Raw genomic sequence first — 72089 nt, 5'->3', positions numbered from 1 at the left:
TTCGATTTGCGTAAAATTTTAATTTCAGTATTTTACATGAGAGAGCATATTGAATTCGTGTATATTCTCCAAAACAGAGTAGAAAAGGGCATTGTATATTTTTTCGGACACATTATAGTCAGAGCAATTTTGCTTTTAACATTGGGGTGCCTAGATAATATTTAGATTTTTTAGATTCGGGTAAAATTAGAATTTCTGTATTTTACATGAGAGAGCAAACTGAGTTGGTGTATATACTCCAAAACAGAGTAGAATAAGGCATTGTATATTATTTCTAACAGACTATATTCAGATCCATTTTCTTTCAAAATTGGGGTGCCGAGATAGTATTTAGATTTTTTTCGATTAGCGTGTATATAGAATATCGGAATGTTACAAGAGAGGGCATATTGGGTTGGTGTATATACTCCAAAACAGAGGAGAAAAGGGTATTGTATATTTTTTCTGAAAGATTATATTCAAAGCAATTTTGCTTTTAATAATGGGGTGCCTAGATAATATTTCGATTTTTCTCGGTTTGTGTAAATTTAGAATTTCGGTATTTTACATGGGAGAGCATATTGAGTTGGTGTATATACTCCAATACAGAGTAGAAAAGAACATTGGGTATATTCTCTGACAGATTATATTCAGAACAATTTTGCTTTTAATCTTGGGGTTCCTAGATAATATTTAGATTTTTTTTTTGTTCGTGTAAAATTAGAATTTTTGTATTTTATATAAGAGAGCTTATTGAGTTGGTTTATATACACCAACACCGAGTAGAAAAGGGCATTGTATATTTTTTCTGACAGACTATATTAAGAGAAATTTTTTTTTAACATTGGGGTGCCTAGATAATATTTAGGTATTTTTTGAATCACGTTAAATTTGAATTTCGGTATTTTACATGAGAGAGCATATTGAGTTGGTTTATATTCTCCAAAACAAAGCAGAATAAGGCATTGTATATTTTTTTGACAGATTATATTCAGAGCAATTTTGCTTTTAACATTGGCGCACCCAGATAATATTTAGATTATTTTCAATTCGCGTAAAATTAGAATTTTTTTATTTTACATGAGAGAGCATATCAAGTTGGGGTATATACTCCAAAACAGTGTAGAATAGGGCATTGTATATTTTTTCTGAAAGATTATATTCAGAGCAATTTTGCTGTTAACATTGGGGTACCTAGATAATTTTTAGATTTTTTTCGATTTAGGTAAAATGAGAATTTTTGTATTTTACATGAGAGAGCATATTGAGTTGGTTTATATAGTTTAAAAAAGAGTAGAAAAGGGCATTGTGTATTTTCTCTGAAAGACTATATTCAGAGCAATTTTGCTTTTAACATTAAGATGAATACATAATATTTAGATTTTTTTCGATACCCATCAATTAGAATTTGTGTATTTTACATGAGAGAGCGTATTTGTTGTATATACTCCAAAACAGCGTAGAAAAGGGCATTGTACATTTTTTCTGACAGATTGTATTAAGAACAACTTTGCTTTTAACATTGGGGTTCCTGGATAATATTTAGATTTCATTTGATTAGCGTAAATTTATAATTTTGGTATTTTACATGAGAGAGCATATTGAGTTGGTGTATATACTCCAAAACTGAGTAGAAAAGGGCATTGTCTATTTTTTATGACAGACTATATTCAGAGAAATTTTGCTTTTAACATCGGAAAGCCTAAATAATATTTAGACATTTATTATTTCACGTAAAATTTGAATTTTGGTATTTTACATGAGAGAGTATACTGAGTTGGTTTATATACTCCAAAACAAAGTAGAATAAGGCATTGTATATTTTTTCTGACAGATTATATTCAGAGCCATTTCCTTTTAACCTTGGGGTGCCTAGATAATATTTAGATTATTTTCAATTCGCGTAAATTTAGAATTTCGGTATTTTACATGAGAGAGCATATTGGGTTCGTGTATATACCCAAAACAGAGTAGAAAAAGAGCATTGTATTTTATTTCTGAAAGATTATATTTAGAGCAATTTTGTTTTTAACATTGGGGTTCCTAGACAGTATTTAGATTTTCTTCGATTCCCATAAACTTAGAATTTGGGTATTTTAACTGAGAGAGCATATTGAGTTGGTGTATATACTCCAAAACAGAGTAGAATAGGGCATTGTATATATTATCTGACAGATTGTATTCACAGTCATTTTCTTTTAATATTGGAATGCTTAGATAATATTTAGATTTTTGTCGATTCACGTATAATTAGAATTTCAGTATTTTACATGACAGAGCATATTGACTTGGTGTATAAACTCCAAAACAAAGTAGAAAAGGGCATTATATATTTTTTCTGACAGATTATATTCAGAGAAATTTTGTTTTTAACATTGGGGTGCCTAGATAATATTTAAATTTTTTTCAATTCACGTAAATTTAGAATTTCCGTATTTTACATGAGAGACCATATTGACTTGGTGTATATACTCCAAAACAGAGTAGAAAATGGTATTGTATATTTTTTTCTGAGAGATTATATTCAGAGCTATTTTGCTTTTACCATTGAGTTGCCTAGATAATATTTAGATTTTTTTCGACTCACGTAAAATTATAACATCGGTATTTTACATGAGAGAGCATATTGGGTTGGTGTATATACTCAAAAACAGAGTAGAAAAGGGCATTGTATATCATTTCTGACAGTTTATAGTTAGAGCAATTTTGCTTTTAACATTGGGGTTCCTAGATAATATTTAGATTTTTTTCGATTACCTTAAAACTAGCATTTCCGTATTTTACATTAGAGAGCATATTTAATTGGTGTATATACTCCAAAACAGAGTAGAATAGGGCATTGTATATTATTTCTCACAGAATTTATTCAGAGAAATTTTACTTTTAACATTGCGGTGCCTAGATAATATTTACATTTTTTTTGATACGCGTAAATTTAGAATTTTGGTATTTTACATGAGGGAGCATATTGAGTTGGTGTATATAATCCAAAACAGAGTAGAAAAGGGCATTGTATATTATTTCTGACAGATTATATTCAGAGCCATTTTGTATTGACATTGGGGTGCCTAGATAATATTTAGATTTTTGTTGATTCACGTATAATTAGAATTTCTGTATTTTATATGACACAGCATATTGACTTGGTGTATATACTCCACAACAAAGTAGAAAAGGGGATTGTATATTTTTTCTGACAGATTATATTCAGAGCAATTTTGCTTTTAACATTGTGGTGCCTAGATAATATTTAGATTTTTTTTGATTTGCGTAAATTTAGAATTTTTGTATTTTACATGAGAGAGCATATTGAGTTGGTGTATATACTCCAAAACAGAGTAGGAAAGGGTATTGTATATTTTTTCTGACAGATTATATTCACAGCAATTTTGCTTTTAACATTGGGGTGCCTAAATAATATTTAGATTATTTTCGATTCGCGTAAATTTAGAATTTAATATATTACATGAGAGAGCATATTGGGTTGGTTTGTATACGCCAAAACAGAATAGAAAAGAGCATTGTATATTTTTTTGACAGATTATATTCAGAGTAATTTTGCTTTTAACATCGGGGTTCCAAAATAATATTTAGATTTTTTTCGATTCGTGTGAATTTAGAATTTCGGTATTTTACATGAGAGAGCATATTGAGTTTGTGTATATACTTTATTTTTTTTTAATTTTTTATTGGATTATAAGTTTTGGGGTACCTGAGCACAGCATACAAGACAGTTGCGTAGGTACACACATGGCACTGTGCTTTGCTTTTCTTCTCCCCTTCACCCACATTTGGCATTTCTCCCCAGGCTATTTCTCCCTACCTCGCCCTCCCACTGGCCCTCCCCTTTTTCCCCCAATAGACCCCAGTGTTTAGTACTCCCCTTTCTGTGTCCATGTGTTCTCATTTTTCATCACCCACCTATGAGAGAGGATATGCGGTGTTTCATTTTCTGTTCTTGTGTCAGTTTGCTGAGGATGAGGTTCTCCAGATTTATCTATGTCCCTACAAACGACACAAACTCATCATTTCTGATTGCTGCATAATATTCCATTGTGTATATGTGCCACATTTTTCCAATCCAGTCTATTATCAATGGGCATTTGGGTTGATTCCAGGTCTTTGCTATTGTAAATAGTGCTGCAATGAACATTCGTGTACAATTTTTCTTATAGTAGAACGATTTATAGTCTTTTGGATATATACCCAGTAATGGGATTGCTGGGTCAAATGGAATTTCTATTTCTAAGGCCTTGAGGACTCGCCACACAGTCTTCCACAATGGTTGAACTAATTTACACTCCCACCAACAGTGTAAAAGTGTTCCTTTTTCTCCACATCCTCTCCAGCATCTGTTGTCTCCAGATTTTTTAATGATCGCCATTCTAACTGGCGTGAGATGGTATCTCAATGTGGTTTTGATTTGCATCTCTCTGATGACCAGTGACGATGAGCATTTTTTCATATGATTGTTGGCCTCATATATGTCTTCTTTCGTAAAGTATCTGTTCATATCCTTTGCCCACTTTTGAATGGGCTTGTTTGTTTTTTTCCTGTAAATCTGCTTGAGTTCTTTGTAAATTCTGGATATCAGCCCTTTGTCAGATGGGTAGACTGCGAAAATTTCTTCCCATTCTGTTGGTTGCCGATCCGCTCTAGTGACTGTTTCTTTTGCCGTGCAGAAGCTGTGGAGTTTGATTAGGTCCCATTTGTCTATTTTGGCTTTTGTTGCCAATGCTTTTGGTGTTTTGTTCATGAAGTCCTTGCCTACTCCTATGTCCTGGATGGTTTTGCCTAGATTTCCTTCTAGGGTTTTTATGGTGCCAGGTCTTATGTTTAAGTCTTTAATCCATCTGGAGTTAATTTTAGTGTAAGGTGTCAGGAAGGGGTCCAGTTTCTGCTTTCTGCACATGGCTAGCCAGTTGTCCCAACACCATTTGTTAAACATGGAATCCTTGCCCCATTGCTTGTTTTTGTCAGGTTTATCAAAGATTGTATAGTTGTATGTATGTTGTGTTGCCTCCGGTGCCTCTGTTGTGTTCCGTTGGCCTATATCTCTGTTTTGGTACCAGTACCATGCTGTTTTGATTACTGTAGCCTTGTAGTATAGTTTGAAATCCGGTAGTGTGATGCCCCCCACTGTGTTCTTTTTGCTTAGAATTGACTTGGCTATGCGGGCTCCCTTTTGGTTCCATATGAAGTTCATGGTGGTTTTTTCCAGTTCTGTGAAGAAAGTCAATGTTAGCTTGATGGGGATAGCGTTGATTCTGTAAATTACTTTGGGCAGTATAGCCATTTTCACGATATTAATTCTTCCTAACCATGAACATGGAATGTTTCTCCATCTGTTTGGTTCCTCTCTGATTTCGTTGAGCAGTGGTTTGTAGTTCTCCTTGAAGAGGTCTCTTACATTCCTTGTGAGTTGTATTCCAAGGTATTTTATTTTTTTTGTAGCAATTGCGAATGGCAGTTCGCTCTTTATTTGGCTTTCTTTAAGTCTGTTATTGGTGTAGACGAATGCTTGTGATTTTTGCACATTGATTTTATATCCTGAGACTTTGCTGAAGTTGCTTATCAGTTTCAGGAGTTTTTGGGCTGAGGCGATGGGGACTTCTAGGTATACTATAATGTCGTCTGCAAATAGAGACAACTTGGCTTCCACACCTTTCCTATTTGAATACCCTTTATTTCTTTTTCTTGCCTGATTGCTCTGGCTAGAACTTCCAGTACTATATTGAATAGGAGTGGTGAGAGAGGGCATCCTTGTCTAGTGCCAGATTCTAAAGGGAATGCTTCCAGTTTTTGCCCATTCAGTATGATATTGGCTGTTGGTTTGTCATAAATAGCTTTTATTACTTTGAGATACGTTCCATCGATGCCAAGTTTATTGAGGGTTTTTAGCATAAAGGGCTGTTGAATTTTGTCAAATGCCTTCTCTGCGTCAATTGAGATAATCATGTGTTTTTTTTTTTTGGTTCTTTTTATGTGGTGAATTACGTTGATAGACTTGCGTATGTTGAACCAGCCTTGCATCCCTGGGATGAATCCTACTTGATCATGATGAATAAGTTTTTTGATTTGCTGTTGCAATCGGCTTGCCAATATTTTATTGAAGATTTTTGCATCTATGTTCATCATGGATATTGGCCTGAAGTTTTCTTTTCTCGTTGGGTCTCTGCCGGGTTTTGGTATCAGGATGATGTTGGTCTCATAAAATGATTTGGGAAGGATTCCCTCTTTTTGGATTGTTTGAAATAGTTTTAGAAGGAATGGTACCAGCTCCTCCTTGTGTGTCTGGTAGAATTCGGCTGTGAACCCGTCTGGACCTGGGCTTTTTTTGTGTGGTAGGCTCTTAATTGCTGCCTCAACTTCAGACCTTGTTATTGGTCTATTCATAGTTTCAGCTTCCTCCTGGTTTAGGCTTGGGAGGACACAGGAGTCCAGGAATTTATCCATTTCTTCCAGGTTTACTAGTTTATGCGCATAGAGTTGTTTGTAACATTCTCTGATGATGGTTTGAATTTCTGTGGAATCTGTAGTGATTTCCCCTTTATCATCTTTTATTTCATCTATTTGGTTGTTCTCTCTTTTATTTTTAATCAATCTGGCCAGTGGTCTGTCTATTTTGTTGATCTTTTCAAAAAACCAGCTCTTGGATTTATTGATTTTTTGAAGGGTTTTTCGTGTCTCAGTCTCCTTCAGCTCAGCTCTGATCTTAGTTATTTCTTGTCTTCTGCTGGGTTTTGAGTTATTTTGATCTTGCTCCTCTAGCTCTTTCAATTTTGACGATAGGGTGTCAATTTTGGATCTCTCCATTCTCCTCATATGGGCACTTATTGCTATATACTTTCCTCTAGAGACTGCTTTAAATGTGTCCCAGAGGTTCTGGCACGTTGTGTCTTCGTTCTCATTGGTTTCGAAGAACTTCTTTATTTCTGCCTTCATTTCGTTGTTTACCCAGTCAACATTCAAGAGCCAGTTGTTCAGTTTCCATGAAGCTGTGCGGTTCTGGGTCGGTTTCTGAATTCTGAGTTCTAACTTGATTGCACTATGGTCTGAGAGGCTGTTTGTTATGATTTCAGTTGTTTTGCATTTGTTGAGCAGTGCTTTACTTCCAATTATGTGGTCAATTTTAGAGTAGGTGTGATGTGGTGCTGAGAAGAATGTGTATTCTGTGGATTTGGGGTGGAGAGTTCTGTAAATGTCCACCAGGTTTGCTTGCTCCAGGTCTGAGTTCAAGCCCTGGGTATCCTTGTTGATTTTCTGTCTGGTTGATCTGTCTAGTATTGACAGTGGAGTGTTAAAGTCTCCCACTATTATTGTGTGGGAGTCTAAGTCCTTCTGTAAGTCATTAAGAACTTGCCTTATGTATCTGGGTGCTCCTGTGTTGGGTCCATATATGTTTAGGATCGTTAGCTCTTCTTGTTGTATCGATCCTTTTACCATTATGTAATGGCCTTCTTTGTCTCTTTTGATCTTTGTTGCTTTAATGTCTATTTTATCAGAGATGAGAATTGCAACTCCTGCTTTTTTTTGCTTTCCATTAGCTTGGTAAATCTTCCTCCATCCCTTTATTTTGAGCCTTTGTGTATCCTTGCATGTGAGATGGGTTTCCTGGATACAGCACACTGATGGGTTTTGGATTTTTATCCAATTTTCCAGTCTGTGTCTTTTGATTGGTGCATTTAGTCCATTTACATTTAGGGTTAATATTGTTATGTGTGAATTTGATACTGCCATTTTGATTCTAAGTGGCTGTTTTGCCTGTTAGTTGTTGTAGATTCTTCATTATGTTGAAGCTCTTTAGCATTCAGTGTGATTTTGGAATGGCTGGTACTGGTTTTTCCTTTCTATGTGTAGTGCCTCTTTTAGGAGCTCTTGTAAAGCAGGCCTGGTGGTGACAAAATCTCTGAGTACTTGCTTGTTCGCAAAGGATTTTATTCTTCCTTCACTTCTGAAGCTCAGTTTGGCTGGATATGAAATTCTGGGTTGAAAGTTCTTTTCTTTAAGAATGTTGAATATTGGCCCCCACTCTCTTCTGGCTTGTAGTGTTTCTGCCGAGAGATCTGCTGTGAGTCTGATGGGCTTCCCTTTGTGGGTGACCCGACCTTTCTCTCTGGCTGCCCTTAGTATTCTCTCCTTTATTTCAACCCTGTTGAATCTGACGATTATGTGCCTTGGGGTTGCTCTTCTTGCGGAATATCTTTGTGGTGTTCTCTGTATTTCCTGCAATTGAGTGTTGGCCTGTTTTGCTAGGTGGGGGAACTTTTCCTGGATGATGTCCTGAAGAGTATTTTCCAGCTTGGATTCATTCTCTTCGTCCCCTTCTGGTACACCTATGAAACGTAGGTTAGGTCTTTTCACATAGTCCCACATTTCTTGGAGACTTTGTTCATTCCTTTTTGCGCTTTTTTCTCTGATCTTGGTTTCTCGTTTTATTTCATTGAGTTGGTCTTCGACTTCAGATATTCTTTCTTCTGCTTGGTCAATTCGGCTATTGAAACTTGAGTTTGCTTCGTGAAGTTCTCGTATTGTGTTTTTCAGCTCCTTTAATTCATTCATATTCCTCTCTAAGTTATCCATTCTTGTTATCATTTCCTCGAATCTTTTTTCAAATCTTTTTTCAATGTTCTTAGTTTCTTTGCATTGATTTAATACATGATCTTTTAGCTCACAAAAGTTTCTCATTATCCATCTTCTGAAGTCTAATTCCGTCATTTCGTCACAGTCATTCTCCATCCAGCTTTGTTCCCTTGCTGGTGAGGAGTTTTGGCCCTTTCTAGGAGGCGAGGTGTTCTGGTTTCGGGTGTTTTCCTTCTTTTTGCGCTGGTTTCTTCCCATCTTTGTGGATTTGTCCGCTGGTCATCTGCGTAGTTGCTGACTTTTCGATTGGGTCTCTGAGTGGACACCCTGAATGTTGATGATGAAGTATTTCTGTTGCGTGGTTTTCCTTCTACCAGTCTAGCCCCTTTGCTGTATGACTGCTGAGGTCCGCTCCAGACCCTGCTTGTCTGGGGTGCACCTCTAGCAGCTGTGGCACAGCGAGGGATGCTACCAGTTTCTTTTTCTGCTATCTTTGTCCCAGGATGATGCCTGCCTAATGTCAGTCTTTTGGATATAGAGGGGTCAGGGAGCTGCTTGAGGAGACAGTTTGTACTTTATAGGGGCTTAATTGCTGAGCTGTGAGCTCTGTTGTTCATTCAGGGCTGTTAGGCTGCTATGTTTGATTCTGCTGCAACAGAGCTAATTAAAAAACCCATTTTTTTCTCAAATGCTCTGTGTTGAGGGATTTGGGCTTTATTTTTGGATGTCTGATGATGTGTTCTGCCCAGCTAGAAGGCAGACTAGCCACTGTTTGGCTGTCGAGGCTCCACCCTGCTATTGTGTGATTGCCCTGTTCCTGCAGCCTCTGCTGTGGTCTCCGCCATGCGCTGCAGAGGAGTCTGTTCATTGTAGCGTGTTGCCTCAGCAATGGCAGGCTGTGTCAGCAGTGGGCGTATATCTCAGTAGGGACAGGTTGCCTCGATAACGGGTGGCTCCGTCAGCAGTGGGCGTGTATCTCAGTTGGGGTGGGTTGCCTCAGCAACGGCTGGCTGCGTCAGCCGTGGGCGTGTATCTCAGTTGGGGCGGGTTGCCTCGGTAGTGGTGGATGCCCCTCCCCCACAGAGTGTCTCGGACCGTCTGCTCGGGATAGTTGAAATCACGGTTTTGTTCCTCCCACTGTGTATCCCAAACGATCTGTTCCTGCAATCCCCTGGGCTGGCCTACTGTCCAAGTCTCGTTCAGTCTCAAGTCCAGCCCTCTCAAGTCTCAGGTTGCCGGTTCAACAGGGCACCCGGACAAGTGCACCCTGTGGAAATTGCTGGGTAGGGCCGGCCACCACCGCCCCGGCTGCCGGCTTCGCCAGGCAGACCTACTGCCTGGCGTCCCATGTCTTTTTTATACTTGGGAGTTTCCCCGTTCTGAGGGCAACAAAGATCAGTCTGGAAATACAGCTCTGACTCACCCTTTGCGGATTCAATGCGAGCTCCAATCCTGGGTTGTTCTCACAGCGCCATCTTGAGTCCTCCTCTATACTTCAAAACAGAGTAGAATAGGGCATTGTATATTATTTCTGACAAATTATATTCAGAGCAATTTTGCTTTTAACATTGGTGTGCCTAGATACTATTTAGATATTTTTCGATTTGAGTGAATTTAGAATTTCGGTATTTTACATGAGAGAGCATATTGAGTTGGCGTATATACTCCAAAACAGAGTACAAAAGGGCATTGTATATTTTTTATGACATATTATATTCACAGCAATTTTGCTATTAACATTGGGGTGCCTAAATAATATTTAGATTTCATTTGATTAGCATAAATTGATAACTTTTGTATTTTACATGAGAGAGCATATTGAGTTGGTGTATATACTCCAAAACAGGGTAGAAAATGAACATTGTTTATTTTTTCTGACAGATTGTATTCAGAGTCATTTTCTCTCAAAATTGGGGTGCCTAGATAATATTTAGATTTTATTCGATTCGCATATATATAGAATTTCGGTATTTTACATGAGAGAGCATATTGGGTTGGTGTATGTACTCCAAAACAGAAAAGAAATGGGCTTGTATATTTTTTCTGAAAGATTATATTCAGAGATATTTTGCTTTTAACATTGAGGTGCCTAGATAATATTTAGATTTTTTCGGTTCATGTAAATTAGAATTTCGGTATTTCACATGGAAGAGCATATTGAATTGGTGTATATACTCCAAAACAGAGTAGAAAAGGGCATTGTGTATTTTATCTTCCAGATTTCATTCAGAGAAATTTTGCTATTTACATTGGGGTGCCTAGATAATATTTAGATTTTTTTCGATTCGCGTAAATTTAGAATTTCGGTATTTTACAAGAAAGGGCATATTGAGTTAGTTTATATACTCCAAAACAGAGTAGAAAAGGGCATTGTATATTTTTTCTGAAAATTCATATTCAGAGCGATTTTGTTATAAACATTGGGGTGCCTAGATAATATTCAGATTTCATTTGATTAGCGTCAATTTATAATTTCGGTATTTTACATGACAGAGCATATTGAGTTGGTGTATATACTCAGAAACAAAGTAGAATAAGGCATTGTACATTTTTTTGACAGATTATATTCATAGCCATTTTCTTTTAACCTTGGGGTCCCTAGATAATATTTAGAATTTTTTCGATTCACGTAAAATTTGAATTTCGGTATTTTACATGAGAGAGCATATTGAGTTGGTGTATATATTTGAAAGCATTGTAGAATAAGGCATTGTATATTTTTTCTGAAAGATTATATTCAGAGCAATTTTGCTTTTAACATTGGGGTGCCTAGATAATATTTAGATTTTTTTTGGTTCAGGTAAAATTAAAATTTTTGTATTTTACATGAGAGAGCATATTGAGTTGGTTTATATACTCCAAAAATGAGTAGAAAAGGGCATTGTGTATTTTCTCTGACAGACTATATTCAGAGCAATTTTACTTTTAACATTGCGATGCGTAGATAATATTTAGATTTTTCTCGATTCACGTAAAGGTAGAATTTCTGTATTTTACAAGATAAAGCATATGGAGTTAATGTATATACTCCAAAACAGAGTAGAATAGAGCATTGTATATTTTTTCTGACAGATTATATTCAGAGCAATTTTGCTTTTAACATTGGGGTGCCTAGATATTATTTAGATTTTTTCGATTCAGGTAAAATTGGAATTTCTGTATTTTACATAAGAGAGCATACTGAGTTGGTGTATATACTCTAAAACAGAGTAGAAAAGGGCATTGTATATTATTTATGACAGATTATATTCAGAGCAATTTCGCTTTTAACATTGGGGTTCCTAGATAATATTTAGATTCTTTTCGATTCCCGTATAATTAGAATTTCTGAATTTTACATGAGAGAGCATATTGAGTTGGTGTATATACTCCAAAACTGGGTAGAATATAACATTGTATATTATTTCTGACAGATTATATTCAGAAAAATTTTGCTTTTAACATTGGGGTGCCTAGATAATATTTAGATTTTTATGCCATTCGAGGAAATTTAGAATTTCGGTATTTTACATGAGAGAGCGTATTGAGTTGGTGTATATACTTCAAAACAAAGTAGAAAAGGGCATTGTATATATTTTCTGACGAATTATATTCAGAGCAATTTTGCTATTACCATTGGGGTGCCTAGACAATATTTAGATTTCATTTGATTAACGTAAATTTAGAATTTCGGTATTTTACATGAGAGAGCAAATTGAGTTGCTGTATATAACCCAAATCAAAGTAAAAAAGGGCATTGTATATTATTTCTGACAGATTATATTCAGAGCCATTTTGTTTCAACATTGGGGTGCCTAGATAATATTTAGATTCTTTTGGATTTGCATATAATTAGAATTTCGGTATTTTATATGAGAGAGCATATTGGGTTGGTGTATATACTTCAAAACGAAGTAGAAAAGGGAATTGTATATTTTTTCTGACAGATTATATTCCAAGCAATTTTGCTTTTCACATTGGGGTGCCTAGGTAATATTTAGATTTTTTCAATTCGTGTAAATTTAGAATTTCAGTATTTTTCATGAGAGAGCATATTGAATTGGTGTATATACTCCAAAACAAAGTAGAATAAAACATTGTATATTTTTTCAGACATATTATATTCAGAGCAATTTTGCTTTTAACATTGGGGTGCCTAGATAATATTTAGATTTTTTTCGATGCACATAATATTTGAATTGCACTATTTAACATGAGAGAGTATATTGAGTTGGTGTATATACTATAAAGCAGAGTAGAAAAGGGCACTGTATATTTTTTCTGACAAATAATATTCAGAGCAATTTTCCTATTACCATTGGAATGCCTTGATAATATTTAGATTTAATTTGATTAACGTAAATTTAGAATTTCGATATTTTACATGAGAGAGCATATTGAGTTGGTGTATATACTCCAAACCATAGTAGAAAAGGGCATTGTATATTATTTCTAACAGATTATATTCAGAGCCATTTTGTTTCAACATTGGAGTGCCTAGATAATATTTAGATTTATTTCGATTCGCATATAATTAGAATTTCGGAATTTTATATGAGAGTTCATATTGGGTTGGTGTATATACTCCAAAACGAAGTAGAAAAGGGCATTGTATATTTTTTCTGACAGATTATATTCCAAGCAATTTTGCTTTTAACATTGGGGTGCCTAGATTATATTTAGATTTTTTTAGATTTGCGTATATTTAGAATTTTCGTATTTTATATTAGAGCGCATATTGAGTTGGCTTATATACTCCAAAACAGAGTAGAAAAGGGCATTGTATATTTTTTCTGACAGACTATATTAAGAGCAATTTTGCTTTTAACATTGGGGTGCCTAGGTAATATTTATATTTTTTTCGATTCAGGTATAATTAGAATTTCGGTATTTTACATGAGAGAGCATATTGAGTTGGTGTATATACTCCAAAACAAAGTAGAATAGGACATTGTGTATTTTTTCTGAAAGGCTATATTCAGAAAATTTTGCTTTTAACATTGGGGTGCCTCGATAATATTTAGATTTTTTTCAATTTGGGTAAAATTAGAATTTCTGTATTTTACATGCGAGAGCATATTGAGTTGCTGTATATACACCAAAGAAGAGTAGAAAAGGGCATTGTGTATTTTCTCTGACAGATGATATTAAGAGCAATGTTGCTTTTAACATTGGGGTGCCTAGATAATATTTAGATTTTTTTCGGTTCGTGCAAAATTAGAATTTCGGTATTTTACATGAGAGAGCATATTGAGTTGGTGTATATACTCGAAAACAGAATAGAAATAAACATTGTATATTTTTTCTGACAGATTATATTCAGAGCAATTTTGCTTTAACATTGGGGTGCCTATATAATATTTAGATTTTTTTGTTTTCCCGTAAATTTAAAATTTCAGTATTTTACATGAGAGAGCATATTGGGTTGGTGTATATACTCCAAAACAGAGTAGAAAGTGGCATTGTATATGTTTTCTCACAGATTATATTGAGAGCAATTTTGCTTTAAACATTGGGGTACCTAGATAATATTTAGATTTTTATCGATTCATGTAAAATTAGAATTTTTGTATTTTACATAAGACAGCATATTGAGTAGGTTTATATACTCCAAAACAGTGTAGAATAGGGCATTGAATATTATTTTTCACAGATTATATTCAGAGCAATTTTGCTTTTAACATTGGGGTGCCTAGATAATATTTAAATTTTTTTCGATTCGGGTAAATTTAGAATTTCTTTATTTTATCTTAGCATATTGAGTTGGTGTATATACTCCAAAACAGAGTAGAAAAGGGCTTTGTATATTTTTTCTGACAAAATATATTCAGAACAATTTTGCTATTACCATTGTGGTGCCTAGATAATATTTAGATTTCATTTGATTAGCATAACTTTAGAATTTTGGTATTTTACAGGAGAGAGCATATTGAGTTTGTGTATATACACCAAAACGGAGTAGATAAGGGCATTGTATATTTTTTCTGACAGATTATATTCAGATCTATTTTCTTTTCACATTGGGGTGCCTAGATAATATTTAGATTTTATTCGATTCGCGTGTATATAGAATTTCGGTATTTTACATTAGAGAGCATATTGAGTTGTTTTATATACTCCAAAATAGAGTAGAAAAGGGCATTATATATTTTTTCTGACAGATTATAATTAGATCCATTTTCTTTTCACCTTGCGGTGCCTATATAATATTTAGATTTTTTTCGATTCGCGTGTATATAGAATTTCGGTATTTTACATGAGAGTGCATATTGGGTTGGTGTATATACTTCAAAACAAAGTAGAATAAGGCATTGTATATTATTTCTGACAGATTATATTCAGAGCGATTTTGTTTTTAACATTGAGGTGCCTAGATAATATTTAGATTTTTTTCGATTCGCTTAAATATAGAATTTCTGTATTTTACATAAGAGAGCATATTGAGGTGGTGTATATACTCCAAAACAGAGTAGAATAGGGCATTGTATATTATTTCTGACAGATTATATTCAGAGCAATTTTGCTTTTAACATTGGGGTGCCTAGATAATATTTAGATTTTTTCAATTCGAGTAAATTTAGTATTTCTGTATTTTACCTTAGAGAGCATATTGAGTTGGTGTATATATTCCAAAGCAGAGAATAAAAAAGCATTGTATATTTTCTCTGACAGAATATATTCAGAAAAATTTTGCTATTACCTTTGTGGTACCTAGATAATATTTAGATTTCATTTGATTAGTGTAAATTTCGAATTTTTGTATTTTACATGAGAGAGCATATTGAGTTGGCGTATATACTCCAAAACAGAGTAGAAAAAAGCATTGTATATTTTTTCTGACAGATTATATTCAGATCCATTTTCGTTCCACATTGGGGTGCCTAGATAATATTTAGATATTTTTAGATTCACGTATATATAGAATTTCGGTATTTTACAAGAGAGTGCATATTGGGTTGGTGTATATACTCCAAAACAGAGTAGAGAAAAACATTGTATACTTTTTATGATGAACTATATTCAGAGCAATTTGCTTTTATCATTGGGGAGCCTAGACAATATTTAAATTTTTTTCGATTTGCTTAAAATTTGAATTTCGGTATTTTACATGAGAGAGTATATTGAGTTGGTGTATATACTGCAAAACAGAGTAGAAAAGGGCATTGTATATTTTTTCTGATAGATTATATTAATAGCAATTTTTCAATTAACACTGGGGTGCCTAGGTAATATTTAGACTTTTTTCGATTCGCATAAAATTAAAATTTCGGTATTTTACATGAGAGAGCATACTGAGTTTGAGTATATACTCCAAAGCAGAGAAGAATAAGGCATTGTATATTTTTTCTTACAAATTATATTCAGAGTGATTATGCTTTTAACATTGGGCTGCTTAGATAATATTTAGAATATTTTTGGTTCGTGTAAAATTAGAATTTTTGTATTTTACATGAGAGAGCATATTGAGTTGGTGTATATACTCCAAAACAGAGTAAAAACGGGCATTGTATATTTTTTCTGACAGATTATATTCAGAGCCATTTTCTTTTAACTTTGGGGTGCATAGGTAATATTTTGATTTTTTTCGATTCGCGTACATTTAAAATTTTGGTGTTTTACCTGAGAGAGCATATTGCGTAGGTGTATATACTCAGAAACAGACTAGAAAAGGGCATTGTATATTTTTTCTGACAGATTATATTCACAGCAATTTTGCTTCTATTATTGGGGTGCCTAGTTAATATTTAGATTTTTTTCGATTTGTGTAAAATTATAATTTTGGTATTTTACATGGGAGATAATATTGAGTTTGTGTATATACTCCAAAACAGAGTAGAAAAGGGCATTGTATATTTTTTCTGACGGATTATATTCAAACCACTTTTGCTTTTAACATTGGGGTGCGTAGATAATATTTAGATTTTTTTCAATTCGCATAAATTCTCAATTTCGTTATTTGAAAGGAGAGAGCATATTAAGTTCGTGTAGATACTCCAAAACAAAGTAGAAAAAGGCATTGTATATTTTTTCTGAGAGACTATATTCAGAGCAATTTTGCTTTTAACATTAGGGTGCCTAGATAATATTTAGATTTTTTTCGATTCACGTAAATTTTGAATTTCTGTGTTTTACATGAGACAGCATATTGAATTGGTGTATATAGTCCAAAACAGAGTAGAAAAAGGCATTGTATATTTTTTCTGACAGATTATATTCAGAGCAGTTTTGATTTTAACATTGGGGTGCCTAGATCATATTTAGATTTTTTTCAATTCGCCTAAATTTTGAGTTTCGGTGTTTTATATGTGAGAGCATATTGATGTGGTGTATATACTGCAAAACAGAGTAGAAAAGGGCATTGTATATTTTTTTGACAGAGTATATTCAGAGCAATTTTTCTTTTAACATTAAAGTGCGTAGATAATATTTAGATTTTTTTCGATTCGCGTAAATTTAGAATTTCGGTATTTTACATGAGAGAACACATTGTGTTGGTGTATATACTTTATAACATGGTAGAAAAAAGCATTGTGTATTTTGACTGAGAGATTTTATTCAGAGCTATTTAGCTTTTAACATTGGGGTGCCTAGATAATATTTAGATTTTTTTCGATTCGCGTAAATTTCCAATTTCGGTATTTTACATGGGAGCGCATATTGAGTATGTGTATATACTCCAAAACAGAGTAGAAAAGAGCATTGTACATTTTTTCTGACAGAATATATTCAGAGCAATTTTGCTTTTAATATTGGGGTGCCTAGATGATATTTAGATTTTATTCGATTCACGTAAATTTAGAATTTCGGTATTTTACATGAGAGAGCATATTGAGTTGGTGTACATACTCCAAAACAGAGTAGAAAAGGGCATTGTATATTTTTTCTGGCAGATTATATTCAGAGCAATTTTGCTTTTACAGTTGGAATGCCTTGATAATATTTAGATTTTATTCGATTTGCGTAAAATTAGAATTTCGGTATTTTACATGAGAGAGCATATTGAGTTGGTGTATATACTCCAAAACAGAGTAGAAAAGGGCATTGTATATTTTTTCTGGCAGATTATATTCAGAGCAATTTTGCTTTTACAATTGGAATGCCTAGATAATATTTAGATTTTTTTCGATTCACGTAAAATTAGGATTTCGGTATTTTACATGAGAGAGCATATTGATTTGGTGTATATACTCCGAAACTGAATAGAAAAGGGCATTGTATATTTTTGCTGAGAGATTATTTTTAGAGATGTTTTGATTTTTACATTGGGGTGCCTAGATAATATTTAGATTTTTTTCGATTCGCGTAAATTAAAATTTCTTTATTTTACATGAGAGAGCATACTGAGTTGGTGTATATACTCCAAAACAGAGTAGAAAAGAGCATTGTATATTTGTTTTGAGAGATTATATTCAGTGCCATTTTGCTTTTAATATTGGGGTGCCTAGATAATTAGATTATTTTCGATTCGCGTAAAATTAGAATTTCGGTATTTTACATGGGAGAGCATATTGAGTTGGTGCATATACTCCACAACAAAGTAGAAAAGGGCATTGTGTATTTTTTCTGACAGATGATATTCAGTGCAATTTTGCTTTTAAGATTGGGGTGCCTAGATAATATTTAGATATTTTTATATTGGCGTAAATTTAGAATTTCTGTATTTTGCATGAGAGATCCTATTGATTTGGTGGATATACTCCAAGAAACAGTAAAAAAAGGGCATTGTATATTTTCTCTGACACCCTATATTTTGTGCAATTTCGCTTTTAACTTTGGTGTACATAGAAAATATTTATATTTTCTGTAACCACGTAAATTGAGAATTTAAATATTTTACATGAGAGAGCTTATTGATATGGTGTATATACTCCAAAACAGAGTAGAAAAGGGCATTGAATATTTTTTGGAACAGATTTTCTTTAGAGCAATTTTGCTTTTAACATTGTGGTACATAGATAATATTTATATATTTTTTCATCCGCGTCAATTTAGAATTTTAATATTTTACATGAGAGAGCATATTGATTTGGTGTATATACTCCAGAAGAGTGTAGAAAACGGCATTGTATATTTTTTCATACAGATTATCATTAGAGCAATTTTGCTTTCAGCATTTGGGTAAATAGATAATATTTATATGTTTTTCTATTCACGTAAATTTAGAATTTTGGTATTTTACATGGCAAAGAATATTGAGATTGTGTATATACTCCAAAAGAATGTAGAAGAGGGCATTGTGTATTTTTTCTAACAGATTATTTTTCGAGCAATTTTGCTTATATCATTCGGGGACATATAGAATATTTATATTTATTTCTAACAGCGTAAATTTAGATTTTCAATATTTTACATGAGAGACAATATTGAGATGGTATATATACACCATAAGAGGGTAGAAAAGAGCATTGTATTTTTTTTTCTAACAGAGTATCTATCTTAAACGCAATTTTGGTTTTTACATTGGGGTGCATAGAGAATATTTATATTTGCGTCTAACCACGTAAATTTAGAATTTTTGTATTTTACATGTGAGAGAATATTGAGATTGTGTATATCCTAAAAAAGATAGAAAAAAAAGCATTGTGTATTTTTTCTAACAGAGTGTCTTTAGAGTAATTTGGTTTTTAACATTGAAGTCAAAAGGAAATACTTACATTTTCTCTATCCACGTAATAATAGAATTTCCATGTTTTACAAGAGGGAATATGGAGATGGTGTATATACTTTAAAACAGAATAGAAAAGGGCATTGTATATTTTTTCTAACAGAGTATTGTCAGAACAATTTTGTTGTTTACGTTGGGGTAAAAAGAATATTTATATTTTTAGAAATTTTGTGTTTAACATTTGTGTTAAAATGAGTATGTATATATTCTGTAACCGCATAAAATTAGAATTTCCATATTTTACAAGATAGAGAATATTGAGTCGGTGCATATACTTTAAAACATAGTAGAAAATTGCATTGTATATTTTTTATATCAGAGTGTCTTCAGAGTAATTTTTTTAAGGTTAAATTAGAGTAGTTATATTTTATGTTACTGCATAAAAATAGAATTTTTGTATTTTACAAGACAGCCAATATTGAGACGGTGTATATACTTTAAAATAGTGTAGAAAAGGGCCTTGTATATTTTTTCTAACAGTATTTTCATAGTAATTTACATTGTGTGTGGGAGCAAATTTCTCAAATCCCTTTGAACATATTCTCCCTCTCCCCTGTTTTTCTCTTTGCTCACTATTGAATCATTTTCAGGTGTCTTGATTTCTTATCTTTTCCCGATGAGCATTTTAGCTTCTGTCCACTTCTACTTTCAGAATTCTTCAGCTACCAAGACCCACCTCCTCAGAGAGTTGCTGGAGATTTTAGTAACAAAAATTTTCTCTGTCACATTTAGGAGACGTGCTTCCTTATCTTTATTCTATCAAGCTGGGTGAATTTACACAAAACACTTTATATCTTAGAACCAGTTTCCTCTCTGTAGAATGTAGCTAACCTCTATTCTGTGGTCACAAGGATCATCGAAATAAAAAATAATCATAGTTAATATGTGTGGCTTACTAACCATGTTCTAGAAACCATGTCAAGTGCTTTCTGCAGATGGTTCCACTTTTATTATACTATTGGAACTATCGTCAACCCTACTTCGCAGACTACTAAATTGAGTGTCTGAGCTGCTAAGCCACTTGTCCAACAATATACAGCCAGTAAGTAACAGAATGAGGATCAGCATTTGAGATAGAAATATTCTACACAAAATGTACTGTTAGAGTGAAACTAGAGTGGTATCATCTCAGATAAGCGTTCATGCCTGTTCGCTTATCGAATCGGCGGAATACATTAAATGCATTCAGGAGATTGGGAGACATTGTTTAAATTTTCCCCAAAACCCAGAAGAACTCAAAAGTACTCATTGTCTTGGCCTTATTGGTATTTGACTATGAATACAATAGATCCCACAGAAGCAAGTCTAGTAGAGTGGCCTTGGCAAAAGGCTAGGATTTAGGAGCAGGTTTAGGCAACTCAAGCCTTCTCGGCTTCCATTTTCTCATCTGTACTTTCATAATTCTGATTTTTAAGAGCACATTTGTTGAAAGTAAAGGTTCAGTGAAACAGCACAGATGAAGTCCTTCCTATTTGGTCTGGCAGGTAGTAGTTGCTCAACACGTCTTGTCTATTAATGACGACCACAATGATAATCGTGGACTAATAATGAATTGATAAAATATGATTATGTAAGTTCAAACGAGTTTTGATCTCGCCCCTCTCCTCTGTTTCAGAGGCTGTATGGTTTTTATGTTCTACATTGTATGGCTTAACGTTGGCAGGTGGGGGATTTTGATAGACACATGATAAAATCAGAAGCCCCAAGACTTGTATTTTCATCACAGAAATGTATTACTTCCTTGAGTTGTGATCTGGAGAGAGTTACTTTGTCTAAGTTAACCTTACTTGTAAAAATAATCATAAATATACCTGCCCTTTCTCGTCATCTCAGCCTCTCCGCAGTCAGTGTGAGGTACCATTGGTATAGTGTATATGAAGGGGTTTGCAAGCTCTGGAGTTCTGTATGTATGCTATTTTGCCTCTTCAATTGTGAGTGGTGTTTTTCCATTCTCCTTAAATGACCAAACACTACGCTCTTGGTAAAATAAATGCATTTGTGCATGAACATTTGGCAAATAATAAGAGCTGCATTTGCAAGGATTTTTCCCTTGAACAGCCAAGTGAGCCACTATGAGCTGCACTGTAGCAGTGACATTTACAATAATTTGTTCAGAAGAGCAATTGCCAACTTGCCTATTTGACTAGTATGGAGTACCATACGTTGTTTAGGGTGATGAGATCAGTAAACCAGCAATTTGGTAGAGCCATCAGAGAAGAGGATGAAAAGAAATGAATATCTGAGATCCTGAGTTTCCAATCAGATCAAGAAAAAGAAGCCTATAAGAATAGGTCCCATTTATTTGGGGGAGAAACATACACCACTTTGTATGAAGGCTTCATTTTCTAGGAATATTTTCTAATGCTTTCAAAAACATTGTGATATATGTAGGACTATTCCCATTTTACAGATGAGAAAACTGAGGCTATGAGGTTTAAGTCACTAGTCTGCTCCTTCTTCCATTCTGGTTTTTAGAAAATGGTGCCACCACCTATCCAGTCACACAAGCCAAAGTCCTATGAGTGAGCTCCGGTTTATCCCTTTCTCTCTCACTTCTCATATCCAACTTACCATTCAGGCCTGCCGATTTTAGTTCTTAAATATCCCTTAGCTTCTGTTTTTTCTTTCCATTAAAATTCTCATTGCAGCCCTTCTGTGGATTACCTCCTGGCCTTCCACCTGTGTGTCTGTGTCCATGTTGTCTCCAGTCTGTCCTCCACATAAGTCAGACCATGCCCCATACCTCCCAGTCCTTCTTAGAATGAGGACAGACCTCCTCACCATGGCCACAGTCTTCTTTCCATTTCTCTGTCCTCATGGCGTGCCCCTCCTCTCTGCTCTGCACTGCAAAGACTCAGCATCTTGTACTGGCCAAGGTCCAGGTCCCCCTGCACCACATATTTGCCAGGAATGCCATATCGTCCTTACTTTGCCCACTTACTGCCCACTCATGCTTCTGATCTCGGTCCCTCCCTAGGGGAAACCTTTCCTGACCTTTGTAACTACAGCAAAGCCTTCTCCTGGGTGCTCTCATTCTTCCAGAGACCTGCCTGCACAGCACTTGTACCAGTTAAACCTTTACATTAACTGGAGTGACAGATATGTTAGTGTCCACTGCTGCCTCGCAGGAATAAAGCCAGAATAGGTAAGGCCCTATCTGTGTGCATTTCTACAGTCTAGTGTGCTTAGTGAGATATTGTTTAAGAAGAATGAGTTGGACATGACAGCATGGCTAGAAAGTGATGGATTGAGGATTTAAACATACTTCTTTCTGGTTCTAGAGAGTTGGCTGCTAACACTATTCACTTTGGGACAGTGTCATTTTAGGGCTGATAAGGGTACTTTTTGCTAAGATCAAATATATTTTGGGTCCATCAGATGAAGTTTGATAAAAGTGGGTTATTAAGAACCCACTGATAAGCAGAGCTGCCTGACCAAGATTTTCAGATTTTGCATCAAAGAGAAAAGTAATGAAAGTGGGCTGATGGGAGGGGAAGGAGGGCTGAAAAGTGAAGCAGGAACAGCTATTTCTATAGTGCCCTTACCCTGCCTTTCTCTGTTCTTCACTCTGGCTGAAATTGACCACCCTGAGTGCGTTCAGATAATGATAAATTATCTCTGTCACACTGTGTGTGTGTGTGTGTGTGTGTGTGTGTGTGTGTGTGTGTGTGTGTGGCTATGTACAAAAGAGGCAGCTTCTGTGAATAAATGAAGCCTTGTAATTAAGGAATTTGTTGTAAATGGCAAGATCCATTGGTGCTTGGTCCTTAGTACTCCTCGCTGAGGCCACATTTCCTTGAACTGGCTTGTATTTGCCACTGACACTACTAGCAGCAGGATGGAGGGGAGGAAGGAAGACACCAGGTGTTGCAATGCTTAGCGCCTGCTTTCAGCTTTGCTGCAAACTAAAACACTGACTGACTTTGGTTAACCCCCTAACCTCTTTGAGCCTCAGTTTTTTCATCTGAAAAAATCAATGATGGTTTGAATTTCTTCCGAATATGACATTCAGTTATCTCTCTCTCCATTGTGGAAGCACTGGGAGCTATTGTTCTCCTGTCTCTGGTAGCCGTTATGACTTCTGCATTATCAAGGGGCCCTCTCTAACCTAAATAACCCCCCAAAGAAATTAAGTTTGTAATCATTTCTGCCTGGTAAGTGAAATGACAAGAGAAAAGAGCTAGTTGTCAATAGCCCTGTGGATGGCGAATTAATGGGATCTGTGCAAACAGTTGCTTATAGAGCCATAATTTGCCTTTCGTTTTCCTTTGCAACTCAGAAAAAAGTTAATAATTTTCAAAGAGCCTCTCATTGAACATATTTTTTAAAAACATGTCATTGGCAAAAGGGGCACTTGGTTGCTTGATTGCCATATATCTCTTGAGTATGTGTAACAGTTATTTTTAGCTGGGGTAACTAGCTGAGAAGAAAGCTGCAGCATCTTGGAGGCAGAAGAATCTTTGTATGTCTTATGTTGGCATGGAGGAAGCAAAGCGAAAAGGCAGAGTATAAAAAGTTGTTAACTAGATAAGGGGTCAGCTGCATTTCCTCTGGCTGCTCAGAGGTGAGGCCCTAAAGCAATGGAGACAACATTGTGGGTGGGAATGTGTTTGCAGGGTCTAATTAGTTTACCCAAGAAAAGCAAAAAAGAGAAAGGGCTAAAAATATGTAGATTGTAAAATTCATGGCTTCATTTGCTCTTCTTTGCCTTTGAAACCTTTTTAAAACCTTATAGTAGAAAAATTTGTAATCCTTGAAGCCTTTTTGCTACCACTCTTGTCAGCTTGTCTAAGGCCACCGTAACTTATCAGCTACTGGGGAAAGTTGTTTAAACTCTCTAAGCCACCTTTTTTCCCACTGGTTCACTTAGGGGCACCAATTCCTAATGTTTCTGCCTGAGTTATTGTTTTTCAGATCCCATAATTGTTTGCATATGTGCTCTATAAGATGCGTCACCTAGCACACGTTGTGGGCAACCTCAGGTGTAGAAGTTAGGACATCTTTGTGCCTGGATTTGGCTGTTACTAACAAGACGAAACAGGGAGGAAGGGCAGAGTAGACTACTGTAGAATTTTTCTGGATTCTTTTGGTTTCTCCAGAAAATGATACTCTTCTTATATTTAAAGATAACTATCTGCCTAGGCATATTGATATTCTAAGGTTGACACCACTTTTCATTGATCCTAGGGCAGGGTTTCAGGATTGCTGGAGCAGCATCATCCTTTTACAGTATAGATTTCAGTCAGCAGGCTGGTCATGGCCTCCTCAGTGTGCAATCTTCTTACTGATGGTGGGCGTCAGTGGGCTGGACTCACAGTTTCCATCTCTTAGGCTGGGCAGGCCCATGGTGGCAATGGTAAAAATTTCATGGGAACATACATCAGAAGTAATAAGAAATCCATCTTCTTAAAGCCTTCATAGGAGATTTCCTGAAGATTTATAAAAGGCACTTCATTGATCAAATGACTCTGATGTTTCCCCTCACTGGAAGAAATTCAGGTCACCAGCCCACTTAAAATCATTGTGTTCTCCTTTTGCAGTAACCTCTGCTCATATAATTTCTTTATGGCATATTATATACTATTAACTTAATATCCTGATTAGTGGAGCTAGCAAACACTCAGTATCACAATAAACTGCAGTATCATAACTGACTTCCTTTAAAAATCATCTAATGTTTCTTTAAAATCACTGGTGCTTTTGTAAAGTAGTTCATATTTAGGAATATGAACATTTTATCATGCTGGAAAATTATTTGAATTCCTTTTCATTTAAAACATATAGCTTTCTATTTAATCTAGCTTTCACAAATATTTTATTTGCCTACTATAGAAAAATCGAGTTTAGAGATAAATGTAAAGTCACTCATAGCTCCATCCAAAAGTCAACAACTCTTAATATCATTATTTTTGTTCTTGTTCTCAGTATTTTTGCTGAATCTATGTTTCGTAGAGTTTCATCATATGTCAGATAAAACTGCATACATATGAGTTTTTAAATAATACATTTTTATTGTCATAAATAAAATACACATTTAATATGGTACGACTAGGACATATAGAGAGATATAACAAAGAAAATTAAAGTCATTTAAAATCTTACCAAATCTAATAACCATAAACCTTTCGATATATTTTCTCAGAATACTTTTTCCTATGCCTTTTATATTTTTTTGATTATCAAGTACTTCAAGCGTATAGAAAAGACAGAAACTAATATAAGCAGCAATGGAAAATTTTAAAATATGGGTATTGTTCTGCATGTGTTTCAGATTGTTTAGTTTTTGTTGTCCTTTGCCCTCCCCACGTGTCCCTTTATTTTCCTGGCAAAACAAAGCATTACAGATATAGTTGCAGCTTCCTATACTCCATTTTATTTTTCTAAAACTTATTGATATTGAAATGTCTACCTCTGGTCTACTTACTTTCCCTGCCGAATAATACTTTACCATATGGAAATACCACGATGTACAATTACATGCATAGTGCCATATACATTTGTTTACAGGTTTCTTGGGAAGAATCTCTCTTACTGTGTTCCCAGAAGAGGGATTGGTAAATTGTAGGGGAGGCTTGTCTTCATTTTTACTATGAATTTCCAATTGTTTAAAGTAGTTGTAACAATTGGTATTCCCACAGGAAATGTGGGGAAACTTGTTTTGTGTTTGGCTTCACTTGATATTCCTAGGCTTTTACTTTTTGTTTGTCAATCTTATGAATGTAAAATGGTATGTTTTAATTTATATTGTGCGCAGACTTTATTATTCGGGACACATGTAACCTTTCTCATGCCACTGTCATGGATTTGTTTTCAATTTAACTCATTTATTATGCACGGAAGATTGTGAGGTTTCTCAAAGATGGCGATGAGAACTGCTGATGGATTTGCTGCATTAGATCCACCCTCTCCAGCTCTGGCCCTCTAGTGTCAGTATTTCTGCCTTCCATTTATAGTGCTTCCTCTTTTCAGGTTCTGGGAACATTCTGGCTGTAGAAATCAGTTTCAGTAATTGGAAGAACTTTTACTAAAGTGACTTACTTGTCTTCTTACTTGGTAATTATGCAGACTGTAAAATATATTTATGAAAAAATTCAAGTTATATACAAAACCAGACACTACCAAAGCATATACAAAGTTCATGATCCCTTTTATTTTTCTCTTCTTCCTCTTCCAATATATAACCACTTGTAGAGAGCCCCTACTATTTCCTTTGTATTTATGTTTATGTGTAAATGCAATAGATATTCTCTAACATATCTCCTTGGATCCATGAGAAGAAGGTGAATGTAATTTTTAAAAATGAATATGATATCTCTACATCAGCACAGCATTGCATTATATGGAAATAAGAGAAAGAATCTAACTCTTCCATGGACATTTAGGTGGCTTGTAGTTTTCTATTATTTTAAAGAGTGTTGTGGAAAACATTCTTGTAAATGTCTTTGGACATCGATGTGAAAATTGTCTCAGGAGATATTTGTAGAAATGCTATTTACATGGTCTTTTTTGCCTACTTTATTCATTTTTATTTAGAACATTTTATAGAACATTAGGAATTGGTGACTTCTAAGTAGGTGTAAAACACAGTACCGGGCCAGGTATGGTGGCTCACGCCTGTAATCCCAGCAGTTCGGGAGGCCGAGGCGGGTGGATCACGAGGTCAAGAGCTCGAGACCATCCTGGTCAACATGGTAAAACCCCATCTCTACTAAAGATACAAAAAATTAGCTGGGCATGGTGGTGCGTTCCTGTAGTCTCAGCTACTTGGGAGGCTGAGGCACGAGAATTGCCTGAACCCAGAAGGCGGAGCTTGCAGTGAGCCGAGATCACGCCATTGCACTTCAGCCTGGGTGGCATGAGCGAAACTCCGTCTCAAAAAAAAAACAGAAAAAACACAGTACCTGGATTCTCTGAGCTTTATGTTCTGTTTGAAGCAGGGGAATTGACAGTAACTACTTGTTAGGGTGATTTTGAGGATTAAATGAGATACTGTGTACAAAGTTTATAGCATGGGTTTTGGATCACAGCAGAGACTAGAAAGTTCAGTTTTGCCTCCTCTTAGTCGGTCCCGAATCCAAATATACTTTTAAATATTCTTTCAGCACAGATTTTAAAGTTTGATAGAAATAGAATTATATAGTGATAACTCCATATGTAAGGTTTCTTTTAGTCAAGAAAATGTTTTTGATATTCAGCCATGTGGTTGCACATGTCAATAGTTCTTTCCTTTTTTATCCTCCTATCTCAGGTCTTAAAAAAGGAATACTGCAAAAAAAAAATGAAACAATATTTCCACTTGTATTCGGTTTTGGTCTACAGTTGACATTGTTCTCAAGTATCACTAACAGGTTCCCATGGAGAGAAATATTTATTTTCTGTCCACAACATAACAGGAATTATAACAGATGCAGAAGGCCTACTAGCCCTGTGTGAAAATCATCATGCTGACTATATTTCTCAAAAGTTAAACTCAGGTGTAGGGGCAGCTGTCAGTCTTTGTTTCCTTACTATCAATCCCACCACTTTTATTTTTTCATTTGGGGAAAAATAATAATGACTGTAAGAACAATGAAAAAATAATAAAAGGACAGTAAAAAGGTTGAATGCACTGGCTGTGGCAGGGAGCAATCAGAAATGGTTTGTTATTTCCCTTCACTTTATCAAAGTTGCTACGTGGACTAATTCTTACCCACCTGTTGGGTAGAATCTTTGATATTTTCTATTTCACTGAGCAATTTAAGATATTAAGAAATTCTGTCTAGTTCAATACAGGAGCAGAAAACCAAGCACCACACTTTCTCACTCATAATTGGGAGTCGAACAGTGAGAACACATGGACACAGGGAGGGAACAACACACATTGGGGCCAGTTGGGGGTCAGAGGAGGGTGAGACGGGGAGACCATTAGGACAAATAGCTAGTGCATATGAAGCTTAAAACCTAGATGAATGGTTGATAGGTGCAGCAAGCACCATGGTACACATATACCTATATAATAAACCTACACATTCTGCACCTGTATCCTGGAACTTAAGAAAAATCCTGTTTAATTTAATTTCCAAACCCAAAAATCTCATTCAGCTGAAAACTTAACCCTTTTTTACATATTTTAACACATAAAATAATCAACAATGAAAACAGGTAGAAGTTGAGCATCTCTGATCCATAAACACCAAAATCCAAAATATTCCAAGATCTGAAATTCATCCACATCGATGGCTGAGATAGCGATATGTGTGCTTTCTGATGGTTCAATGTATACAAACTTTGATTCGTGCACAAAATTGCTAAAAATATGTAAAATTTTATTTGCGTTATGTGTATGAGGTGTACGTAAACATAGGTGAATTTTGTGTTTAGACTTCAGTTATATCTTTAAGAGATCTCTTTATGTATATGCAAATGTTCCAAAATATGAAAAAAGTTTAAAATCCAAAACACTTCTAGTCCCAAGGAATTCAGATAAGGAATATTCAACCACCACATCTAATAAGTCATGGATACTTTAAAATGAAATTTTAAAAGTATTTAAAGAGTCCAAAAGACATCAGGAGAAAAGGGACAGGACAAAAAGTGGGGAAGGGGATGCAAACAAAAACAAACAAAATAATAAAACAAACCATTAAATTGTAAGCTTGAATCCAATTACATCATTCAACCACTAATAAATCTATATTTAATAACGTTAAATGTTAATGAATCATACCACATACTCCAATTCAAGTGCAGAGATTGCCAGAATTGATTTAAAAAACCCACAAGACCCAGTGCTGTATATGAAATACACACTTTGAATAGAAAAAAAAAGACAAATATACGTAGGTCTAAATAAGTACATTTGAATTTTTTTAAGACAGTGTCCTACTCTATCTCCCAGGCTGGAGTACAGTGGTGCGATCTCTGCTCACTGTAAACTCCGCCTCCTGGGTTCGAGCAATTCTCCTGCCTCAGCCTTTTGAGTAGCCGGGAATACGGAAACCTGCCACCACGCCTAGCTAAATGTTGGGGTATTTTTAAGAAAGCTGGGGTTTCACTGCATGGGATAGGCTTGTCCTAAACTTTTGACCTCAAGTGATCTACCTGCCTCAGCCTCCCAATGTGCTGGGATTGCAGGTGTGAGCCACTGTACCTGACCCTAAATGAGTACATTTAAAATGATATACTATGCAAACAGTCAGTAATGGAAGTTTGAAGAAGCTATATTAATACCAAATAAAATATGCTTAAGTCAAAACAGTATTTCCAAAGATAAAGAGGGATAGTTCATGATTACAGAAGAGTCATTTCATCAAAAAATGGATTAAAAATAATTTGTGCGTCAATTTGCACAAAACAAAATTGAACTAAAGGAATAAACAAACAATCCACAATTTTTATTGGTGATTTTAATACCCATCTCCCAAGCAATTGATAGATAAACTAGACAAAATCTTAGTCAAGATGCAGATGACCTGAACAACACTCTCCACCATCTTAAACAAACTAATGGAAGACGACACCCTATAACCACAGAATACTGTATGTTTCAAGTACATGTAGTGTTCACTAGGATAGGTCACATGCTAGGTCGTAAAACAAGACTGAATAGATTAAATCAAATTGAATTCATGCAGTGTATGTTACCTGACCACAATAGGATTAAAACAGAAATTAACAATAAGAGAATTAGGAAAGCTCCAAGTACTTGGAGATTAAATATAATACACAAGCCCAAGAAGAAATCAAATGGTAGAATATAAAATATTTTATTCTAAGGGATAATCAAAATACAACATGCCAATACTTATGAATTACAGCGATGGGAGTTCCCAGAGGGAAGTATAGCCGTACATGCTTATACTGCAATAGAAGAAAAAGGGAAAGGTCTAAAATCACTGACGTAAATGTTCACCTAAAGAAGATTGAAAACACACACACACACACACACACACACACACACACACACACACACACAGAGCAAAGAAAACTCCAAGGAAGTAGTAAGAAGGAAACAATAAAGGTAAAAGTTCAGAGATAAACCAAATTGAAGACAGACAAAATAATAGAGAAAACTAACAAAGCAAAGAAGCTGGTTGTTTTAAAATATCAACATTAATAAACCTTAAGCTACTCTGATCATGAAAAAAAGAGAGAAAACACAAATGGTCAGTATCAATATCAGAAGTGAAAGCGAAGTGAAACTATCACTACAGATCCTGCAGACGTGAAAATGATAAAAAGAGACTATCATAAACAACGTCATGGTGACAAATTCTGCAACTTAGATGAAATGAACAAAGTATCTGAAAAATACAACAAAAACTAACACAAATTTTGCAGAAAATGTGTCTGGGAAAATTAAAAGATACATTAAACAAAAGAATATGCAAGCCAGAGCCTGACAGAAAATGGTCATAAATCTATTTTCAGTAAAGAGCCTGATTTCCAGAATACATAAAGCAGTTTTATAACCTGAAAATAAGGCTGGGCACAGTGGCTCACACCTGTAGTGCCAGTACTTTGGGAGGCCGAGAAGGATGAATGGCTTAAGGCCAGGAGTTTGAGACTAGTCTGGGCAACATGGTGAGACCCTGACACCTAGTATAAGTACAAAAACTTAGCCTTGTATGTGGGCTAATATCAATACAAAAAGTTAGCCTGGTATCAGCTAATTGGGAGACTGAGGTGGGAGGATCGCTTGAGCCCAGGAAGCAGAGGCTGTAGTGAGCCAAGGTTGCACCATTGCCTTCCAGCCTGGATGACAGAACAACTAAAAGAAAAAAAGATAACAATTACTGTTTAGAAGGGGAAAAAACTTGAGGAGCCGCTTAACAAAGATAATATACAAGTGGGACAAAATGGTTAACATCAAGGAAATGCAGATTAAAACCACAGTGAGATACTACTACACACCCCACAAAATAACTAGGTTGGGAAAGACTAAACACCAAATGTTGGCAAGAATACAGCACAACTATAAGTATTGCTAATGGGACTATAAAACAGTACAACTACTTTGTCAAATTTCTGGAATTTTCTTACAGAACGAATATACATCTCATCTATAATAAATTTCCGAGTTAGGAATCTACCCCAATTAGTGAAAATACATGTTAATAAAAATACTTATAGAAGACCACAATAGCTTTACTCATAATAATCAAAAGTTGAAAATGTTTCTGGTGACCACAAATAGAGGATCAGGTAGCGAACTACGTTATTTCATAGCATGAAATACTACTCAGCAATAAAAATGAAAGAGATACTGATATGCGTAACCTGACTGATAAATATAAAAATTATTTTGTGGACTGAAGGGAGCCTTATATATAGGGTTATCACAACATGATTCAAGTTACGTGGAATTTCTAAAGTTGGCAAACTTAGTCTACAATGAAAAAAATCCAAGGGTACAGAGCTGGAGACTGAGACAAGTCATGAGGAAACTTTCTGGGATTGTATTAGTCCGTGTTTTCACTGCTGATAAAGACACACGTGATACTGGATACTTTATTCAAAAAAGGTTTAAGGGACTCACAGTTGCACCTGGCTGGGGAGGCCTCATCATCACGGCAGAAAGTCAAAGGGACATCTTACATGGTGGCAGACAAGAGAGAAATGAGAAACAAGCAAAAGGGCTTTCCTCTTATAGAAGCATCAGCTCTTGTGAGACTTATTCACTATCACAAGAACAGTATGGGGGAAACTGTCACCATGATTAAATTCTCTCCCACCAGGTCCCTCCCACAACACGTGGGAATTCTGGGAGCTACAATTCAAGAAGAGATTTGGGTGAGGACACAGCCAAACCATATCAGGGATTATAGTAATGTTCTTTATTTATAGAGTTTTGGGTTACACATATGTATACTTTTGTCAAAATTCGGTAAATACATACTTAAAATTTTTGCATTTCATCATTTGTAAACTTTACACCAAAAGGAAAAAGAAAGGTACCAAATTCTAGTTAATGCACGTTGAGTTACTGATGTCTGCAATTTACTTTAAAATGCCTCAAAACTATAATGGATTACTGGATGGATAGAAAGATGGATCTATGGATGGACATGAGATAAAACAAGACTCCAAGTTGGTGAAGATACAGTTAAAGTGTTCACTGTAAAGTTTTTTCAACTTTGCTGTACGTTCATAAATGTTCATGATAAAATATCAATGAAAACAATTTTCATTCCTCCTCCTCTGTGACAGCCTCAGCCTGAGAAACCCACAGTGGGAAGGGAAAGGAGGGCAGTGTGTTTGATTATGACCATCCACCCTCACTTCTTAGCAGTGCTTTCTGGCTCTTCTAGGGTTGGATAGGGGCAGGGAGAAAGGAGAGACAGAGGAACAGATAGGGCCTTATTGAATAGTTCAGCTGTATTATGGTGTCACATTTTAGGAGCAGGCATGCAGTTTTGGGCCCTTTCTCATGCGTTCCTGAGAAATTCTCCTGGTAGGGATCTCTGACAGCAGTTCACTACCTCAGGTAATACAGTTTCTAGGAAGCCACTAAGAGCCCTCCTACCACCTGCCTCTGGGGGTCCTGGGCAGCCTCTTCCTTACCCCTGGCAGGAAGCTTTTCAGGGCAGCGTCCTCCTTAAAATCAATGGTTTTCTCTATTATGGAATTCCTATTTGGCCCATATAAAACATGCAAACACCTTTGTTTGGCTTAACTTGAAGTACGGGCCACTCCCAGCTCCAGTCTTTATCGCTTCTATCTGCCCCATTATTTCAACTTGGCCACAGCCTTTTGCCTTTGGATTGTATTCAGATGGGATAGCAGTTCCCATGTTCTCCAGCCTTCAGGGACAGGAGCTAATCGGTTTGAATGGTTAATTAGAAGTTCCTGTTCAGGCAGCTCATTAGCTTTAAAATGAAGCAGCAGCCTTTTCCCATCCATGAGAATTGGGTGAGGAGGGAGTTCATACAACACACAACCCTTTCAAAAGTCTTCAGTGTAATTAAAAAAAAAATGTCCAGCGTGGTGGCTCACATCTGTAATCCCAGTACTTTGGGCAGCTCAGGTAGGCAGATCATAAGGTCAGGCTTTGGAGACTACCCTGGCAAACATGGGGAGACCCTGTCTCTACTAAAAATTCAAAAATTAGCTGAGTGTAGTGGTGGGCTCCTGTAATTCCAGCTACTCAGGAGGCTTGGCAGGAAAATCACTTCAACCTGAGAGGCAGAAGTTGTAGTGAGCCGAGATCATGCCACCGCACTCCAGCCTCGGGAACAGAGCAAGACTCTCTCTTAAAAAAGAGAATTTTTAGTCCTGTCCTATAAAGGCAAGAGGTAGATAATAACCTATTCTGGCAAAACTGGTTCTTGCCCACACCATTTGAAAAGTCTAGAACCTGATTGTAAATGAAAGGATTCTTGACAACTACTGTTTGGCGCTTGATCTTTGACTCCAATGCCAAACTTGGAGAAGACAGCATGTTTCCACTGTTCTGAAAACAGTAGCTAATCTGTGCTTCCCTTTGCTTTCTCGAGTATAGTAAAACATTTATGAGGTACAGAGGCTTGCAGAAAAGTATTTTAGAAGTGGAGTCAGAACTCTACTGTGGAAAGGGGGCTGAGAGAATCATGAATCCGATTCCTTCTCTTGCCAGAGGAGACTCAGATTTGTGATGTGGTTTCTCTGGGTAAACATGAGTCAGTAACAGAAGAGATCAGTAAAACTCTGGTCCACTGCTTAGAAATTAGTGTTTTATGACCTCCCCTCTGCCAGGGAAATAAGCATGAAGACAGCGCTTTTCCTCCCACTATTTTTAAAACTCAGATGAGCAGGTGTTCTATTGCTCCACGTGGTGCGCTTTTGAACTGAGAGGGACTGAGCACGGAGAAGCCCGAGTAGCACTGCCCCCAACCCGGGCCACGTGAAACTCATCATGCTGCTTTCTTTGGAGCGGCTGCCAATTTAAAAGAAGACTTAAGGGGTTTCATTTGGCTCTGTGATTCTGCTGGAAAAAGGCCTGAGTAAGGTTGAGCTGAGGTTGCAGAGGAAAGGAGCCGTTTGTCCCACAACCTGAACAAAACAGAACTATGATGAAGCAGCATTGTCCATGTGAGGTAATACCCAAGGTACATTGCCTCATGTCAAGAAAATCAAGGACGTGAATACACATGGAGTGAGGTTAAGAATGGAGGTTTTACAGGCAAAAGAAGAAAAGAGAACATCTCTCTCTTCTGCAGAGAGAGAGAGGGGCTTCTGAGTGTGTTTTCTGGTGAACTGCACAAGGTTTTATAGACTTGTTGAGGAGGTGGTGTTTGATTTACATAGGGTCCAAATATGGGTTGGACCAGGTGAGAGCTTTACATAGCTCGTGAAGAAGCTGGCTATCCACCCGAATCTTCTTATGCATATAGGTTTTCTACTTGGCCAGTGCATGTTGTCTGTCCCTTACTGCACTTGTGGTTGATAAAGAAAAAGGAAGATAAAGCCGTCAGGTTGAGCATGCCTGGCACCCAAGTAGCCTCCTATTGTTACAGCTGCTGGCATTCGCCTGTGCAAGATTCCAGCTTGCTTGTCTATATCTGCAGCTCGATTTTACAGGCCGCTCTTTGTTAGAAATGGTTTTGGGGCTGCTTTTTATTCAAAGGGAAACCTTACCAAAGACTTCCTTACTTTCAATCTCTGACGAAATAATTTCTTTAGAACTCCTGTATCAATGGGACTTCTGGATTACAGTTGAAGTAGTTTTGGCTGATCATCAACTCTGCCTCCACTTAATAGTGAATGCTTTTATTTTCTATGTTTCAAGGAGGGTCTCTTTGCTTCTTGCCCTTCTTCAGAATAGCAGTGTGGAAACTGCATTTAAGAACACCTGTTGGGCACAGTGGCTCACACCTGTAATCCTTGAAATTTAGGAGGCTAATATGGGAAAATTGCTTCAGGCCAAAAATTTGAGAGCAGCCTGGGCAACATAGCGGTACCCCATCTCTCAAAAAAAAAATGACTGGGTGTGGGGATGCATACCTGCTGCCCTGTTGGCCCAGCTTCTGTCAGGAGGCCATGGCAGAAAGGTCACTTGAGCTCAGGAGTTTGGGGCTGCAGTGAGCTATGGTCATGCCACTGTACTCCAGCCTGGGTGACTCCATCTCTTGAAAAACACAACAAAAACCAACAAAAGCCCACTTTCTATCTGGAATGGGAACCGGTAGAGCCTTATGACAGTGAGTGACTCAGAGGCAGAGCAAACGTTTGGCCACAGTTTTAATGGTGCAATTTGAACCCTGTGTTTGTCCTACTGACCAAGGCTGTGGCTGTCTTAGGGTCCTCCATATGGTCTGGCCTTGGAGGAGAAGAAACTGTTCTTGTTCAACACTTTCTGTTTGTGGAGCCCAAGATAAGAACTTTATGTTTGTTTCACAGATGAGAGGGTGCTAAATAGCTTGCTTAGAATCACACAAGTCAGAGGTAGGAGGGCCACGTTCTTTAACCAGTTTGTGAGTAGATGTCTTCCCAAGAACGTACAGCTGATGGCATAATGCTGACCTTAAGCCTAGGTTAATCCAATTGATGTTTAATGAAAAGCAATAGATTTCCTCCTGTAGCCCAAGAAAGAGCCACTTGACTACAGCTAATCGGTGAGAGAAATACCTCTATCAAAGGAATAGGTGATCAGAATTCATGGGCAGCAATGGGACATAGGAATGTGGAAATGAGAGGTGTGGGCTCCAGGGATGCTGGAGAAAACTTCTCCTCCAGTATTCCATAACTCTCGAATGCTCCTGTCTTTTCAATACAAATACAAACCCACTCTGTTGTTTTGCACTGCCCCGTGCCCTGAATCTCTTGTTTGTGGACTGTATCCTCCAGTAACTTATTCAAGCAAGGATACACTGAAGCAAATTGTTCTGAAATATGACTTTCTTTCTTCTTACACTTACATGACTGGTGGGGCATAGAATTTTTGATTGAAAATAATTTCCCATTCAAGTTTTAAAGATACTACTCCATTATTTCCCAGCTTCTAGTAGTGCTGTTGAGAAGCCTGAAATCATTCTGATTTCTGATTCTTTGTAAATACTGTTTTTAAAAAACTTTTCTGAAAACTTAGGAGAGCTGTTTTCCTTTGTCATATATTGCAGATTTTCAAGACAATGTTCCTTGGTGTGAGTTTGTGTTCATGTGTTTAAACCTAGGAGGTTATGTCATTCAACTTGAGAAGTTGCCATTTTTTTTAACTTTTATTTAAGTCCAAAGGTTCAAGCACAGGTTTGTTATTTAGGTAAAGTCTGTCATGAGGTTTGTTGTACAGATCATTTCATTACTCCGGTATTAAGCCTAGTCCCATTTAGTTGTTTTTCCTGATCTTCTTCCTTCTCTCATTCTCCACTCTCTGAAAGGCTCTAGTGTGTGTTGTTCTTCCGCCTGTTGTATGTTCCTGTGTTCTCATCATTTAGCTCCCACTTGCAAGTGAAAATATCTGGTATTTGGCTTTTGTGTTCCTGCGTTAGTTTTCTAAGAATAATAGTCTCCAGCTTCATCTATGTCCCTGAAGAGAACATGATCGCATTCTTTTGTGGCTGCCTAGTGTTTTTTGTTGTATATGTACCACATTTTCTTTATCCAGTCTACCATTGATGGGCATTTAGCTTGATTCCATATTTTTGCTATTGTGAACAGTGCTGCCATGGACATATGCGTGCACATGTCTCTATAACAGAAGGATTTATATTCCTTTGGGTACATACCTAGTAACCCATTACTAGGTTTGCTGAATCAAATGGTATTTCACTCTTTAGGTCTTTGAGGAATCATGACACTTTTTCACAATGGCAGAACTAATTTGCATTCCCGAATACAGTGTGTAAGTGTTGTTTTTCTCTCTAACCTTGCCAGTATGTGTTTTTTTTTTTTGCTTTAATAATTGCCATTATGACTGGTGTGAGATGGTATCTTATTATAATTTTCATTTGCATTTCTCTAATAATCAGTGACGTTGAGCTTTTTTAATATGATTGCTTGTTGCATATATGTCTTGTTTTAAAAGTGTCTGTTTATGTTCTTTGCCCACCTTTTTATGGGTTGTTTTCCTCTTGTAAATTAAATTTCCCTACCGATGTTTGATATTAGATTTTTGTGGAATGCATAGTTTACAAACATTTTCTCACATTCTGTAGGTTGTCAGTTTTCTCTGTTGATAGTTTATTTTGCTGTGTGAAAGTTTCTCATTTTAATTTGACCCCAGTTTTCAATTTTGCTTTTGTTACCTTTTCTTTTGGCATGTTCATGATGAAATCTTTGCCTGTGCTTACGTTTTGAATGGCATTGTCTCGTGTCTTGCAGAGCTTTTATAGTTTTTGGTTTTACATATCAGTGTTTAATCTATCTTGAGCAAATTTTTGTATGTAATGTAAAGAAGGGGTCTAGTTTCAGTCTTTTGCATATGGCTATCCAGTTATCCTGGCATCGTTTATTGAATAGGGAGAATCTTTTCCCCCTTGCTTGTTTTTGTTAAGTTTGCCAAAGATCAGATAGTTGTAGAAGCTTGGTTTTGTTTCTGGATTATCTATTCTGTTCCATTAGTCTATGTGTTTGTTTTTGTACCAGTACTATGCCGTTGTTTCCTGTAGCCCTGTAATGCAGTTTGAAGTCTGGTAGCATGTCGCTTCCAGCTTTGCTCTTCTTGCTTAGGGTTGCCTTGGCTGTTTTTGGTTCCACATAAATTTTTCAAAAGCTGGTTTTCTGAAAAAAATAATAAAACTCAACCTACTTCTTAACATTTTTCAAGAACCCAAATGAAATCATGACTGCTCTTGGAGATGGCACTCTGTATGTTTCAATTTACTACCCAGTAACTGGTCTATTAAAATCATACTGGTTAAAAAATAATAAACTTGAAGCTAGACCAATGAAGGAGAAAGGGAAGAGATTCAAATAACCACCATCAAAAACAATAAGGGCAATATTACCACTGACCCCACAGAAATACAAACCACCCTCACAGAATATGATGTACAACTGTAGGCACTATTTTTTCTTTAATTTTGAGATGAAGTTTTGTGCTTGTTGCTCAGGCTGAAGGACAATGGTGAGATCTCGGCTTAGTGCAACCTCTGCCTCCTGAGTTCAAGCTATTCTCCTGCCTCAGCTTCCTGAGTAGCTGGGATGACATGCATGTGCCACCATGTCTGGTTAATTGTGTATTTTTAGTAGACATGGGGTTTCTCCATGTTGATCCATCTTGTCTTGAACTCCCAATCTTAGGTGATCAACCCACCTTGACCTCCCAAAGTTCTGGGATTGCAGATGTGAGCCACTGAACCTGAAAAAATTGAGAAATCTAGAAGAAACTGATAAATTCCTGGTTACAACCACCCTCCCTGAGATGCAAGTTTGGTTTAACATATGCAAATTGATAAATGTCATCGTCACATAAACAGAACTAAAGAAAAAAATTACCCACATGATTATCTCAATGGATGCAAAAACAGCTTTTGATAAAATTCAACTTTCATGTGTGTTAAAAACTCTCAATAAACCAGGTATTGAAGGAACATACCTCAAAATAATAAGAGCCACATGTGACATAACCACAGCCAGCATCATACTGAACGGAAAAAAGCTGAAAGCATTCCCCTTAAAAATTGGCACAAGATAAAGATGCCCTCTCTCCCCACTCCCATTCAGCATAGCTTTGAGGGTGTTCTTTGCTCTTGGGTTTCTAATTCTTTTAATTGTGATGTTGGGTAGTTAACTTGAGATCTCAATTTTGTTTTTGAGATGGAGTGTTGTTCTCTCAACCAGGCTGGAGTGCAGTGGTGTGATATGGGCTCACTGCAACATTTATCTCCTGGGTTCAAGCAGTTCTCCTGCCTCAGCCTCCTGAGTACCTGGGATTACAGGTATGTGCCACAACACCAGCTAATTTTTGTATTTTTAGTAGAATGGGGTTTCACCATGTTGGTCAGGCTGGTCTCAAACTCCTGACCTTGTCATCTGCCCGCCTTGGCCTCCAAAAGTGCTGAGATTACAAGAGTGAGTCACCGCAGCTGTCCCGAGTTCTCACTTCTCGATGTGAGCATTTAGTACTATAAATTTCTCTCCACACTACTTGACTAGCTGCATCCCAGAAACTCTGGTAAGTTGTACCTTTGTTCTCATTACTTTCAAAGAACTTCTTAAACTTCTTGATTTCTGCCTTAATGTCATTATTTACCCAGGAGTCATTCAGGAGCAAGTTACTCAGTTTCCATGTAAGTGTATGGTTTTGAATGAATTTCTTAGTCCTGATTTCAAATGTGATTGCATCTGCTTTGTGACCTAAGGTATCTTCTATACTTATGAATGATCTATGTGTTGAGTTGAAAAAATGTGTATTCTGCAGTCATTGGATGAAATGTTCCTTGAATATCAGTTCCATTTGGTCTGTAGTAAAGATTAAATTTCATGTTGATTGGTTGGTTTTCTGTCTGGAAGATCTGTCCAGTGCTGAAAGTTGGGTGTTGTAGTCTCCAGCAATTACTGTGTTAGGGTTTATCTCTCTCTTTCTTATTTGCTGCGTGTGTCTGTTCTTTTTTCTCTCTCTCTGTCTGTCTCTATTTCTATCTTTGGAATTCTGATTATTTTAGTGTTGAACCTGTTCAAATTTTCTTCCGGATTTCAACTTTTTTCTTATCGCTATTTCTGGAAGACATAAGGTTCATCTACTCAACTTTGTTGTCTTACTATTCTAACAAGAATTTTTCACAAGTTCTGCTGTCATATTTTTAATTTCTAAGCGTTTACTTTTTCTTTAAATTTGGTTCTTGTTTCATGAAAATGGTAACACTTTTATCTCTTCGAGAACATTCATATGGGTTTCAGAAGGTCTTATCTCCTAGCACAGTCCTCATTCAGGCTGCATTTATGTGTCTTCTTGCTCTGGTCTTGGCCATTCATGTTAGAAGCTTTGCTCAGATGCCTGGGGACCCTTAGCTGTCTGTGTCTGTTAGAAAAAAATGGAGCACTGAAAAGCTAAAAGCTGATGGAAGTTCTGTGATTGTAAGATTTTGTGGGCGGTGGTCTTGCTGGGTCAGACCTTTTCTTCTTGAGCAAGAGAGATTCTCTCTAGAGAAAAATCATCTTATCTTCTGACCAAGTGTATCTGCCACCCTCATTGGAACTCAGTGGTAGGAAAACCTGGAGGATCTCAGTGTTCAGTGTGTACATTTTAGCACTTGTGTCTAGAGAGCTCCTGCCTAGAGACACCAAATTTTACTGTATAGAGAGGAAACCTCCACCCTGCCACCACCATGGGATGCAGGCACCGATTCTAGGGAGAGGATCTGGGATCTACCTACTACTGAAACATAAATTCCCTAGGTAAATTTAGCTGCCAACTCTTGAACCCTTGGGGATCCTGGTTGCCTTCCTGCCACTGGCTTGGGATTTAGCATCTCTGGGTCTACTGTCAGGTGTCACTGACAGCTTCTGCTTGCCAGTTTTCTATGTGCTGAAGGGATTGTCTTTATTTTGTTTTTATCTTTGTTGGTTTATTTATTTTTAATCATCCCGTGTTAATGTGGTTTAATGATGGAGTGAAGGCATATGCAGGTATTCAACCAAACATCTTAGCTGAAATCTGTGTATTTCTCTTGTAGTAAAATCTTGATCATTCTATGTTTCAGTTAATCAAATTTTTATATATGCATTCTGATTTGGGGATGATGTGAGGGAAGAGAGAGAGAAAGAAAGAGAGACTCAGACGGACAGAGACAGGGTGAGAGAGAGAGGCTACTGTGACAAATCTGTGGGTCTGTGTATTTGGAAGTCAATAGGAATTTAGCCCTGTTTTCTGTCTAAAAAGCAGGAGTGTCCGGACAATGGATCTGGAACTAGGCTAAGAATCTTTGAGGCAATGGCGCAGATCCAGTTGTGTTCAATTTTTAGTCCTTAGGCTGAAAGGGAAAATAACGTAAAACACATTTTTAAAAATTTCTGGCTGGGCGCGGTGGCTCAAGCCTGTAATCCCAGCACTTTGGGAGGCCGAGGTGGGTGGATCACAAGATCAAGAGATCGAGACCATCCTGGTCAACATTGTGAAACCCTGTCTCTGCTAAAAATACAAAAAATTAGCTGGGCATGGTGGTGCGTGCCTGTAATCCCAGCTACTCGGGAGGCTGAGGAAGGAGAATTGCCTGAACCAAAAAGGCGGAGGCTGCGGTGAGCCGAGATTGTGCCGTTGCACTCCAGCTTGGGCAACAAGAGCGAAACTTCATTTCTAAAAAAAAAAAAAATTTCTGAAAGTGGTGTTTTCTGATTTGCCCTCCGATAATTAGATATAGAAAGTAGCCATACATTTTTGGCTAACTCAGCATTCGTTGCTCCATTCAGCGAATTCATCTTTATATTCATGCTCTTTCTCTCCAGCTTAATATCCAAAATTTAAAAGTGAGGAATGCAGAATAGTTGAACTAAAAGAAACAGATCAACCACAACCTGCTTCTTCTTCCTCTCACCCAAAGAAAACCATTGTTAACATTTTGCTATATTCTCTTTATGTACTTTTCTCAGGTACTTTTATTCGAATATATTTTTGATCATAAAATTGTCTTAGACAATACGTTGTCAGAGAAGAACACCCACTCTTTTTACACTCCAGGCTTCCAGCTTGAAGGTGACTGACTTGGGAATCCTGTATTTTAACAAGATATGATGTTGATATGGAATCTTTTATTGGACTGTTCTGAGGTGTTCTCTTTTTAGCATACTCTCCTTCATCCCCTTCTTCCCTGCTATGCACACACATACACATTCACACATACATGCATTCTTTCTTTCTCTCTCACATGCACATTCTCATACGCAAATACAAGCATGCTCATACACATGTGCACACACACAGGCACGTTCATGCACACACTCACACTCATATGAACCAACATGCACATACACACTCTCCTTCATCTCTTTCCTCCCTGCTACACACACACACTCTAACACTCACATGCACATGTGCACACACACATATGTACAACATGTAATGTGTCAGAAGGCCATGTAGAAAATGATTGTTACTCTCCAAAAGGAAGGACACCCACACTTTTGCAATGGAAAAAAACAGCTCTGTTTATGTAAAAAAAAAAAAAAAAAAGAATTTTCTATTAGGCCTAGAAAGAAACTTAAAAAGTGTTTCTTCTTTTATCTAATCGGAACTTGTGTATGTGCACACACCCGTGTGACAGAAAGAGCCAGGGAGAGAGGGAGGGAGAGGAGGTGAAGGCAAGAAGAGAGTGAGCGATTAAAAAGCAAGTGCACTGTGGCAAGCTCGTCTGGACTAAGTGAGAAGCAGGCGGTTGTGCTGATGAGATAGGAGCTCAGAATGCTTCCTGGTACCAAGACTGTCATAAGTGGAATTGGGGTCTGAAAAAGTGACAGCAAAATTCAGCGTTCCTTTGACAACCACTCAGAAAATAGAATGTGAGGAAGCAGGAGGAAGGTGTGGGGCCAGCCATGAGAATGCACCCCGCTGCTCCACGAATGCCTAGAAATGCTGGTCACTTATAGGGCACAGGTGAGGGGAAGTCTGGACTGGTGGCAGTAGTGCTGCCAAGCCATGTAGCCTGCTCTCTCAAGGGTGAATTTTCTTGCATAAGTAGTGGGGAAGATTATTCCCTAGTTTATATAGGCCCCATTTGTCCTAGACACAGATTTTAATGTTCTCAGGTGATCGCTTGCTTGATTGTCTGTGTAACAGATCAGCAATCCTTTTTTTTTTCTGGAAAGGTCTAGGCAGTAAATATTTTAGGCTTGGCAGCCCATATGGTCTCTGTCACAGCTACTTATCTCTGCGGTTGTGGTGTGAAAGCAGCCATAGAAATGGGTAATAAAGGAGTGGGGCTGAGTTCCAAAGTACTTTTATGAGAACTGAAAATTGCATTTTATATAATTGTTGACATGTCCCAAGATATTGTTACTTTTTTGAATTCTTTCACATTCGTGGCTTATGAGCTGTCTGACAAGAGACGACAGGCAGGAATTGGTGGATGGGCCATGGTTGTCCAAACCCTGTGTCCAAATCATGGCATTGTACAAGCAGGAGGGATCTCTGATCCTCTCTTTTTTTCCTCTTTCCTTCTTTTCAGTTTCTCATTGTGCTGATTTGGAAACCAGAAATCGAAAGCTCTGGGAAGTGAACTCTTTCTGACTTAACCTGTTAGTGGCAGTGTTAGGATAAAATGTCAGGTCTCAAGGAGCACTTCTTAGAGCACAGATCAGACTGAATGCTGCTTTTGTGATTGCAGAAGGCATACCATCCTCTGGTACACTAGCTCCTTAGCGTCACCCTGAATCTGAAACTTAGTTCTTCATAAAGTCTTTTGTTCTATGATTCCTCAGTGCATCATTTGCTAATTTGCGCCAGTTATTCTGTTTAACACAACTGAGATATAGACATAAGCAGAGTTCCTACCCTTTAGGAACTCACTTCTTCAGGGCCTGGTTTTGATAATCCAGACAAAGCTACTTAAATGTAGTTTTATCCTTAAAAGCAAAATCGGCTGCACTTATGTAAGTTACAATAATAATTAGAATTTAGGAAAAATCCATTCTTAAAACAAGAAGGCAAAGAGAATAAAAAATAAACATCCAAGTCACCCTCTGACTGTGCGTTGGTTTTAAAACAACAAGACTATTATTTTAAGTGAACACAAGGAAAATTTTGCTACCAAGCGAGTACAATTTCTAACAGGTGTTACATCGACTCCTCTAATTCCAGACATTTCCGAAAGTGCCCTTACTACCTACATTACTTCCTTCTGTAAAGCTCTACTGATTAGGACTTTATCTTTTGTGGTTGGATTTTTGCTTTTGGAATTACAACCTGCTTTTCAAGTCACATTTTGTAAATTAGTTGAGGTATCTTGCTGAGTGATAAAGTCTGAGTCAAAAACTTCCTGAAAAGTGCCTCGTGAACTCGTGAGGCATCATGGCAAAGATCCCAATTGTTGGACTGAGGCAGAGAGGTAGAAAGAAGAACACAGACTTTAAGGTCTGACAGATGTAAGTATAGGTCCCACCTCCACCACGTATTAGATGTGTCATGTTAAATGAGCTACTTTACCTCTTTGAGCCTCAGCTTTTTTCTCTGTAAAAAGATGTTAAACCTTTCCTTGCACTATTGTTGTAGGGATTAGAGATGATGTAAATAAAAATGTTTCCAGCATGCTCGGTATTCAACGTACCTTGGATAGACTTATTTGGCCAGTTCACTGCAAAGGGTAATATACACGAGTAAGATTTTTTTTTTCTTCAAAATAGACTTTTTGGGATTAAACTCTAAAAAAGTGTTAAATAAATGAATCAAGATATTTTTCATTTCTGTTGTTGAAGTATTTGCCTTCTTACGTTTGGTAATGTTAGGATTTTCCACAGAAGAAGTTGACACTTTCCTTCTTAATCATACTGGCGATACCATGTTTCAACACTAGTTACTATTTTCTTTTCGAAAAGTGTCATTTGTCTAGCTTCCCTTGAGAGATCAGCTAAATGTCACATTATCCCTGCTTCTGCTAATCTTTCAAAATGCTCACCACCATAGTCATAACATTTTCTTCATGCTCAAGTTGATTTAAAAAATGTTCTAAAGACAGTGTTGCTGAATTTTTATTTGTTTAATAAAAATTAGGCTTTTAAATATAAAAATATAGATTTATTATAAAGCCTCTAGAAAGCAAAGAAAAATAGATTTGAAAAATACCTTGTTTAATCACATAAAGCTAGGCAGAGTTAAATCACTGTTTCCATTTTGGTACATTTTATTTTCATCTTTTCACTATTTTAATGTCCTTCTTTATATTCATAATGGTGATAACATGATGTATATATGAACATGTATATATTATATAAATATATAAAATACATAAATATATCTTTTAAAAATGGTATCTGTAGGCCGGGCGCCGTGGCTCAAGCCTGTAATCCCAGCACTTTGGGAGGCCGAGGCGGGTGGATCACGAGGTCAAGAGATCAAGACCATCCTAGTCAACATGGTGAAACCCCGTCTCTACTAAAAATACAAAAAATTAGCTGGGCTTGGTGGCGCGTGCCTGTAATCCCAGGTACTCAGGAGGCTGAGGCAGGAGAATTGCCTGAACCCAGGGGGTGGAGGTTGAGGTGAGCCAAGATCTCGCCATTGCACTCCAGCCTGGGAAACAAGAGCGAAACTCCGTCTCAAAAAATAGATAAATAATAAAAAATAAAAACGGTGTCTGTTTGTTTATTATATATAAATATATATCTAATGAGTATATATCTACATTTCTACTTCTATATTTAGATATCTCCATGATAGAAGTTGGAAAATACTGAAAACTGTAGAGGAGTTCGGAGAAACAACCTATAATCTCATTATACAGAAATAATTTTCTTCCCTTTTGCTTCTCCACATTTTGGCTTAGATCAAATTTAGAAGTGATTTTCTTAACGTTTTTGGTATTGTGTTTTTAGAGTATCAAGATGTTGCTGCATATTCTGATTTTTATGTATAGTTGTGACAGGAACACCCACAAAAATAATTGTTCTAGAAAAGAATTTGTTAACAAATATTTTCTTCCAGGAAGTGGTGTATTAGCGTTTTAAAAGAAACATTTCTGGACGTCAAAGTAGACATTGGGCTTATATCAACAGCTCAATCTTTTTTAAAATACGCTTTATTTTTAGAGCAGTGTAAAGTGAAGAGTGAGGCATAGTGGAAAGTACAGAGAGTTCCTACATTCCCACCTCCCCAAATGCACAGCCTCCTCCACTATCAGCCTTCCTCACTAGAGAGGTACATTTGTTACAATGGATGAACCAACATTGACTTATCACTGTCACCCATAGTTTAGAATTGACATTAGGGACCATTCTTGCTGTCGTATATTCAGTGAGTTTTGACAAGGGTGTAATGGCATGTGTCTACCATTATAGTAACACACAGAGTAGTTTCATTGCCCTAAACATCCTCTATGCTCTGCCCATTTATCCTTCCCCACTTTTCAACCCCCAGCAATCACTGAACGTTTTGATGTCTCTATAGTTTTGCCTTTTCCAGAATGTCATATAGTTGGATTCATATAGTAAGTGGTCATTTGAGATTGGTTTCTTTCACTTAGTAGTATGTATTTGAGTTTCCTCTATGTCTTTTAATGGCTTCATAGCTCACGTGCTTTTTTTCTGCAACAAAAGCCACATTCAAAGATGATTGCTTTCATTGCTGAATAATATTCCACTGTGTCGATGTAGAGGTTTGTTTATCCAGGCACTTACGAGTCTATAGTAACCAGTGTGGAGCCTGGGGAAGCCATAAATGGCCTGGTTGTGGCAAAGGCCTGGAGCCTATGTCGATAGGAGTCATGGAGGTTGGAGGCATTAGATCTTAGAGCCATAGGGGAAGGCCTGGAGCTTGGGTTGACAGGGTCTGTCCCATAGCCTGTGGCTATAGAAACCTGCCTGGTGTTGAGTTCACTGAATTGTGCCTAGCATTGGAGTTGATGTTGAAGTCAGGTGTTACATTTACTCTCCTCTCTGCACATACATCGTATCTCTTTCCATGCTGCACTACCCAGGTTTAGGGGCGGGGTAATGCAGATAATAGAAAACTCTCTTTTATACTCTATTTTATGCAGTGTTTCTTACTTTTCTACTCCACAAACATGCTATAACCTCTCACCTGGATTCCTTGTCTCTTTTGAAGACACTTTGATGCACGGATGGCTGTTCAAATTGATGTTTCTGTGAAGGAATAAGTGCTGAAAAGTTCTGTTTTGCCATTTTGTCCATGGCATTCTTCTCTGTTAACTGAAAAAATATTTTTACTGAATAACATATTGTTAAAAATGGTCAGACCCTTGGTTTAGCTCTGGAAGTTTCTCCTTTAGAGCAAGTTCCTTTCATAGTTCTCTATAGAAAGACTATAGTTGTAAAATGTTGGTAGAGATGATATTTTGTGTGTAGAATTAAGGACCGATTACACATAAATGTTTAGCGAACAGTAAACATTTGTGAGTAATCTGTTCTTACACACAAAAAGAAGGTCTATAGCTTTAGGAAAGGGAAAATTATCAAGGTTATTCAGACAATATAAAATGAGTTGAGAAAATTGAAGGGAATGTTTATACTTGAATGAGACCTCATGGAGAAAGACAAAATCAGGAAGCCATGGGAGAATATTTGCATTCTCGGAACCACAAAAGTGAGGAAAGCCAAGAGCACAGCTGGAGTTGCACCAGATCAAGTAGACATTCCATCAGAGCCTGAACTGAGAATGCACCATTCCTAGTCACCTTGATAACAGCCCCATTTTCTGTTAGTAATACTCTATGAGAAAAATCTTGCAAAAATAGTCAGAAAAGGCAGAGTCACATGCTGTTCAGTGTGTTCCACCTTGGAAGACGGTCTTAGGAGGAGTTTTGGAAGGATCGTGCTGCAGGCAATGGATGAGATAATGATGAGAAATTTTCCAGCTTTGTATAAAAAGGCAAGCGAAATATATGCTTGTGAATTTTTGGCTGCTTTTTTATGCTGTATTTTCAGATCAATTTTATCCCAGTTAATGTGAATATAAACTCTGATTGTTATGGCTATCTCTCGTGGGGTTTCTATTATTTTGTCAGAAATTGTATCAGGAACTTTATATAAATCACTAAATTACACATTTCCAAGCTGCATATGAATTAGGTATTACTATGATCATTTTACAGGTGAAGAAGACGAGACTCAGAGCAATACATAAGTTGCCCAAGGTCAGAGAGCAAGTAAGTACCAGAAATAAAAGCCAGATAAATCTAATTCCCATATCCTTGCTCTTTCAATGATGTTTCAGAGTTGATTACAAAAAGAATTGTTCTGTGTGCTCAGGATAATTTACTACCTACTAAATTTAACCATAGGGCAGTCTTATAAACAGGGTAGAGTATGCAGTTAAGATAAAATTTGAGAGGAAAAAATTAAATTAAAATAGTACATAACCAATGATCAGAATATTCTCTCAGTATTTTAGAAATTTATGTAAGAATAAACTAGATACTGATAAAAAAATTCACATTTTTTATGCACAAATCTTGTAAATAGCTACTGTTAAAGAGAGGATATTATTTACCTAGAAGAAAGTGGGGTTGTCAACCACTATATAACCATTCGTGGGGTGAATGTCTTTTTTATTTTAGGCCTCTGGCTGATGGATCCAGGAGGTAGATACGTGATGTCAAAATATTCTCTTTTATAGGTAATTACAATTTACAATGGAAGATACAGAGGCCACAAGGTAGTAGAGTTGAGTTATATTAACAGAAAACCTTGTTAGACAAAAGAACCACCTCTCACTATCATGTTCAATGGCAAAGATTAATAGAAGGTACAGCAAAATGGACACACATGCGAGTATACCCACATTGATATTGGAAATAACTTTTTTCTTATATACTATGAATCACATCCCAGAATATACTCATAATGTGTACACTTATTGGGATATTACAATCAACGTACAAAATATGTACCATATGTACATTGACTGTGATGTACATATGTGTACACAATACAGATGTACAAAAAATGTACATAATCTGTACAATATGTACATTTATATGTACATAATGTGTACACAGTAGGTATGTACATAATGTGTACAATATGTAAATATATTGTAATATTACAATGATTTCATATAATCACAACAGCATATATAATCACAATACACATATAATACATAATAACAATATAAATGTACATATTGCACACATATACATTTACATTTATTGTGATATTACGATAGGTACACATGTACATCATGCACACGTGCAGATTTGCCGTATATACACATGTACATAAGTGTGCACAGTATGTACATATGTACACTACACATATGTTCATATAATGTAGATAAGTACCGTCTGTACAGGAGTACACAGTATGTACAATATATACACGTATATACTAGGTACACGTATAGGTGTATACCCACTTTGGTAACCGGAGAGATTTCTATCTAATATACTAAATATAAAATCTCAGAATGTAGTCATAGTGTGTACATTTATTGTCGTATTGTGATAAATGTCTTAAATAGGCACAATCTGTACATGTACTCTGCTGTACATAGGTGTACACAGTGCACATGTACAAAAAATGTACATAATCTGTAAAATTTGTACTTATACATTTCTATAATGTGTACACAATGCATAGGTACATAATGTGTACACTATGCACATTCCTTAAAATATCAGTGATAAAATATATATAATCACAGTAAGATATATAATCACACTAATACATATATGTCGTGTAATATCACGAAAAAGTACGTATTGTACACATTAGGTATGTATTAGGTACATATGTATAGTGCACATATTATGAAACTATATATGTATCATGATAACACCGTATGTACATGTATACAAATATGTGCCTACTATTTAAACAATGTACACATGCAGAAATAGGTGCAAACTACATGCCTATGCACAGCAGGCTATCACTACAGTTCTGCTCGTAGCAGCCTCAATGCCCACCCTGGCTGCTTAAAGACCCCCTGGCTAGGGGGCTGTGGGTACAGCTGCTGGGGCCCGGCTATTTTGAAAATGTGGTGTAATATGATACTGGCAACCTATCACACAGAAATGATAATGTTATTGTGGTTCTTTACATATTAGGCAATAGTTCTAGTTACACATTTGGCATATTGACAAAAATGTCATCCTCACCCCATTGACATTAGAATTGAAAGCATAGGAGGGTTTCACCCCTTGCAATGTTTAATTCAATATAATTGTTTTCTTGTTTACATTAGTGACCATATCAGAGCACGGTGTACATCTCTTGCAGTATTCAGAATATTTCTCTATGGACAGCAACATTTTTCTCTCCTTATCTGGATATTAGGAAGAATATCACAGGACCGGCTTACAGCACCAGTCACATCGTGAGCAATGTCATATGTAATCCACTAGTTATTAAGAACAATGTAACGGGGGTCTCGTGTGCTTTTGGAGATATTTGGAGTAATATCCTTTTAGTTTCTGGATATTAGAAACAATACTACAGTGGTGGTGTACACTTCCTGCGATATTAAGAGTATACTCATCCTCTGTCCCTGGGATATTAGGAACTACATCGCAGAAGCGTTGCACTTTGCCTATAATATTGGAACAGTCACAGAGTGTACACCTTCTTTCATTGTGAGAGAAATACCTACTTAGGATATGATGGGTAATATCACAAAATGGACACACATGGGTATATACCCACTGTGATATTGGAGGTCATTTTTATCTACTATACTAAAAGTCATAACCCGGAAAAAACTCATAATGTGTAGACTTATTGGGTTATTACACTCAATGTACAGAATATGTAACATATGTACATTGACTGGGATGTACATACATGTACACAATACAGATGTACAATAAATGTACATAAACTGTATCATTTGTACGAATATATGTACAAAATGTGCACACAATAGTAATGCACATAATGTGTACAATATGTACATTTATTGTAATATCACAATGTTATATAATCACAACTGCATATAAAATCACAATACACATGTAATATGTAATATCAATATAAATGTACATGTTGCAAACAAGATGTACATTTACATTTATTGTGATATGTTATGTAAACATGTACATCATTTACCCATTATGTACAGATGCACAATATATGCAAGTGTACATATGCGGGTACAGTATGTACATATGTACACTACACATGTGTACATATAATGTAGATATGTACCTTCTGTACCCGAGTACATTCTATGCACAATATGTACACATATAAACGATGTACACACCTGGGTGTACAACCACTTTGGTAACCGGAGAAATTTCTATCTAATATACAAAATATAATAATTCAGAATGTAGTAATAGTGTGTACATTTATTGGCATATTGCAATAAATGTATAAAATAGGTACAATCTGTACATTTACCCTGCTGTACATATGTGTACACAATGCACATGTACAAAAAATGTACATACTCTGTAAAATATGTACCTACATATTTCTATAATGTGTAAACAATGTATAGGTACATAATGTGTACACTATGCACATTCCTTAAAATATCAGTGATAAAATATACATGATCAAAATAACGCATATAATCACAGTAGTATATATATATATCATGTAATATCACAAAAAAGTACATATTGTACACAGTAGATACGCATTAGGTCTATATGTATTGTGCACATATGTACATATATATTTATCATAACACCATGTGTACACTTATACAAATATGTGTTCATTATTAAAACTATGTACCTAGGCCGGGCGCGGTGGCTCAAGCCTGTAATCCCAGCACTTTGGGAGGCCGAGGCGGGTGGATCACGAGGTCAGGAGATCGAGACCATCCTGGTCAACATGGTGAAACCCCGTCTCTACTAAAGATACAAAAAATTAGCTGGGCATGGTGGCGCGTGCCTGTAATCCCAGCTACTCGGGAGGCTGAGGCAGGAGAATTGCCTGAACCCAGGAGGCGGAGGTTGCGGTGAGCCGAGATCGCGCCATTGCACTCCAGCCTGGGTAACAAGAGCGAAACTCCGTCTCAAAAAAAAATAAAAATAAATAAATAAAATAAAACTATGTACCTGTGCAGAACAGGCTATTACCACAGCCCCCCTCGTAGCAGCCCCAAGGCCCACCCTGGCTGCTTAAAGACCCCCTGGCTAGGGAGCTGTAACCACATTCCCCGCCAGAGGGCCCGTAACAGCTCCCAGGCTGACGCTGGCTGCTTAGGGACCCCCCGGCTAGGGCGCTGTGCCCGGCTCTTTTGAAAATGTGGTGTAATATGATGCTGTCGACCATATCATATGGAAATGATGTTATTCTGGTTTTTGATATACTAGGCAATAGTTCTAGTTACACCTCTGCCATATTGACAAAAATGTCATCCTCACACCCCTGGACATTAGAATTGAAATCATAAGGGGGTTTCACCCCTTGCAATGTTAAATTCAATATAATTGTTTTCTTGTTTACATTAGTGACCATATCAGAGCACAGTGTACTCCTCTTGCCGTATTCAGAGGATTTGCCTATGGGCAGCAACATTATTCTCTCGTTCTCTGGATATTAGGAACAATATCACAGGACCGGCGGACAGCCCCAGTCATATCGTGAGTAATGTCCTCTGTAATCCCTTAGTTATTAGAAAAAATATCACGGGGGTCTTGTGTGCTTTATCAGATACTTGGAGTAATATCTTTTCCGTTTTTGGATATTAGACACGATACTACAGTGGTGGTGTACACTTCCTGCGATATTCAGGGTATAATAATCTTTTGTCCCCAGGATATTAGGTAGTACATTAAAGAAGCCTTGTACTTTGCCTGTGATATTGGAACAATCACAGAGTGAACACTTGCTTTCAAAATGAGAGTAATACCTACTTAAAATATGATGGATAATAGCAAAAAATGGACACACATGGGTGTATACCCACTTTGATAGAGAAAGAAATTTTTATCTAATATACTAAAAATCATATATCACAATATACTCATAATGTGTACACTTATTGAGATGTTACAATCAATGTGCAGAATACATACCATATGTACATAGTGTTATTTACATATGTGTACACAATACAGATGTACCAAAAACATACATAATCTGTACAATATGTGCAATTACAGGTACATAATGTGTACACAATAGGTATGTACAAAATGTGTGCAATATGTACATTTATTTTAATATTACAATGATATCATATAATCACAACAGCATATAAAATCACAATACAGAAGTAATACATAATATAAATGTACATATTGCACACATCGTGTACATTTACATTTATTGTGGTATCACGGTGTGTACACATGCACATCATGTACCCATTATGTACACATGTACAAAATATGCACATGTACATATGTGTGAACAGTATGTGCATGTGTACACTATGTACACATAAATACATATAATGTTGACATGTACATTTTGTACATGAGTACCTAATATGCACAATATGTACACGTATAAACTATGTACACACCTGGGTGTACACCCACTTTGGTCAATGGAGTAATTTCTAATATGGTAAAAATTATATTTTAGAATGTACTCATAATGTGTACATTTATTGGCATATCACAAGAAATGTATAAAATAGGTACAGTCTGTACATTTACTCTGCTGTGCATTGGTGTACACAATACACATGTAGAAAAAGTGTACATAATCTGTAAAATATGTACCTATATATTTCTATATTGTGTACAGAATACATAGGTATATAATGTGTACACTATGCACATTCCTTAAAATATTAGTGATGAAATATATTTAATCACAATAAGGTATATAATCACAGTAATATATATTGTCTAATATTAAAAAAAAGTACATATTGTACACATTAGGTATGCATTAGGTACATATGTATTTTGCACATATTATGTAAATATAAATTTATCGTGATAACACCATATGTATGCATGTACATATATATACCCGATATTAAAACTATTTACACATGTAGTAATAGGTGCAAACTATGTACCGATGCACAGCACGCTATTACCAAAGCCCCCCTTATAGCAGCCCCCAGGCCCAGCCTGGCTGCTTAGAGACCCCCTGGCAATTGGGCTGTGCCCACAAACACTGCTCTAATGCCTGTAGCAGCCCCCATGCCCACCCTGGCTGCTCAGCGACCCCCTGACTAGGTGTCTGTGCCCACAGCCCATGCCAGAGTGCCCGTAGCGGCCTCCAGGCCAACCATGGCTGCTCAGGGACCCCTGGATGGGTCGATGTGCTCACAGACCCCACCAAAAAGCCCAGAGCAGCCCCCAGGCCCACCCTGGCTGCTTAGGGGTCCCCTCGCTTGTGGGCTCTGCCCACAGCTGCTGAGGCCCAGCTATTTTGCAAATCCGGTGTAATATGATACTGGCAACCATATTATATAAAAATGATAATCTTATTCTGTTTTTTTGTATATTAGGCAATAGCTCCAGTTACACCTCTGCCATATTGACAAAAATGTCATCCTCACCCCCATTGACATTAGAATGAAAATCATAGGGGAGTTTCATTCTTTGCAATGCTTAATTCAATGTAATTGTTTTCTTGCTTACATTAGTGACCATATCAAAGCATGGTGTACACCTCTTGCCGTATTAATAGTATTTCCCTATGGGCAGCAACATTTTCCTCTCCTTCTCTGGATATTAGGAACAATATTCCAGGACCAGAGTACAACCCCAGTCACGTCGTGGGTAATGTCATCTGTAATTCTCTAGTTATTAGAAACAATATCACGGGGGGCTTGTGTGCTTTCTGAGATATTTGGAGTAATATCCTTTCCGTTTTTGAACATTAGAAACAATACTGCAGTGGTGGTGTACACTTCCTGCGATATTCAGGGTATGGTCATCCTTTGTCCTCAGGATATTATTAACTACATCACAGACGAGTTTTAGTTTGCCTTGATATTGGAGCAATCCGAGAGTGTAAACCTGCTTTCACAATGAGAGAAATACCTACTCAGGATAGGATGGATAATATCACAAAATGGACACACATCAGTGTATACCCACTTTGATATTGAAAGTAATTTTTATCTAACATACTAAAAATCATATCCCAGAATATACTTATAATGTGTACTCTTACTGAAATATTACAAACAATGCACAGAATATGTACCATATGTACGTTGACTGTGATATACATATGTGTGCACCATACAGATGTACAATAAATATACATAATCTGTACAATATGTACATTTATGTGTACATAATATGTACACAATAGGTATGTCCATAATGTGTACAATATGTACATTTGTAATATCACAATGATATCAGAACAGCATATACAATCACAATACACATGTAATACATAATATAAATGTACGTATTTCACACATTATGTACATTTCCATTTATTGTGGTATGACGATGTGTTTACATGTAGAGCATGGACCCATTATGTACGGATGTACAATAAATTCGGGTGTAGATATATGTACATAGTATGTACATATGTACGCTCTGTACCCATACATACATATAATGTAGATATTTACCTTCTGTAAACAAGTACGTAATATGCACAGTATGTACATGTACAAAGTATGTGCACACATAAGTTTACACCCACTTTGGTAACCAGAGTAATTTCTATCTTATATTCTAAATGTAATATCACAGAATGTACTCATAATGTGTACATTTATTGGCATATATCACAATAAATGTATAAAGTAAGTAAGATCTGTACATTTACTCTGTGTACCCAATACACAAGTAAATAAAATGTACATAACCTGTAAAATATGTTTCTTTATATTTCTATAACCTGTGCACAATGCATAGGTACATAATGTGTATAATATGTACATTTGTAATGTCACAATGATATCATATCACAACAGCATATATAATCACAATAAATGTAATACATAATATAAACATACATATTGCAAACATTATGTATATTTACATTTATTTTGATATGATGTGTACACATGTACATCATGTACCCATTATGTACAGATGTACAATATATGCACGTGTACATGTGTGCACAGTATGTACATATGTATGCTGCGTACACCTATGTATATATAATGTAGACATGTACATTCTGTACATGAGTACATACTATGCACAACATGTACATGTATAAACTATGTGCGCACCTGGGTGTAAACCCACTCTGGTTACCGGTGTAATTCCTATCTAATATGCTAAAAATTATATCCCAGAATGTACTCATGTGTACATTTATTGACATATCACAATAAATGTATAAAATAGGTATAGTCTGTACATTTACTCTGCTGTACATATGTGTACAAAATACACATGTAGAAAAAATGTACATCATCTGTAAAATATGTACCTATTTATTTCTATAATGTGTACACAATGCATAGGTACATAAAGTGTACTCTATGTACATTTCTAAAAATCTCAGTGGTAACATACATATTATCACACTAAGATATATAATCAATAATATGTAGATATCACATAATATCACCAAAAAGTACATATTGTTTATATTAGGTACGTATAAAGTACATATTTATTGTACACATATTATTTACATATATGTTTATTGTGATAATAACATATGTACATGTGTACAAATATGTGCCCATTATGTAAACGATCTACACATGTAGAAATAGGTGCAAACTGTGTACCTGTGAAGAGCAGGGTATCCCCACACCTCCCGCCAAAGGGCCTATAGCAGCTTCCAGCTCCACCCTGGCTACGTAGGGACCCCCTGGTTAGGTGGCTGTGCCCATAGCCCCTGCCAGAGTGTCAGTAGCAGCCGCCAGGCCCTCCCTGGATGCTGAGAGACCCTCTGGCTATGTGGCTGTTACCACAACCACCGCCAGAGGGCCCGTAGCAGCCCCCAGACAAACCACAAAGGGCCCGTAGCAGCCCCAATGCCCAACTTGGTTGCATAGGGACACCCTCGCTTGGCTGCCATGCCCACAGCTGCTGGGGCACAGATATTTTGAAAATGTGGTGTAATATGATACTGGCAATCATATCATATGTAAATAATAATTTTATCCTTTTTTATTATATAGTAGGCAATAGCTGTAGTTACACCTCCGCCATTTTGACAAAAATGTCCTCCTCACCCACTTGAAATTAGAAAAAAAATTATAGGGGGGGTTAACACCTTGCAATATTTAATTCAATATAATTGTTTTCTTGTTTACATTAGTGACCACACCGTGTACTCCTCTTGCCGTATTCAGAGGATTTGCCTATGGGCAGAAACATTCCCCTCTCCTTCTCTGGATATTAGAAACATTATCACAGGACGGGCAAACAGCTGCAGTCATATTGTGAGTAATGTCATCTGCAATCCCCTAGTTATTAAAAACAACATCACGGGGGTCTTGTGCAATTAATGAGATACTTAGAGTAATGTTTGGATTTCGGTATTTTACATGAGAGAGCATACTGAGTTGGTGTATATAGACCAAAACAAAGTAGAAAAGGGCATTGTATATTTATTCTGACAGATTATATTCAGAGCAATATTGCTTTAAACTTTGGGGCATCTAGATATTATTTAGATTTATTTTGATTCTCGTAAAATTACAATTTCGGTATTTTACATGAGAGAGCGTATTGAGTTGCTGTATATACGCCAAAACAGAGTAGAATAAGGCATTGTATATTTTTTCTAACAGACTATATTCAGAGCCATTTTCTTTTAAATTTGCGGAGCCTAGATATTATTTAGATTTTTTTCGTTTTGCGTAAAATTAGAATTTCGGTATTTTACATGAGAGAGTATATTGAGTTGGTGTATATACAAAAAATAAAGTAGAATAGGGCATTGTATATTTTTTCTGAAAGATTATATTCAGAGCAATTTTGCCTTTAACATTGGGGTGCCTATATAATATTTAGATTTTTTTCGATTCGCTAAATATAGAATTTCTGTATTTTACTTTAGAGAGCATATGGAGTTGGTTTATATACTCCAAAACAGAGTAGAATAGGGCATTGTATATTTTTTCTGACAGATTATATTTAGAGCAATTCTTCTTTTAACATTGGGGTGCCTAGATAATATTTAGATTTTTTTCGATTCGCGTAAAATTAGAATTTCGGTATTTTACATGATTGAGCATACTGAATTGGTGTATATACTCTAAAACAGAGTATATTACGTCATTGTATATTTTCTCTGACTGATTATATTCAGAGCAATTTTGCTTTTAACAATGGGGTGCCTAGATAATATTTAGATTTTTTTCGATTCGCTTAAATATAGAATTTCTGTATTTTACATGAGAGAGCTTATGGAGTTGCTGTATATACTCCAAAACAGAGTAGAATAGGGCACTGTATATTTTTTCTAATACAATATATTCAGAGCCATTTTCTTTTAATTTTGGGGTGCCTGGATATTATTTAGATTTTTTTCGATTCGCTTAAATATAGAATTTTTGTATTTTACATGAGAGAGCATATTGAGTTCGTGTATATACCCCAAAACAGAGTAGAATAAGGCATTGTATATCTTTTCTAAGAGACTATATATAGAGCCATTTTCTTTTAACTTCGCTTAAATATAGAATTTCTGTATTTTACATGAGAGGGCATATGGAGTTGGTGTATATACTCGAAAACAGAGTAGATTAGGCCATTGTATATTTTATCTGACAGATTCTATTCAGAGCAATTTTGTTTTTAACATTGGGGTGCCTACATGATATTTAGATTTTATCGATTTGGGTAAAATTAGAATTTCTGTACTTTACACGATAAATACTGAGTTGGTGTATATACTCCAAAACAAAGTAGAATAAGGCATTGTATATTTTTTCCAACAGAGTATATTTAGAGCCATTTTCTTTTAACTTTGGGGCACCTAGATATTATTTAGATTTCTTTAGATTCACGTAAAATTAGAATTTCGGTATTTTAAATGACAGAGCATATTGAGTTGGAGTATATACTCCAAAACAGGGTAGAAAAGGGCATTGTATATTTTTTATGACAGATTATATTCAGAGCAATTTTGATCTTAACATGGGGGTGCCTAGATAATATTTAGATTTTTTCAATTCGGGTAAAATTCGAATTTCTGTATTTTACATGAGAGAGCATACCGAGTGGGTGTATATACTACAAAACAGAGTAGAATAACGCATTGTATATTTTTTATAACAGACAATATTCAGAGCAATTTTCTTTTAACTTTGGGGCGTCTAGATATTATCTAGATTTTTATCGATTTGCATAAAATTAGAATTTGCTATGTTACATGAGAGAGCATATTGGGTTGGTGTATATATTCGAAAACAGAGTAGAAAAATGCATTGTATATTTTTTCTGACAGACTATATTCAGAGCAATTCTGCTTTTAAAATTGGGGTGCCTAGATAATATTTAGATTTTTTTCGATTCGCGTAAATTTAGAATTTCGGTATTTTACATGAGAGAGCATACTGAGTTGGTGTATATACTCCAAAACAGAGTAGAATACGGCATTGTATACTTTTTCTGACTGATTCTATCCAGAGCAATTTTGCTCTTAACATTGTGGTGCCTAGATAAGATTTAGATTTTTTTTGATTCGCTTATAAATAGAATTTCTGTATTTTTTCATGAGAGAGCATATGGAGTTGGTGTATATACTCGAAAACGGAGTAGAATAGGGCATTGTATATTTATTCTGACAGATTATATTCAAAGCAATTTTTTTTTAACATTGGGGTGCCTAGATAATATTTAGATTTTTTTCGATTCGCATAAATATAGAATTTCTGTATTTTTCATGAGAGAGCATATGGAGTTGGTGTATATACTCCAAAACTGAGTAGAATAGGGCATTGTATATTTTTTCTGACAGATTATATTCAGAGAAATTTTGTTTATTACATTAGGGTGCTAGATAATATTTAGATTTTTTTCGATTCGGGTAAAATTAGAATTTCTGTATTTTACATGAGAGAGCATACTGAGTTGGTGTATATACTCCAAAACAGAGTAGAATAAGTTATTGTATATTTTTTCTAAGAGACTCTATTCAGAGCCATTTTCATTTAACTTTGGGGTGCCTAGATATTATTTAGATTTTTTTTGATTTGCAGAAAATCAGAATTTCGGTATTTTACCTGAGAGAGCATATTGAGTTGGTGTATATTATATAAAACAGAGTAGAATAGGAAATTGTATATTTTTTCTGACAGATTATATTCAGAGTAATTTTGCTTTTAACATTGGGGTGCGTAGATAATATTTAGATTTTTTTCTATTCGCTTAAATATAGAATTTCTATATTTCACCTTAGAGAGCATATGGAGTTGGTTTATATACGCCAAAATAGGGTAGAATAGGGCATTGTATATTTTTTCTTACAGATTATATTCAGAGCAATTTTTCTTTAAACATTGGGGTGCCTAGATAATATTTAGATTTTTTTTGATTCACGGAAAATTAGAATTTCGGTATTTTACATGAGAGAGCATACTGAGTTGGTTAATATACTTCAAAATAGAGTAAAATAAGGCATTGTATATTTTTTCTGACCGATTATATTCAGAGCAATTTTTTTTTAACATTGCAGTGTCTAGATAATATTTATACTTTTCGATTCGGGTAAAATTAGAATTTCTGTATTTTACATGATAGAGCATACTGACTGAGTGTATATACTCCAAAACAGAGTAGAATAAGGCATTGTATATTTTTTCTAACAGACTATATTCAGAGCCATTTTCTTTTAACTTTAGGGTGCCAAGATATTATTTGGAATTTTTTAGATTTGCGTAAAGTTTGAATTTAGGTATTTTATATGAGAAAGCATATTGAGTTTGTGTATATACTCCAAAACAGAGTAGAAAAGGGCATTGTATAATATTTCTGACAGATTATATTCAGAGCAATTTTGTTTTTAACATTGGGGTGTCTAGATAATATTTATATTTTTTTAGATTCAATTAAATACAGAATTTTTGTATTTTACATGAGAGAGCATATCGAGTTGGTGTATATACTCCAAAACAGAGTAGTATAGGGCATTGTATATTTTTTCTGACAGATTATATTCAGAGGAATTTTGTTTTTAACATTGGGCTTCCTAGATAATATTTAGAATTTTTCGATTCGGGTAAAATTTTATTTTCTGTATTTTACATAAGAGAGCATACTGAGTTGTTGTATATACTCCAAAATAGAGTAGAATAGGGGATTCTGTAATGTTACTGACAGATTATATTCAGAGCAATTTTGTTTTTAACATTGGGGTGCTAGATAATATTTAGATTTTTTCGATTCGGGTGAAATTAGAATTTCTGTATTTTACATGAGAGAGCATATTGAGTTGGTGTGCATGCTAGAAAACAGAGTAGAAAAGGGTATTGTATATTTTTTCTGACAGATTATATTTAGTGCAATTTTGCTTTTAACATTGGGGTGCCTAGATAATATTCAGGTTTTTTTCGATTCACGTAAAATTAGAACATCCGTATTTTACATGAGAGAGGATATTGAGCTGGTGTATATACTTTATAACAGGGAAGGTAAGGGAATTTTATATTATTTGTGACAGATTATATTCAGAACTATTTTGATTTTAACATTGGAATGCCTAGATAATATTTAGATTTTTTGCGGTTCATTTAAAATTTGAATTTTGGTATTTTACATGAGAGAGCATATTGAGTTGGTGTATATACTCCAAAACAGAGTAGAAAAGGGCATTGTATATTTTTTCTGACAGATTATATTCAGAGCCATTCTCCTTTAACATTGGGGTGCCTAGATAATATTTAGATTTTTGTCAATTCCCGTATAGTTCGAATTTCGGTATTTTACTTGAGAGAACATATTGAGTTTGTGTATATAGTTCAACACAGAGTAGAATAGGGCATTGTATACTATTTCTGACAGATTATATTCAGAGAAATTTTGGTTTTAACATTGTGGTACCTCAATAATATTTAGATTTCTTTCAAGTCGCGTAAATTTAGAATTTCGGTATTTTACATTAGAGAGCATATTGAGTTGGTGTATATACTACAAAACAGAGTAGAAAAGGGCATTGTATATTTTTTCTGACAGACCATATTCAGAGCAATTTTGCTTTTAACATTGGGGTACCTAGATAATATTTAGATTTTTTTCGATTCACTTAAATATAGAATTTCTGTATTTTACATGAGAGAGCATATTGTCTTGGTGTAGATACTCCAAAACAAAGTAGAATAGGGTATTTTATATTTTTTATGACAGATTATATTCAGAGGGATTTCGGTTTGAACATTGGGGTGCCTAGATAATATTTAGATTTTTTACGATTCACTTAAATATAGAATTTCTCTATTTTATATGACAGAGCTTATGGAGTTGGTGTATATACTCCAAAACAGAGTAGAATAGGGCATTGTATATTTTTTCTGACAAATTATATTCAGAGCAATTTTGCTTTTAACATTGGGGTGCCTAGATAATATTTAGATTTTTTACGAATCGCTTAAATATAGAATTTCTGCATTTTACCTGAGAGAGCATATGGAGTTGGTTTATATACTCCAAAATAAAGAAGAATGGGGAATTGTATATTTTTTCTGACAGATGATATTCAGCGCAATTTTATTTTTAACGTTGGGGTGCCAGGATAATATTTAGATTATTTTCGATTCACGTAAATTTAGAATTTCTGTATTTTACATTAGAGAGCATAATGAGTTGGTGTATATATTCCATAAGAGAGTAGAATAGGGCATTGTATATTTTTTCTAACAGATTATATTCAGAGCAATTTCGCTTTTAACATTGGGGTGCCTAGATAATATTTAGATTTTTTTCGATTCACTTAAATATAGAATTTCTGTGTTTTACATGAGAGAGCATATGAGTTGGTGTATATACCCCATAACAGAGTAGAATCGGGCATTTTATATTTTTTCTGAGTGATTATATCTAGAGCAATTTTCCTTTTAACATTGAAGTTCCTAGATAATATTTAGATTTTTTCAATTCGGGTAAAATTAGAATTTATGTATTTTACATCAGAGAGCATACTGAGTTGGCGTATATACTCTAAAACAGAGTAGAATAAGTCATTGTATATATTTTCTAACAGACTATATTCAGATCCATTTTCTTTTAACTTTGTGGCGCTTAGATATTATTTAGATTCTTTTCGATTCGCATAAGATTAGAATTTCGGTATTTTACATGAGAGAGCACACTGAGTTGGTGTATATACTCCAAAACAGATTAGAATAAGGCATTTTATATTTTTTCTGACAGATTATATTCAGAGCAATTTTTCTTTTAACATTGGGGTGCCTAGATAATATTTAGATTTTTTCGATTCGCTTAAATATAGAATTTCTGTATTTTACATGATAGGGCAAACTGAGGTAGTGTATATACTACAAAACAGAGTACAATAAGGCATTGTATATATTTTCTGACTGATTATATTCAGAGCAATTTTTATTTTAACATTAGGGTGCCTAAATATTATTTAGATTTTTTTCGATTCACTTAAATATAGAATTTCTTTATTTTACATGAGAGAGCATATGGATTTGGTGTATATACTCCAAAGCAAAGGAGAAGAGGGCATTGTATATTTTTTCTGACAGATTATATTCAGAGCAATTTCTTTTTAACATTTTGGTGCCTAGATTATATTTAGATTTTTTCGATTCGGGTAAAATTAGAATTTCTGTATTTTACATGAGAGAGCATACTGAGTTGGTGTATATACTCCAAAATAGAGTAGAATAAGGCATTGTATATTTTGTCTAACAGAGTATATTCAGAGCCATTTTCTTTTAACTTTGGGGCGCCTTGATCTTACTTAGATTTTTTTCGATTTGTGTAAAATTAGAATTTCGGCATTTTACATGAGAGAGCATATTGAGTTGGTGTATATACTCCAAAACAGAGTTGAACAGGGCATTGTATATTTTTTCTGACAAATTATATTCAGAGCAATTTTTCTTTCAACATTGGGGTGCCTAGATAATATTTAGAATTTTTTGGAATCGCGTAAATATAGAATTTCTGCATTTTACCTAAGAAAGCATATGGAGTTGGTTTATATACTCCAAAATAAAGAAGAATGTGGCATTGTATATTTTTTCTGACAGATTATATTCAGAGCAATTTTATTTTTAACATTGGAATGCCAGGATAATATTTAGATTTTTTTTGATTCACGTAAATTTAGAATTTCTGTATTTTACATGAAAGAGTATACTGAGTTGGTGTATACTCCAAAAGAGACTAGAATAAGGCATTGTATATTTTTACTAACAGACTATATTCAGAGCCATTTTCTTTTATTTTTGGGGCGCCTAGATATTATTTATATTTTTTTCGATTCACGTAAAATTAGAATTTCTGTATTTTACATGAGAGAGCATATTGAGTTGGTGTATATACTACAAAACAGAGTAAAAAGAGCATTGTATATTTTTTCTGACAGATTATACTCAGAGCAATTTTGTTTATAACATTGGGGTGCCTAGAGAATATTTAGATTTTTTTCGATTTGCTTAAATATAGAATTTCTGTATTTTACAAGAGAGAGCATATTGAGTTGGTGTATATACTCCAAAACAGAGTAGAAAAGGGCATTGTATATTTTCTCTGACAGATTATATTCAGAGTAGTTTTGTTTTTGACATTGGTGTGCCTAGATAAAATTTCGATTTTTTTGATTCGGGTAAAATTAGAATTTCTGTATTTTACATGAGAGAGCATATGGAGTTGGTGTATATACTGCAAAACAGAGTAGAATAAGGCATTGTATATATTTTCTAACAGATTATATTCAGAGCTATTTTCTTTTAACTTTGGGGCACCAAGGTATTATTTAGATTTTTTTGATTCACATAAAATTAGAATTTCGGTATTTTACATAAGAGGGCATACTGAGTTGGGTATATACGCCCAAACAGAGTAGAATAAGGCATTGTATATTTTTTTTTAACCGACTATATTCAGAGCCATTTTCTTTTAACTTTGGGGTGCCTTGATATTATTTAGATTTTTTTCGATTCATGTAAAATTAGAATTTCGGTATTTTACATGAGAGAGCATATTGAGTTGATGTATATACTACAAAACATAGTAGAAAAGGGCACTGTATATTTTTTTTGACAGATTATATTCAGAGAAATTTTGCATTCAACATTGGGTTTCCTAGATAATATTTAGATTTTTTTTGATTCACTTAAATATAGAATTTCTGTATTTTACATGAGAGAGCATATGGAGTTGGTGTATATACTCCAAAACAAAGTAGAATAGGGCATTGTATATTTTTTTCTGACAGATTATATTCAGAGCAATTTTGTTTTAAACATTCGGGTGCCTATATTATATTCAGTTTTTTTCGATTCACGGAAAACTAGAATTTTGGTATTTTACATGAGAGAGCATATTGAGTTGGTGTATATACTCAAAAACAGAGTAGAATAAGGCATTGTATATTTTATCTCACAAACTGTATACAGAGCCATTTTCTTTTAACTTTGGGGCGCCTATATATTATTTAGATTTTTTTCGATTTGCGGAAAATTAGAATTTCGTTATTTTACATGAGAGAGCATACTGACTTGGTGTATATAATCCAAAACAGAGTAGAATAAGGCATTGTATATTTTCCCTAACAGACTATTTTCAGAGCCATTTTCGTTTAACTTTGGTGCGCGTAGATATTATTTATATATTTTTCGATTCATGTAAATTAGGATTTCAGTATTTTACATGAGAGAGCATATTGAGTTGGTTTATATACTACAAAACATAGTGGAAAAGGGCATTGTATATTTTTTCTGACAGATTATATTCAGAGCAATTTTGCTTTTAACATTGGGTTGCCTAGATAATATTTAGATTTTTTTCGATTCGCTTAAATATAGAATTTCTGTATTTTACATGAGAGAGCATATGGAGTTGGTTTATATACTCCAAAACAGAGTAGAATAGGGCATTGTATATTTTTTCTGAGAGATTATATTCAGAGCAATTTTTATTTTAACATTGGGGTGCCAAGGTAATATTTAGATTTTTTTCGATTCACGTAAAATTAGAATTTCGGTATTTTACATGAGAGAGTATACTGAGTTGGTGTATATACTCCAAAACAGAGTAGAATAAGGCATTGTATATTTTTTCTAACAGACTATATTCAGAGCCATTGTTTTTGAACTTTGGGGCTCCTAGATATTATTTAGAATTTTTTCGATTCTCTTCAATATATAATTTCTGTATTTTACATGAGAGAGCATATGGAGTTTGTGTATATTCTCCAAAACAGAGTAGAATAGGTCATTGTATATTTTTTCTGACAGATTAAAGTCAGAGAAATTTTTTTTTAACATTGGGGTGTTTAGATAATATTTAGATTTTTTCGACTCAGGTAAAATTAGAATTTCTGTGTTTTACATGAGAGAGCATACTGAGTTAGCGTATATACTCCAAAACAGAGTAGAATAAGGCATTGCATATTTTTTCTAACAGACTATATTCAGAGCCATTTTCTTTTAACGTTGGGGCGCCTAGATATAATTTAGATTTTTTTAAATTCGCGTAAAATTTGAATTTCGGTATTTTACATATGAGAGCATACTGGGTTGTGTATATACTTTAAAACAGAGTAGAATGAGGCATTGTATATTTTTTCTTACCGACTATATTCAGAGCCATTTTCTTTAACTTTGGGGCTCCTAGATATTATTTAGAATTTTTTCGATTCTCTTCAATATATAATTTCTGTATTTTACATGAGAGAGCATATGGAGTTTGTGTATATTCTCCAAAACAGAGTAGAATAGGTCATTGTATATTATTTCTGACAGATTATATTCAGAGCAATTTTGCTTTTTACATTGGGTGCCTCGATAATATTTAGATTTTTTTCGATTCGCGTAAATTTAGAATTTTGGTATTTTACATGAGAGAGCATACTGGGTTTGTTTATATTCTCCAAAACACAATAGAAAAGGGCATTGTATATTTTCTCTGAAAGATTTTATGTAGAGTAATTTTGCTTTTAACATTGGGAGGCCTACAAAATATTAAGATTTTTTTCGATTCGCGGAAATTTAGAATTTCGGTATTTTACATGAGAGAGCATATTGAGTTGGTGAATATACTCCAAAACAGAGTAGAAAAAAGCATTGTTTATTTTTTCTGACAGATTATATTCAGAGCAATTTTGCTTTTAACATTGGAATGCCTAGATAATATTTAGATTTTTCGGTTCGTGTAAAATATGAATTTCTGTATTTTACATGGGAGAGTATATTGAGTTGGTGTATATACGCCAAAACAGAGTAGAAAAAGGCATTGTATATTTTTTGGACTGATTACATTCTGAGTAATTTTTCTGTTAACATTCAGGTGCCTAGATAATATTTAGAATTTTTTAAATTTGTGTAAATTTATAATTTCGGTATTTTACATGAGAGAGCATATTGAGTTGGTGTATATACTTTAAAACAGAGTAGGAAAGGGAATTGTATATTTTTTCTGACAGATTATATTCAGAGCAATTTTGCTTTTAACATTGGGTGCCTAAATAATATTTAGATTTTTTTCGATTCGTGTAAATTTAGAATTTCGGTATTTTACATGAGAGAGCATATTGGGTTGGTGTATATAATCCAAAACTGAATACAAAAGGGCATAGTATATTTTTTTCTGAAAGACTATATTCAGAGCAATTTTGCTGTTAACATTGGGGTGCCTAGATAATATTTAGATTTTTTTCGATTCAGGTAAAATTAGAATTTCGGTATTTTACATGAGAGAGCATATTGAGTTGGTTTATATACTCCAAAAAAGAGTAGAAGAGGGCATTGTGTATTTTCTCTGACAGACTATATTCAGAGCAATTTTGCTTTTAACATTGGAATGCCTAGATAATGTTTAGATTTTCTTAGGTTCATGTATAATTTGAACTTCTGTATTTTACATGGGAGAGCATAATGAGTTGGTGTATATACTCGAAAACAGAGTAGAAAGAGGCATTGTATATTTTCTCTGACAGATTACATTCAGAACAATTTTTCTTTTTACATTGGGTTGCCTAGATAACGTTTAGAATTTTTTTAATTTCGTAAATTTATAATTTCGGTATTTTACCTGAGTGAACATATTGAGTTGGTGTATACACTTTATAACAGAGTAGGAAAGGGAATTGTAGATTATTTCTGACAGATTCTATTTAGAGCAATTTTGCTTTTAACATTGGATGCCTAAATAATACTTAGATTTTTTTCGATTATCGTAAATTTAGAATTTCTGTATTTTATATGAGAGAGCATATTGGGTTGGTGTATATACTCCAAATCAGAGTAGAAAAATGCATTGTATATTATTCTGACAGAATATATTTAGAGCAATTTTGCTTTTAACATTGGGGTGCCTAGATAATATTTAGATTTTTTTCGATTCAGGTAAATTTAGAATTTTTGTATTTTACATGAGAGAGCATATTGAGTTGGTTTATGTACTCCAAAAAAGAGTAGAAGAGGGCATTGTGTTCTTTCTCTGACAGACTATATTCAGAGAAATCTTGCTTTTAACATTGGAATGCCTAGATAATATTTAGATTTTTTTTGGATCGTGTAAAATTTGAACTTCTGTATTTTACATGGGAGAGCATATTGAGTTGGTGTATATACTCCAAAACAGAGTAGAAAAAGGCATTGTATATTTTTCTGACAGACTACATTCAGAAGAATTTTGCTTATAACATTGGGGTGCCTAGATAATATTTAGAATTTTTAATTTGTGTAAATTTACAATTTCTGTATTTTACATGACAGAGCATATTGAGTTGGTTTATATACTTTATAACAGAGTAGGAAAGGGCATTGTATATTATTTCTGACAGATTATATTCAGAGCAATCTTGCTTTTAACATTGGAATGCCTAGATAATATTTAGATTTTTTTTATTCACGTAAAATTAGAATTTTGGTATTTTACATGAGAGAGCATACTGAGTTGGTGTATATACCCCAAAACAGAGTAGAATAAGACATTGTATATTTTTTCTGACAGATTATATTCAGAGCAATTTTGTTTTTAACATTGGGGTGCCTAGATAATATTTAGATTTTTTTCGATTCTCTTAAATACAGAATTTCTGTATTTTATATGATAGAGCATATGGAGTTGGTGTATATACTCCAAAACAGAGTAGAATAGGGCATTGTATATTTTTTTTGACAGATTATATTCAGAGAAATTTTGTTTTTAACGTTTGTGTGCCTAGATAATATTTCGATTGTTTCCATTCGGGTAAAATTAGAATTTCTGTATTTTACATGAGAGAGCATACTGAGTTGGTGTATATACTCAAAAAAAGAGTAGAATAAGGCATTGTATATATTTTCTAACAGACTATATTCAGAGCCATTTTCTTTTAACTTTGGGGCTCCTCGATATTATTTAGATTTTTTGCGATTCGCGTAAAATTTGAATTTCGGTGTTTTACATGAAAGAGTATATTGAGTTGGTGTATATACTACAAAACACAGTCGAAAAGGGCATAGTATATTTGATCTGACAGATTATATTCAGAGCAATTTTGCTTTTAACATTGGGGTGCCTAAGTAATATTTAGAATTTTTTCGATTCGATTAAATATAGAATTTCTGTATTTTACATGAGAGAGCATATTGAGTTGGTGTATATAAACCAAACAAAGTAGAAAATGGCATTGTGTATTTTCTCTGACAGATTATATTCAGAGAAATTTTGCTTTTAACATTGGGGTGCCTAGATAATATTTAGATATTTTTCGATTCACTTAAATATAGAATTTCTGTATTTTACCTGAGAGAGCATATGGAGTTTGTGTGTATACTCCAAAACAGAGTAGAATAGTGTACTGTTTATTTTTTCTGACAGATGGTATTCAGAGCCATTTTTTTTTAACATTGGGGTCCCTAGGTAATATTTAGATTTATTTCAATTAGCTTAAATATAGAATTTCTGTATTTTACATGAGAGAGCATATGGAGTTGGTGCATATACTCCAAAACAGAGTAGAATAGGGCATTGTATATTTTTTCTGACAGATTATATTCAGAGTAATTTTGTTTTTAACATTCTGTTGCCTAGATAATATTTAGATGTTTTCATTTCGGGTAAAATTAGAATTTCTGTATTTTACATGAGAGGGCATCCTGAGATGGTGTATATAGTCTAAAACAGAGTAGAATAAGATATTGTATATTTTTTCTAACAGACTATATTCAGAGCTATTTTCTTTGAACTTTGGGGCGCCTAGATTTTATTTAGATTTTTTTCGATTCGCGTTAAATTGGAATTTCGGTATTTTACATGAGACAGCATATGGAGTTGTTGTATATACTCCAAAACAGAGTAGAATAGGGCATTGTATATTTTTTCTGACAGATTATATTCAGAGCAATTTTGTTTTTAACATTGAAGTGCCTAGATAATATTTAGATTTTTTTCAATTCACGTAAATTTAGAATTTCGGTATTTTACATGAGAGAGCATACTGAGTTGGTGTATATACCCCAACACATGGTAGAATAGGGAATTGAATATTTATACTGACAGATTATATTTAGAGCGATATTGTTTGTAACATTGGGTGTCCTACATAATATTTTGATTTTTTCGATGTGGGTAAAATTAGAATTTCGGTATTTTACATGAGAGGGCATACTGAGTTGGTGTATATACTCCAAAACAGAGTAGAATAAGGCATTGTATATTTGTCCTAAAAGATTATATTCAGAGCGATTTTGTTTTTAACATTGACGTGCCTACATAATATTTAGATTATTTCGATTCGGATAAAATTAGAATTTCTGTATTTTACATGAGAGAACATCCTTAGATGTTGTATATACTCCAAAATAGAGTAGAATAAGGCATTGTATATTTTTTCTAACAGACTATATTTAGAGCCATTTTCTTTGAACTTTGGGGCGCCTAGATATTATTTAGATTTTTTTCGATTCACGTAAAATTGCAATTTCGGTATTTTATATGAGAGAGCATATTGAGTTGACGTATATACTCTAAAACAGAGTAGAATAGGGCATTGTATATTTTTTCTGACAGATTATATTCAGAGCAATTTTGTTTTTAACATTAAATTGCCTAGATAATATTTAGATATTTTGCGATTCACGTAAAATTAGAATTTCTGTATTTTACATGAGAGAGCATACTGAGTTGGTGTATATACTCCAAAACAGGGTAGAATAGGGAATTGAATATTTTTTCTGACAGATTATATTTAGAGCAATTTTGTTTGTAACATTGGGTTGCCTAAATAATATTTTGATGTTTTCGATGCGGGTAAAATTAGAATTTAGGTATTTTACATGAGAGAGCATACTGAGTTGGTGTATGTACTCCAAAACAGAGTACAATAGGGCATTGTATATTTTTTCTGAAAGATTATATTCAGAGCAATTTTGTTTTTAACATTGACGTGCCTACATAATATTTAGATTACTTCATTTCGGATAAAATTAGAATTTCTCTATTTTACATGAGAGAGCATCCTGAGATGGTGTATATACTCCAAAACACAGTAGAATAAGGGATTGTACATTTTTTCTAACAGACTATATTCAGAGCCATTTTCTTTGAACTTTGGGGCGCCTACATAGTATTTAGATTCATTTCGGTTCACGTAAAATTGGAATTTCAGTATTTTACATGAGAGAGCATATGGAGTTGATGTATATACTCCAAAACAGAGTAGAATAGGGCATTGTATATTTTTTCTGACAGATTATTTTCAGAGCAATTTTGTTTTTAACATTGAAGTGCCTAGATAATATTTAGATTTTTTTTGATTCACGTAAAATTAGAATTTCGGTATTTTACCTGAGAGAGCATACTGAGTTGGTGTATATACTCCAAAACAGAGTAGAATAAGGAATTGAATATTTTTTCTGACAGATTATATTCAGAGCAATTTTGTTTGTACCATTGGGTTGCCTACATAATATTTTGATTTTTTCGATGCGGGTAAAACTATAAGTTTGGTACTTTACATGAGAGAGCATACTGAGTTTGTGTATATACTCCAAAACAGAGTAGAATAGGGCATTGTGTATTTTTTCTGAAAGATTATATTCAGAGCAATTTTTTTTCAACATTGACGTGCCTACATAATATTTAGATTATTTCTATTCAGATAAAATTAGAATTACTGTATTTTCATATCAGAGCATATTTAGTTGTTGTACATACTAAAAACGGAGTAGAAAATGGTATTGTGTATTTATTCTGACAGATTATATTCAGAGAAATTTTGTTTTTAAAATTGGGGTGCCTAGATTGTATTTAGACTATTTCAATTCGGCTAAAATTATAATTTCTGTATTTTACATGAGCCAGCATATTGAGTTGGTGTATATACTCAAAAA

The sequence above is a fragment of the Callithrix jacchus genome, chromosome 12 (assembly GCF_049354715.1).
Source record: "Callithrix jacchus isolate 240 chromosome 12, calJac240_pri, whole genome shotgun sequence".
In the NCBI taxonomy this organism is placed as follows: Eukaryota; Metazoa; Chordata; class Mammalia; order Primates; family Cebidae; genus Callithrix; species Callithrix jacchus.
This window is presented reverse-complemented; position numbering follows the sequence as displayed.